This window comes from Saccostrea cucullata, unplaced genomic scaffold, assembly GCF_032062105.1.
Source record: "Saccostrea cucullata isolate Sc308-1 unplaced genomic scaffold, CSIRO_AGI_Scuc_v1 ctg1242, whole genome shotgun sequence".
Taxonomy (NCBI): domain Eukaryota; kingdom Metazoa; phylum Mollusca; class Bivalvia; order Ostreida; family Ostreidae; genus Saccostrea; species Saccostrea cuccullata.
The window spans coordinates 37,500-104,200 of record NW_026925881.1 but is presented as its reverse complement, the minus strand read 5'-3'; the positions used below and the strand labels follow the sequence as shown (position 1 = coordinate 104,200).

Here is a 66,701-nt window from a genome sequence, read left to right as displayed (position 1 = left end):
CGGACTCACAGGTCTCCCACTGGAAATCTGTAGAATTCACTCCCTATTATTCAGTCGGGGGGTCACTTAATTTCTATGGTCACTGTCCTTGTGCACCAGTACAACGCCCTGCGTCAACCATGTGCTCGTGTCCTCGCCTCTTCACACGACCAAACTCCCCGGCCCTTGTGTCCAAAAACCTACTGCCGCTCCGGGTTTATAATCATAACCCCTCTGCACTGAAACAATAATTACTTTATCTAAGATCCAAACACAACTCACTTAAACTACAAATGATAACGACACCAAACCCGTAAATTAACAACAAAACCCACAAAATATCTAAAAAGAAAATAGCTTACCGGCTGGAGAAAGAAATGCCCATGCAGTAAAATAAACGACTTCTAGGCTACCTGTTCACCAGACTAACTTCTGGAATTCGCCAAAGAAAATCAACTACAGGAAAAAAATCAAAACGTGGCCGCACACTTGACAAACAGGCACGACTCTCTCTGACCAAACCTGTTATACTAATAATAGCACTGTAAGCGAACACTCTATCACTCTATGGAACTCAACTAGGGATATAATAACAACTGTTTACAAAATAACAAAGCACATAAACAACATAAATCAACTTCATCACAGGTATGCTGAATATTACATGTAGAGCTCTATAAATTATACAGTATTCCTGGTAAGATTATTGAAATGTTTCGATGATAAAACTAACAGTGGAATTGCAAACATGTATATACATGTACATATGCATTCTATGTTAAATGTTTCAGTGCAATTTTTTTTTTCAATTTTTGAAACACAAAGTACTCTCAATAATGGTATTTCCTGATTTTCTCATATTTTCAGAATTCATTTTAGCCACATGAACATGAAATGGTGGGCACAATTTGCACCTGTCCAGTTTTCTGTCTTTGGATTTGAAAAAAAATGTTAATTTAATAAATTTTTCAGATAAATATATAATAATATTTGCCTTTTCATATAATTAACTATCATGTGTTGAAAAGGCTATTAAGATTTTATATATTTTATGTGGAGGGTATCAATGTCCTCACTCAACCACTCAAGGATTTCATAAAATGGCTTTCAAGATCTTGTGATCAGTTTCTACTTCCGCAGCTTGTGCATATATAAATTGATGGAATCGTTCACAAGCGAAGATAATTGCCAACATTTCTGTCTCTATTTGAGCATAGTGCTTTTCTTCTGTTGTCATAGCTCTCGAGGTGTATACAACAGACATTTAGGTCATAGAATTGTAGAACTGGTTCTGAAGTCATTTTTTTTTTCAAAGGATTCATTTTTCTCCTGTTTCCATTGAGACACGTTCTCTTCCAGAAGGCGTCGTGAATGTTTTGGTAGAAAGTTCTAGTACATATTTTCCATGATAAATGACCATTCTTAGAAATCTTCTGACTTCTTGCTTATTTGTTGGGGCTGGAAACTGTTCAATGGCCCGTAATTTTTCAGGGTCTGGTTTGATCCCTTTGTATGAGATTGCATCTTCTAAAAATGTCAATTTTTGAACTCCAAATTCACATTTTGAATTGTTGATCTTCTAAAAGGCTCCAATATTTGTTTTAATCTTTTATTGTGTTCTTCAAGTGTTGCTCCCCAGACTATGATATTATCATTTATTGAAGATGTTCCATTAAGATTTTCTAGTATCATGTGTACTGCTTTATGGCATATTTGCGGTGCTGAGAATATGCCAAATGATAAGCGTAGGATTCTGTATCTTCCAAAAGGTGTATTGAAGCAAGTATACATGGAAGACTGCTTGTCCAGCTTCATCTGCTAAAATCCTGATATGGCATAGAGCTTGCTGAAGTAATTTGCATCTTTGAATTTAGACATTACTTTTTACTTTGATGATAGCTTGCAGTACTCTCGTTTTATGGCTTTGTTTTATGTCTCTCGGATCTAAACATACTCTGAGTGCTCCATTTTTCTTTATGGGTAAAATGATAAAATGAATAAAGGATATCCGATCCTCAGCCAGGAAGGATAACTCCAAAAATTAATATTTGATTTTAAATGCATCAATATGAAGCTTGAAAATGATTTTTTTTTCATGCAACAATTTTCTTTTTATTCATCTTCGTACGATTCAATGTTTTTGGAAGTCTTGGAAAAGGTATAATAAATGTTGACATTTGTACCCTATCAAAGGAAAAATACCGTTTTAGAGAAATAAGATTTTCTTGAATCCAGCCTTAGATACCAATGATTATTAGCTTGATATGAAATAAGAAGTGATTTGTGGTGTCTTGCAATGAGAGCAAAAGCCCTTTACACAATGTTTTATAGAATACATGACGGAAATAGAAGACAAAAAATACTAAATAAGTATAAAATTATGACAATTTCTCTTAAAGCCTGAATACCTATTGTTTTTAAACCTAAATTATATAAGTGTTGATCAATGTGCAATTAGAAAATACATAGTACATTGCTGATATTCAAATTTGCTTTTTCTTAAAAAAAATATTTGAGGTTTGATAATTTTCCCTTTAAAATATGATAAACTTTAATCCTTAACTTTAAAGAAATAATGTGGAAGAATTTACATAACTTTCTGTATTCACAGATATTTTTATGAGTATTTTATACTACTTCACTGCTAATTCTATATACCTGAGAATCGGACTACCTTAACCCAGGTTATTGGCTCCTCAATCCTGTATTTGACATTAGCCTTTTCCATTCCGTCAAGCTCCTGTTTCAGTTTGCCATGTAACGAAAACGGTCCTTTTCTGCATGGATGTATCACTGGTGGAATCTTTTCTTCATGTTGAGTTCTGTGCTCGCCCGGAAGACATCCCAGTCGTTGGGATGCATCATTGTAGCTTTTAGGTTTTGGTATTTGGACGATTGAGACTTTCTTTTATTTTGGTTCTTCATTTTTGTTACCCATGTTAACTCTATTGACAAGTCCTAGTCTGCTGCATGCACTAACTCCAATGATTGGTTTGCACGACTCTGATACTATAACACGGTGCAGTTTGAAAACTTGTTGTTTTCTCATCACTGTAAACACACATGTTTCTTTAATAGGGATGGAATTTCCAATCTAGGAAGTAAGCTTAATTTTAGATGGTTTTCATTTCAATTTGCCGAATAGTTCCTCTGTTATGATGTTAACCTGATTTCCTGTATCTAATTTGTACTTTATTTTTGTTCTTTTTGTCTTCAAAAGTGTGAACCATTAATCAGTTATCTCATGGACTATCTTTTTACTGGTGAAACACATTTGAGCACAGTGGTTTTGTCTACCACATTGTAATTTGTAATACTTTTCCTACTGCTGGACAATTTCTTCATGTTTTCACTCACATCTTTTCATTGTTCCTGATTTTTTTTTTTACTTTTTGTATTCTTTTTTTTTTGACACGGGGTTTGTTTTATTTGTTTTTGTTTGAGGGGGTTTGGATTGTGTTTATCTTGAATAACATGAACCTCCTTGTCTTCTGCTTTTAGTTATTTTATTCATTCCTTTGAAGTTTCAGTAGCCCTTCACATGCGTATAGCCCCAATTAACGTACGATCTTGTATTTTGAGCTGAGCAAACGTTCTCGCACTGAATTATCTTGAATAGATAAAAAGCCTATGATTTGTAGTATCCATAAACTCAGATCCAAGACCATATTCTGGGGTGGTGGAATCTATAAATGGGTTTTCCTGGACCTTTTCACGAGGATTATTTAAAAGTTTCAAAGGGACAGTGTAAGTTTGATACGAATATGATGTAGACCTATAACTGTTAATAAACATAAGGTACTAGTACTAATGAATCAAAAAAGACACCGTGTATTAAATGTCAAAGGTTTATTCTAAGACCGATGTCCATGACAACGCTTACGTGTCTGTGTGTGGTTAAAAAGTCCCATCTGATGACATTTACATTGTTATTCTTTGAACTGGCAAGATTTCTAAACATTTTCGACATTGTCACGGTTACTGCCTGCGGAACGGCAACACATGACATTGAAAAAACCTAAGTCAATACTACTGTGTTATAAATGGATAAATATAAATATATCAAAAATCATATAAGAACATTTTTCCGGGTTAATGATAAAAAATAAACTCGGTATTCAATACATGTACATACTGACCAAAAACCAAGGCCTCTTTCTCACCGATAGCATAAATTGATTCTGCTTTTGAATCAGACACCAAATAATTTTGATAAGGCAAAGGATATGACATTACAATATTGTACAAATTGTACAAATTGTAATAAATTTTATTTAAATTAATTTAAAGTTTAGCAATATTAAATGTTATACCTGGTATTGACAGTAGATTATGTAAAATATATAAGATTTTTTTAAATCATAATTTTATTCAAAGTAATCCATGAATAAGCGAACAATAAATAGACAATGTAATTAAAGACGCAAGATTCCTTCATTTTATTTTGCTTTATTTATTGGAGCTTGACAAAGAAAAAGTGCACAACCCAGAATGAATCTTTAAACAATGTCTCGACATCCATATAAGCACCGATGCATTTGTTCTAAACACCAAGCTGGACAAAGGACAACGTCTTTGCAGGAAAGGTTACAACTGTTATAGTCCCGATTACAGTTGTCCGCACAATCAGTAAATGAAATTCGCTGAGAGCTGGTGGCAGCAAAACACACAAGGACCGTGAGAAAAATCAAAGCTCTCATCCTTGAAGCAAGAGTAGCTGAAGTATACAATAGAAATTTATTGTAAGAAAGGGGTTTACGAGGGTTGATAGGAAAGTTCCCATTCAAAGTTAATCTTTGTTCTACTATTTTCTAGAAATTGATAATGAGCATGTTACGATTTGTAAATCTTATATTTTGTTGATGAAAGGAGAAATTAATGTTATATAGTTCAGATTTTTAATCACTATGCAATGACATTGCCTTTTGACACAGTTAAACAGTTAAAGGTTCAGATCTTCATGAAACATTCAAATGAGTACAGCCAACTCAGGATATATTGAAATTTAAGTGACTATACAAATTATTTTAATATATTCATAATCCAATACAATCCAATATCGATCAACGTGGAACTGCCATTTTTAAAAGTTCAAACTTTTACATTTAAAATAAAGTTTGAAAGAAAATTTAACTAGAAAAAAATTTTCTATAAAATTCTATTTAAAATTTTCTTGTTCAAAATTATCTGATAATTAGCCTTACATGAAGGTTTTAATTAAATTATAAACAAGGAAACAAAAACAAATAAAAACGGCATAAACACAAATAAACTATTAAACGAGTATTATTAATATTGTAAACATGTGTGAGTACTTTATTTACTTTACTTTATTTACAACTGTTAAGATAATATATCTTCAAAACTTGTAAGGGGCAAATTTTAATTAATTGATCAAATATTACAGGCCTGCGAGAAGTATATTTCGTACATTTATTCATATTTATGACTATGACCTATCATGAATATGAAAGACATATACTCGCGGGATGAAGGGTGCCTTCGAATTTCACAAATATTAGCCCCTGCGAATTATAATTATTCCATAGTATTTATATTTTTTTTATCAGGAGTATTTCATTAATAATTGATCAAATAGATTATAAGATCTCTTTACATACCTCGTTCTTTCAAAAACAAAAGAATAAAGTACTTTCAGAAACAGTCTTTTTATCCGAATTTAACTTATCCCATAACGTCAGTATTATTACGAGACATTTGATTGTTAACTACGCATTTGTATAATGCAGATAAAAGTGTAAATTATTTGAAAGATTTGATAAGGCATCATAACATGGATGATATATGGAAAAAACAAAATCCAGGTATGACAGGTTTCACTTGGTGTGATGCAAAAAATGACCCTAAAAGTCGAATAGATTATGTTTTTATTAATGATTCTTTTTATTATAGCATAGAAGATATTAAGGTTATAAAAATTCCAGGTACCCATTCAAACGGAAGTCGAATGAGTGACCATAGATACTTAAAATTTAGTTTTGATATTGATAAAACAAAAAAAAGGTCCCAGATATTGGAAACTTAATGTTTCCTATCTCGATAATGATAAATACAAAGAAGGTATCTTAGACATTATTCAGAGTATAGATTCCTCTTTAAGTCCTATAATTAAATGGGAGTTGATGAAACGAAAGGTTAAAGATTTCTCTTTTTATTTTGCAAAAAATGAACAAAAATTAATTAAACAAAACATAAGAACTATAGAACGCGAAATAGAAGATATGGAAGACGGAAATGTAGAAAATTTTGATTACAAAAGAATGAAAACTTTAGAAGCGGAACTAGACGCTATATACGACAAAAAATCTAAAGGTGCGCAGATAAGATCTAAAATTAAATGGATTGAGGAGGGGGAGAAAAATTCAAAATATTTTTTAAATTTAGAAAAGCGCAATCAATCCTCAAACATAATTAAAGAAGTAAAAACAAAAGAAGGGAATGAAATCAGTAAAACTAATGCCATTTTAGGTGAAATGCATTCTTTCTATAACGATCTATATACGAGTAAAAACATTTCAAACGAACAAATACAAAAATATTTATCTGAGATTGATGATATCCCTAAATTAAGTGAAGAAGATAAGATATTGCTAGAAAAATTTCCAACATATGAAGAGTGTAAGGAAGCTGTAGATAGCATGAAAAAAGAAAAATCACCTGGACTAGATGGCCTTCCTAGTGAATTTTATCAATGTTTTTGGGATAAACTTGGACCCTACTTTTACAAAGCCCTAAATGATATTTTTGATAAAGGTGAATTGTCTTACACACAGAAACTGTCTGTTATATCACTGATTTACAAAAAGGGTGAAAAAGATAATCTAAAAAATTATAGACCAATAAGTCTAACGAACACAGATTACAAAATAATTGCCTTTGTCTTCGCAAAAAGATTACAAAATATATTATCTAAGTTAATTAACGAAAATCAAACTGCATACATAAAAGGAAGATATATCGGCGAAAATGCTAGATTGGTACTAGACGTATTTGAATACTGTGAAAGAGAAAATTCCGATGGTATTTTACTTTTCTTAGACTTTGAAAAAGCTTTTGACTCGGTTGAATGGAATTTTCTTTTCCAAGTCTTGCAAAAATTTAATATTGGCAATAGTTTTATAAAGTGGGCAAAAATTTTATATACAAATCTAATGTTTAAAATGAAAAACAACGCCTGGCTTTCTAAAACCAGCGAAATGACACGAGGCATTAGGCAAGGATGTCCTATTTCTGCTCTCTTGTACCTCTTTGTAGCAGAAATTTTAGCTATTAAGATAAAATGTGATACTGATATCAAAGGCATAACAATTAATAATCACGAAATTAAAAACATCCAGCATGCAGACGATTTGACTGTAGCTTTAAAAGACGAAATATCAATGAAACGAACTTTGGATAAATTACAAGAATTTTGTAAACACGCGGGATCAAAAGTAAACATACATAAAACAGAATGCATTTTGTTGGGGGAGCTAAAAAATTTGTATAATGAACTCTACGGTATTAAGATTACGAATAAAGCAGTAAGATGCTTGGGAATATTCATTGGACATGATAAGGAAGAATGCTACACTAAAAACTGGATGAAAATTTATCATGATATTGAAAAACTTTTTGAATCCTGGAAAAGAAGAAAATTAACATTATTTGGGAAATCATGTATAGTAAAGACACTTACTATATCTAAACTTACATATGTTGCTTCAATTCTTAGTCTTCCTGATATTGCTTTCACAAAAAAATTACAACGTCTAATTTATAACTTTATTTGGGACAAAAATGAAAGAATTAAACGAAACACGCTTATAGGTAGAATTTCAAAAGGTGGACTATCAATTGTTGATATTGAATGTAAATTAAAAGCTTTAAAAGCGGCTTGGGTACCTAGATTGTTAAAGAACAAAGGCATTTTGTACAATATGTTTGATGGCTATTGTAAAAAATCAAATTTTGATGCTCTTTATGTGTTAGGTTTTTCCGATAAAAAGATAGAAAATAGGGCAAAAATAGAGAAACTACCTATTTTTTATCAACAAATGTTATGTTGCTTTAATGAATGTAAGCCCTGTTTTTTTAACAAAATGTCTTCCGATAATGTTCTTCAACAGCCGATATGGAACAATTGTAACTTTGTATATAAAGGTAATACTCTATTTTTTAAAAACTGGATAGCCAGTGGCATTTTACATGTTAAAGATTTATTTAACGATGACGGTAAATTCAAATCATTGTTAGATTTTACGAATTGTATATAAGACAAGTCAAACTGGTTGTGCGAATTTAAAATTCTTACTTCTGTTTTCAAACCCTTACTACTTAAGTATGATTTTTCAAATTGTAGGTTTGTTAACATACGATACAGAAACCATTTTCTTTTCTAGATAGGATATGTTAATGTCATAGATCAAAGATGTAGTTTTTTCTATGAAAACCTTGTACACAGAAAATTTTGTAAACCATGTTATCAAACAGTTTTAAGCAAAGAGTTCAGTCTTGAATCCTCAGAATGGAAAAATATATATCAATGTAAATTATATGACATACCCGAAAGACACATTACAGAATTCAACTATAAACTTTTAAACAATATTCTTTGTAATAATTTCTACCTTAGTAAATTGAAGAAAGAAACGAGTAGTCATTGCAAATCATGCCACGTGAACGAAACTTCAAAACATCTTATTTTTGAATGTAGAAATGTTATTGAAATATGGAACAGATTAAGTTTTTACCTTAAAATAGATATCAAATGGAAACATCTTGTAATTGGATTTAGCTCTGAGCGCAATAGAAAAATTGTATCACTTAACACACTCATCTCTTATGTTGCCTATAGAATTTACAATTTATAAATTGATAAAAAATAAAAAATATATAAATTTATAAAATGTATTGTCGACTACATTCCTTGGATGAAACTAGCTATAACATTTTTAATCATGTTAAATCTTCAATTTTTTTCTATGCCTCCATTATGAAAAATTCAAACACTCTTGTAGACTACAGACTTTTTAAAAATTTTACATAAAATATTACTCTTTGTTATAACATGTTTCAATTGTAAGGTAATATTGTCACATTGTCTTGTGTTTGTAATGTAATTTCTCTGTTATATATATTTCACTGTTTGTTGATAATATGAAATGAAAATAAAATTATTAAAAAAAAACAAAAAAAAAACTACGCATTTGTGAATTGTGTAATATTTTACAAACATTTAAAATTTCTTAAGGGCATTAGTTGTTGTTTGCAAATGGTACAAGATAAATTGGTTTTTAGTTAACAATACATAATATTTATTCCAAATTATGTTGTATAAGCATATGCATTCAAATAAATGTGGCAAAAAGTAATGCCTTAAACCATCTCTTACATCAACATGTAACCATGCAATCATTTAAAAATCATCCTTTATTTCCTTTACCTATCGTTTTTCATTTCAATTAAGGTTCAACTAATGGTTGAGGCAAAATAATTCCTAAATCTCCCCGATTCGGGCATTTTGGCACAAGACTGGAGCTAATTTTTTATGAGATGAAAAAAAAAATATGTTAACTCCCTGTATTGACCAGATTAATTAAGATTTAGGGCGTTCTAATTTTTCTATATACTGTATTTAAGTGGGGAAAGATTAGGCCCTGGACTAGATTTTCAAGCACCTGCTCGAATTCAACCGAAACAAACTTGCGTGCCCTGCTAGATAGCTAGGTATTTTTGGTACGTAAACCTTTATAAAAAATCGTTTTACATGATCTGAAAAAGAAACTCTGAAAAGTTTGTTTTAAATGCATACCGCCTACTCTAATTGCATTTTTGGTTACAAAATACAGCAACATTTAATACTGTTGTGCATCATTTACATCCTTACGAACTTACCCTCAAAAGTAAAAGAAAAACCTAAATTTTTAAATTCTAATGAAGCATTTAATAAGGTCAAGGTTCAATGTAATGACTTGCCAAAAGTATCAAGGATTGCAATGTACCATGAGATTTAATGAATGTCCCTGAATCAATCAAATTGATATGCCAATGTTGGATTAGGTATATATATAAATATAAAATCTTTAGACCCGACTTTTCAAAGAGGCCATAAACAATAGGATTTAAAAAAAAACAAAACAGAATTTATACGCGTCTAGCTTTGGATATTAGAACAAGGAAAATTTAAAGTATCGTTGCAACCTTGAAATACGACCACTATTGAAAAAAGTATTTCGATAGTGGTTGAATTATCATTTCAATAGTTGTTTTCAATACAAAACGTAGGTTGAAACCACTATTGAAATAATATTCACTTTTGAAATATAGATTTCATTTGAGGTTTTGAATGCATTTCAAAACATAAAACAAGTTCAACCACTATTTAAATAATGTTCACTATTGACATAAAGTTTTCAATGGTGATTGAAATAATAATTTCAATATTAGCTTTTTCCTTTTCGTATAATATGGAATGAAACAAGGGTAAAATGTTCTTTAATTACATTAATTGGATCATTTTTAATGCATTTCAATTCTATCTCACTGGAGAGGCTTCAGGACTCTAATTGGCGTCTAATTAAGTCCCAAATGCACCTTAAAAAATTATTTTTATTTTTCTATAAGACACCGAATTTACTTGGTGATCCTCAAATTCTTGAACTATAAACATTTCCAGGTTTTTAAGAGCGGAAAAGAAGTTTAAATATAAGTACGAGGGTTGATCTAAAAGTAATGTCACAACTTCGATAAAATTTATACTAGTCAACGTAAATCAACATAATTAATTATGATTAAATCTATATTTATTTCGAATCAGTCCTGAAAAATTAAAATGAAATTGATTGATACTTTTCAAAATATCGAATTATATGCAAAGTGCAATTATGCTAGTAACAGCACCTAAATAACGTCATATGTAAGTATAACGGATACACATCGTCATTCACTCAAACCACTTTCCCTTCGTTTCATTGAAAAAAACTAGATTCACTAACCAATTCACATATTTCATTTATCAGGAATTCTTGGCACCCGTTGTACACTCATTCTATATAAACTTTAGTCCTGTGTCAGAATTATTTGAACTGAACTATAAGACAAACTTAAAGTTTCTCATATCACTCTAACCGTGACAAGTCTATCTTAAGTATAAGTCACATTATCCAGCGATGGGGTATACGATGAGAAACCGATGCGTTTTTTGATGAAAATGGCGTGGTTGCTGGCCGGGTACCACTAGTGATCGGACGGTGACTGAGGCTTTTTTGCGAATCGGTAGGGTCATAGGTAGGAAATAATTCGTAGTTAAAATTCAGCGATGTCTCCAACGATGCCTCACATCGCTCTTCATCGGCAACCCATCATTAACACATCTTTCAAGGATCGACCGATGTATGGCCGAGCATCGTCCAATATCCGTTGAATCTGAGGTCATCGGAGAGTTTAGTGGTGTTCAACAGATAATCGGTCGATGTTCGACCAAACATTGGCCCGTAGTCGACCGATGTACGAACGATGTTCATCAATGTATGAACGATGTAATATACATCGGCCGATTATCCTGGAACATCGTTTTATGATTAGCAATGCATCGCTGGGCCTTTGTAAGTCCGGCCGGCAACCACGCCATTTTTATCATAAAACGCATTGGTTGCCCATCGTATGCCCATCGCTGGATAAAGCGACTGATACTTTTAGGACTACTAGACCGATGTGGACCGATGTTGGGGCATCGTTCACACCACGGATTACCACCGATTACCACCGGTCTACGGCTACCGGCCGGGAAATGTGACCTAGGCATTATTTGACGACGTCCAACACTTTTGAACTTTATCGAACGACCTTCTTTTTCCTGTCTTACTGTCCTCTGCTGATCCTTCAATGAACCATAATCCGTCAAAAAATGTGAAACAATTTATAAACAGTTTTCTTATTTACATTCTTTCCTCTGTATGTCTGATTAAAACATCAAAACTGTCTTTTAGCAATTTCTCCATTTCGAAGCGAAAACACATCAGTTCCTTTCAGTGTTTTTTTTTTATTTACCATTTCGACATTTCCCTCATTTACGAAAGCCCAGAAGGCTCATTCGAGATTCGAGATTCGAAATACGAGATTCGAAATTCGAGATTCAAATAAACAAATCAAAAGGCAGGTTTAACTTTGATTACTCCCCTTTATTATGTTTTACTATCAAGAAATCGTTGCATATATTCATATTAAATTGGTCATTTGCTTAAAAGAAAATGCAAAAAAAAGATATATGTATTACAACGAAATAAATAGGAATTTTATGTTACATTTTGGAAAATATATATAAAGTCTTATTTGTCCTCATTAAACAAAACAATAGATACGTATATAAAACATTATATGGTCTTATTGTTGAATTGCGGAACTCTTAGGTCGACTTTTTTTTTAATAGGAACATTGACGAGGGAGAAAATTATTATTTATATGAAATACTAATTGGGATACATTTTTGTACATTGTGCCCCCCCCCCCCCCTATTTTACCGATATTTAAAATACTATAGAAATCATAACTAATATATGCTTGTGCCCCCTCAATAAAAACATCTGATGACTTTTTTGCTTTGTTTTTGGTTGTCAAGAAATTTTTGGTAGTTGAAAACTGAAAATGTATGGGTTCCCCCCCCCCCCCCCCATGAAATGAGCATTATGGTTTTACTGGTATATTTGATTCTTTGACCATACACTATGATCAGAGACTAAAATATTAAACAATAACGCCGCAGTTCTGCAGCTTAGTTAGACTCATCTACTATTTGATGTAAAATAAAATAAATTCCAGTCTGTATTGTATCTATGATTTTTAATTAATTCAAGTTATCAAAGCCTTAGACCAAGAGAAGTAATTAAACTAAAACTAAATTTTAAACTAAATTTTTATGTATATCCTCTTTTAGGAAACCTACAAAATATTTTGTGCCCTAGGCTAGAAAAACGAAATAACGTACATAAGAATATCAACAACTTGATTAATAATTATGGCAAATATGTAAACTAACAATAAGAGATCTTGGAAGAAGTTAGAAAATTTTACAAAAATCTACATGAAAATAAAGATTAAGAACTCGATGATCTTGAAGATGTATGAACTTGTGTAATGATTGGGTATGTATCTTGCGAGACCCGAGCGGTTTTCTTTTAAATAGTTGTCGAATATATATTTATTGTATCCATGCATCGCAAGATTGAAAAAGAATGTTGATAAGCATGTTGATTTGCCCCCCCCCCTCCCACTTGGCCATTCCCGTAATATTTTCCGATATAATATAGTATAGAAAACAGTAACTTTATGCTTATGTCCATTCAAAAATAACTTCCAGTTACCATGATAACCCCTATTTTTCGAGGTTGGGGTGGGGATAGGGGGAATAACAATGATTCTTTTAAAATTTAGTATTCCCAATGGGTCATTATCTTTAATTATTAAGCATGCATGTTTCAGCCATCCATATTTAATGAGCTGACTATTGGTTTCATAAACTTGGTCACTGGACACTTTCTAATGCCGTATCACAAACACTATCCACCTTGAAACCCTTAGTACTTGTAATAATTATTACGGAGACGAAGCATCGATTTTGAAAGTCGCGTGGGGGAAGATGGGGGGGGGGCAGATAAAAATATTATTTCAAACCTGAAAATAAAAACTGACAGAAAAAATTTGTCCAAACCCGAAAATCCTATTTCGGGGCGTGAAAGGGAGGGGGGGGGGGGGGCGAACTTCATTTAGTACCTTATTTCTTTTAATACACTACTACTTAAACTTCTTTGACAATACTGCACCACTGTACAAAAAAGGGGGGTGGGGGCTTGGCAACCGACTTTTCGATGAACATAACATTAAAAAAATTATGTTTGGAAAAAAGGGGGGATGCACGTACTGTTAATCTAAGTTACTACTATGTCAACAACTCTGAATCCAAAGTAGATAACATGAAATATATATATTCTTTATATACATCTCTCATGACATTTAAGAAGCTATTATAAATTAATTAAGCTTATCTTGCAGACCAAAATCCAATATTTCTTTAAATTTCGTTTAATGATATATAACACTTTTTCTTGTGTTGTAATTTAATCAAAGGACCTCCTCGGTATTAAAATACTCAACGATTTCTTAATAGTAAAAATTAATAAAGGGGAGTAATTTAATCTCAAACAGCCTTTTGATTGGTTATTTTGGATCATGAATCTCGAAACTCAAATTTTGAATCTTGAATTTCGAATCTTGTATTTCGAATCACGAATCTCGAATGATCCTCATGGGCTTTTTTACTCATTCAATAATTTTTCAATAATCATTCAGTGAATTTTAAGAGGATGATAAAGGATATTACTCAAAAACTTGTATATAGAAAAAAGCATTTTATTCCTGAGTCGCGTTAAACTTCTACTTTGCTTAAATTTTATACAATGTATAAACCAAAATTCATAAGATATTATTTAGTATTTTTTAACATCTACATCCCTTTTTCTGTAGTAGTGCATTTATCATTTACATGAATGATATGGGATTTCTCTTAACCAATTCTGCACTACTAGCCAACATGTATAATCATTTCAGAATTAATTTTTTTTGAAGAAGAAACTCCATTAAGTATTTTTTCATATAAAGCCACCTAGTGTTCAGGGGAGGTCGTATCCGAAGAGCAGAATCACTTGTTCTTGACATGCGTACTATTTGACGCTTTGCTTTTCGTTTTATCGAAGATCTGTACCCGGCAAGTCGACAATGCGACTCTTTGGATCAAGTTACTGTTATAATAATATAAAATATATTAGGTAAATAAAATGTTGGTTATTCAAATTACGCTAAATGTCTTTTATTCTCATTTTTTTTTATTTCTCATATATTTTTGACGCTTATTTTAAAAAATGAGAAGCAATAGTTGTAAAACTTTGCAGAATGTGAACATGGACATTTCGGCCTGATGTGTAGGGAACATTGTAGTCAACATTGTTTGGCTTATATATCATGTGATCACGTGAGTGGGTCATGTGATGGAGGATGTAAGGATGGCTGGATTGGAGCTAAGTGTCGGAATCCTGAGTATACAAAAACACATTGTGAGTAGATATAATATACATGTTGAAGACTTAGATCTGTATATAAAGAGATTTAATATTCTTTTATGGATAACCCTGAACACTCTTGCTAATTAACCAAAGGTCACTATATTTAATTGTTTTACTACAGCATGTGCCTTGACCTTCTATGGAGTTATCTGTAATCAGTCTTGTAGCAACGACTGCAGAGATAATAGATGTAACCCTGAAACAGGATACTGTATCAGATGTAATGAAGGCAAAACTGGAGAATTTTGTCAGAATGAAACTCCCACGTCAGGTATAAAAATAACTTTGAAGGATAAATATTGAGACAAAACTTTCGATACTACATCGTTGATTTTTCTATTATATTTACAAGTTTTTGTTTATATTTTTGGGATAAAATGCTTATGTCATTTTAATTGAAAATTAGTTATATACATATTTAACTATCCTTGAATCAATTTTATGGCTGTGCTACATACCTTAAGTTGTATTTTGCTATGTTGAAAAGTTTTTCAAGTTTTTTATTCTTTGCAATATTTAATACAGATACATGTATCCAAATCAGCATTGTGCTGTGAAAGACTTTTAATTACCTTTTTAAATTGATTTATTTTTTTTTCTAAATGCGTATATGTGTGGACGCATAAAAAAATGAAAAATAGGCATAGAAATTCAAATTCCATTATAACGTCATTAAAAGAATAATTTGAGAAATTGATTATAAGTGCATTTGTTTTTTTTTTTTACAAAATTTTACATGTAAGCATATACATGTTTTCATAGAGGAAAACCAAGAATATACTTGTGTTTGGCATTAATTTTGAACAAATTAGAAAAAGATTTTTTTCCTGAGCAATATTGGCAGAGTTTAAAGAATGGTACTAATTTTTTTTATATTACAAAATAAATAATGCTATTATTTTCAAAATACAATACATCTGAATAAAAGTGTGAACTGAATGACGGGTTCCTTTGCAAAAAAATAATTTCTGCATGTTAAAATTACTATTTACAAAAATTGCAGTAAATAATTAAGCATAGTTCAGTCAACGTAATTCAGATAAGCTTATTGTTTTTAAAGCTTATAGTCCTTTCGGTTAATATTTCAATTCATGTATGACACTATTTCTGGAAAACTTAATAGCAATTGTAGGTTAACCTCTAGTGTATATCTCAAATTCTTATATTTTTAGAATAAAAATCCTTTGTTGTTATACTTTTTCTTTAAACATACAATGTATCTGAATTACTGAGTATGGTCTTTAGGAACAAAAAGAACTTCATAGAGTTACTTAAACCGTTTATTGACATTCATTACTGGCATAAAAATGCCCAAAAGTGTTTGATGCTTCTCAGAACAGTGTTCGATAATCGTAACTACTAAAGATCACTTAATTTTCTTAATTTTCGCGACACCTTATTTTCGCGAGATAGTCATAGACTCTTTATGAGACAGACAAAATTTAGGAGTTCTATTATTCGCGTGAATAAAATTTTCGCGAGTACACTGTCTCGCGTAATTACGTGAAAATAAAGTCCTCGCGAATAAAAAATGATTTACAGTATCATGATTGTAAAAGTTTCATTTTTTAATCAGAAATCATTCATATACCAGTCATAAATTTTCTTTATTTTTTTCAGACACAATCATTTCGAAAAGCATGTTCCTTCTGGCAGTGGCATTGCTCTCTGTGGTCATAATATTATTGATAGCAACACTTGTTCTCTGTTTCCTACGAAAAAAATGTCGACCGTCTCATTCCAGCAATTCAGATCCAGTCTACGAAACTTCTATGGCCAGAAAAGAAGACAAGTCCGAGTACGTTCATTTTCACGATCCAAACCCTGGTTATAATACAGGAATCGAAGCGTCTCACTATATGGAAATTAATAATACTGACGGCAAATCCAGAACAGAGTACATTAATCTTGGTTGATTAAATAATTTGCAATACACTATGTTTACTTGTTAATATACAACACAACCAACCATGTTTTTAAATGTAATGATGTATGACTATTCATAATTTTTTTTCTTTAGTATAAATTATTTGGTATAAAACATATCCTTAATTATTTAAACAAAAATTCCATGAATGCATGTAAGCATACTGAATAAATACACAGCCTGTAATGCCAAAAGGGATTGTATGAGATAATTTTCAACTGTTTGCATTTTGACTTAAAAAATCATATTAGCCATGGGTTTGTAGACTTTCTGTGTGTACCATATAGAATAGATTTTCTTTTAAAAAGGAAAAGCTCATATTAATTATTTTCTTTTCTAATGCGATCATTTATATACATTTATTTGCGTCAAATAAGAACAGGAAACTTAAAAACATTCATATTATTTGTGAAACATTTTCTTAAGTTTTTATAATTAGAAATTGTTACAAATCTAATTTTATTAATTATACTAGAAAGTGTGCTTAGACTTAAACTTTTAAAACATCAAATTCCTCTGTCTGTCTGTCTCTCAGTCTATCTGACTTGGCTTTATGCACTTTTTTCTAAAATGGTTTTCAGATAATGAACTTAACTTCAAGGATATGACTGTATTTTAAGCAACTAAAGATCAAATTTGCATTTCGTCCGCTTCGATAATTTTGAAGGAATTATGTCATTTTTTATTTTTCATTTTTATCAATTGTTTTAAATGCCATGTTCACAACCCTCATATTTGTGCATGTCTTTATCCCGTTGATTTCCTCATAGTGTTTTACAGAACTCTGTTAGTCAAAAAGTTTTAAACTTTTCTCTGTATGAGGAAATATTGTGAAAATGCGGGTATTTCCCACGAGTATAGATAATAAAGAAACAATCTCATGGTACATGACTTAAGATGAAAGAGAAAATTAAAAAGGTGTGTAAAAATCAAATTTTTTCCTTATTTCTTCCCTGTAATTCAGAGTTAGTAATGCGTCAAAACTTTATCATTTGCATCTCCTCTAATGTTAAGGAAATTAACCACAAAATGCACACAGTCCCTCTACAAAACAGATTATAAATGCGTAAGGTATTCATAAATGATAACTTAACATATTTACAAACATTTACTATAAATTGGGTGATTCCTTTCATATCTATTTTGTTTGAGAAGCATAAATTACAAAAAAAAAATCCCAAATAATAGTTTTTATTTAAAAAAATGAAATATCAGAGAGGAAAAAAAATAAACAACTTGAAAGAAATCAAGCAAAGATATTTTAAAAAATGAAGACAACACCCGTAACACGGAAGATCATCATGAGATGGGATAAGGTGCGAAGTAGATTATATCTACTGTAAGGTGCGAAGAGAACATGTGAGTGGGCGATTACCAAAAATGTAAGAGATCAAAGGACTATGGTTATCAGACAAACGTTTCGACTCCCATTCGAACCAAAACTAAAAACACTGAAACAGAAATTTTGAAGCCCTATTTCGCATCACAGGACACCATAAATTATATTCCAAAAGATGAGTTCCCCTGGAAACAGAAATAATATAGGAGAATATCAGTGTACTAACAATCACATTTCAAAATTTGATTGGACTATTGCTAAAAATAATACGTCACATTTACCAGACACTTCCAATCAAGTTCAGAAATGTTAATGGAATGCTGTGAAAAAATGTGACAGAATTTCAGGGAACCAGATTTTGTTACTAACGAGGGTTGTTCGTAAAGTTCGTGGACACCATAAATAATTACTGACAAACATTGACAGAATATATGAAACTATTATTCTTTTAAAATTCATGTTTCATTTTATAAATCTGCAAGTTTTCAACAAAAACAAAGCACAAATATTTATATTTTATCAGATACAAAAAGACACACACATACCCGGCGCACTAAAACGAATTAAAGTTATTGACGCTACCCGACGTCAGAAGCTATTTACAAGCAAATGTAACTTTTCTCGACAAAGTCACCGTTTAACTCAATACATTTCTTATGTCGTTTTAAACAGACAGAAAAGTGTGCACAAAATGTTCAGGTTTCATGCATAAAATAATATTTAACTACGTCTGTCTCAAATTCTGCAATCATTACAGCTGTCCGTGCTAAGATGAGTTTATTTACGGAAATAAATGTCATGATCACGTTACGAAATTCATTTTTTACAGCACTGCAATATCGGAATTATGCTTTTCCTTCACGAATGTATTTCTGTAAACTGTTCATTCCGTCCGAAAATATTATATGCAACTTACATACTAGTGGGCGACATCTTTAAGGATGTTTCCCAATTGTTTTCAGAATGTATTGGTCTCTGTAGCTGTTTATCCGATGTCTAGGCAGAATTTTATCACTGCTCACTACTTCACCTATTCCGAAAACGATTCCGACCCTGTCTTAATATGTTCTAACTTTGATTGCTCAGCCATTTTGAAACTTCGAACATTGACATTTTGCAGATTTGACCTGATTATTCCTGTCAACTCATAATGTAAAATTCTTCCAGATTTCTCCAGAATTTTATAAAATACAAATGAAATTTATAAAGTAATAAAATAAACAATTTCTTGATTAAAACTTTGCGGTGCTCCGGGACTCCATTCCAAGTATAATTATGAAGCCATAATTGTAATTAAACATTTAAAATTGAATAAAATTTTACATTTTTCAATTCATATTTAATAAAGTATAAGAAATATGCCAACGATAAATATCAATGACACATTTTTATTAAATTTTTATCGTGTGCACGAACTTTACGTACAACCCTCGTAAATATGAAGGTGGTACATTTAAAGACAAACGCCAAACTACACTCATTTAGAACTGAAAAAAGTAAGAATAACTTAAAAAAATCAAAAATAAATACATGTATCACAATGGGTGACGATTGCATTTATATTTTCAAAATTGTGTGATCTTGAGTTGACAAACAAGATAAATACAGCAATTACATTGATGTGACACGTGCAATGAGACAATCTATGAATAAACGTACATCAGAAGAAATACTAGTATACAATTCATGAAACAATTCTTGTTCGATACTTTAATTGTTTTATTCTTGTAATCCAAAATAAAACAAAATATTTGGAGATAACAAACAGTATTCGAGCTTGTCACAGATTGTCGAGCGGATTTACTATTTCTTTTTACTTCACTAAATTTAAATATAACTCAAATGCTTTTTTAAAAGATAATTTACATATTTAATAACAATAAATGTACAAATTCAACAAAGTCTTTTGTTGCTTGTCCTATTGCGTCGTGCTGCCGCCTTCCACACTACTGGCCAGAGGAACTCTAAGGCCCAAGGGTTGTTTCCCTTTTACGCACCACTCCACTCGGAACGGGCTGACTCACTACAAGGCACTGGGTGGCCTTTCCACACCGTCTCTACGTAGACTTATACCATGGATAGATGGAACCTGCTCCAACATACATATACAAGTTTTATTGATAAGCGCTTGTGGCTTGACACAAATACATACTTCACTCATTATCAAACTTGTGGATAATGTACACGTCTTAGATAAGACTTATTACACAAACGAGTTGTTTAAACTATGCATACAACTCTTACACAAATGCAATATTGCGAATTGCTACTACACGGACAAACTTTCATGAAGGAAATTGTACACCATAGTTTAGAAATATTCAAATACGTGTTACTATACATAGATACAATTATAAACGAAACATACATGCTTAAAATGATGAGAAATGTGGTTACTGGATGTTTTAGGACAAATGTACGCAAAATGAAAATAATAAAGATAAAAAATTATAAACATAAATCTTACCTCAGAAAAGCTGGACCATAACATACAGGAAATACAGAGGAAGCCCTGCAAGCAATACTGGTACTCGGTGTAATTATAATTTCTTATTACAAAACATATCAGATATCTACATGAATGAGAGAGGGGTAAAAGCGTCCTCCTCTCTGGACTGCCGTGTCCAAACTATCTTGCACGGACTGGCGCGTTTAAAGATCCAGTGAATTGAGGTTCAGTAAAGGATATTTACAATGATAAACTGACTAAAACGAAGGGGTTCCACACGGGATATTTACATAATATTAAAATACTGTAACAAAATAATATTATGGGGATTTTAATGTGACAGTTACCTCCCTTTTCGGAGAAGTACGTAGTACTTTAAATACACATTAAAATGCACGAAAAGAACACTGGATTGATAAAACACTATTGATTGAAAACAACATACACTGTATTTACAAACGACTTAAGTAGTCAGCACCAACATTGTCTTTGCCCTTAATGGCCTGAATTCTGAATCTGTAAGGTTTTAGGCTAAGTGCCCACCTCATGAGTCTTGGGTTCGTTACCTTAGACTTGTTCAGATAAACAAGGGGACTGTGGTCCGTTTCTAACACGAACTCTTGCCCATACAGATAGTTTTGGAATTTTTGAATACCCCACACTATTGCTAGGCACTCTTTCTCAACTGTAGCATACTTGCACTCACTCTCTTTTAGCTTCCTACTAGCATATGTAATTAGTAGTTTTTGATCTAGTTCCCATTGTAAGAGGACTGCTCCCAGACCTCTATCTGAAGCATCTGTCTGTAATATGAATGTATCATTGATGTTGGGAAGTTTTAGAATAGGTCACTTTGTTAGTGAACTCTTCAACGTCTGAAACGCTAAATCATGAGACTCTTCCCAAAGAAGCTTAGTAGGAGAACCTTTTCTAATCAAATCAGTGAGAGGTGACGCAATCTGAGCAAAGTTTGGTACAAATTTACGGTAAAAACCGATTAGTCCAAGAAATGACCTTAATTGCTTTTTTGTAAGCGGGACAGGTGTATTACGTATTGCATCAACCTTGTCTAAGTCTGGTTTCAACTGCTCGTTACCGACCATAAATCCAAGACAGTCTATGTTTGAGTAAGCCAATGAACATTTACTAGGCTTGGCTGTCAAACCTGCCTGGCGTAATCGCTGAAAAAGCTCATTCAAAACAACAAAATGATGCTCTAATGACCTTGTGTAGACCAAAATATCGTCTATAAAATTGTCTTCATTCTCCATACCATGCAAGACCTTGCGCATCAACCTTGAGAAAGTGGCGGGAGCCGTTACCAACCCGAAGGGCATTACCCTAAACTGAAACAAACCTTTCCCCGTTTTGAAAGCTGTTTTTGGTTTTGATTCATCTGTTAGTTTCACCTGCCAATAACCTTTTGAGAGATCAATCTTTGAAAAGAATTTATGACCTGCAAGTTTGGAAAACATTTCGTCAGTGTCAGGCATTGGTTCAGAATCAAATATGGTTTGATTGTTCAACAGACGAAAATCTATGCAAAACCTATTTGTTCCATCTTTCTTTGGCACTATTACGATTGGTGAACAATATGGAGATTCGGAGGGTTCAATAATATTCATACTCAACATGTCCCTTACCTCCTTGTTGACTATCTCCTCCATAGTATATGGTATCTGACGACTTTTTACATGAATGGGTTTTGAACTTACCATCCTTATGTCGTGTTCAAGGACATTTGTAAGACCTTGCTTGTCTTGGAAAACATCATTGTACTGACCCAACAATTTCAACAACTTATCCCTGTTCTCTGTTGATAATGAAGGGTTTATGTTTACATTACTTCCACTAACCTTTGATTGAGGATACTCGTCTAGCTGGCCTTCTTGGTTTTCATCATCTACACAATCAACCACCGATGCGTTAACCAAACCAAGTACACCTGCATCACATGTCATTGAAACCTTGTCTGTAGTAGGTCTCTCAACATACCTCTTTAATAGATTCATGTGGAACGTTTTGGTCTTACCTTGAACATCCAACTGGTAATCTACTCTGTTTACCCTTTTAGTTACCACAAAAGGTCCTTTCCACTGAAGCAATAACTTATTGTTATCAGTTGGCAATAAAACTAATGCTCTCTCTCCTACCTTTAGACTTCTATGCCTTGTTTTCTTGTCATAGTGTTTCTTATACCTGGTAGATGACTTTTCTTAACTTTCCTTGGCTAAATCTGCCATAGACTGAAGTCTGTCTTTGAGATCCAGGACATATTGATAAGTAGTCTTCACATTGGGATCTGCAATATCCTTGGTCCATAACTCTTTCAAGATCGAAATTGGTCCACGAACTGATCGGCCATATACAAGCTCGAACGGAGAAAATCCAAGACTCTCCTGTGGAACTTCTCTATAGGCGAACAGAACTGCACTCAGGTACTTGTCCCAATATTTAGGTTTTTCAGAACAAAGTCGCTTCAACATTTGTTTCAGAGTTCCGTTGAAACGTTCTACCAACCCATTACAGCTCGGATGATATGGTGTCGAGGTCCATAGTCGAAGAGAAATAAGTCGACTCACCTCTGACATTAGAGAAGAAGTAAATTGGCTTCCCATATTTGTCAACATCTCACGGGGCACACCGATTCTCGAGAACATCTCCATCAGGGCCTCTGCAACTCTCTCTGTCTCGATGTTAGGCAAAGCAATAGCTTCTGGATAGCGAGTAGCATAATCCACCAGAGTCAAAATATAACGGTTACCTTTGTCCGTGGTTGGGTAAAGTGGTCCAACAAGATCAACGGCAACTCTTTGGAAGGGCTCATCTATGAGTGGCATTCGCTCCAATGGCACTTTCTGTACCTTACCTTTGTGAACTGTGCGTTGACATATGTCACACGACTGGCAATAACGCCGCACCTCACTATGCATCCCTGGCCAGAAGAATTCTGAGGTAACTCTTGCTAAGGTCCGCTGTGTCCCCAAGTGACCTGCTAACAAAGAGTCATGCGCTAGTTTCATTACCTGGTCCCGAAACTTTGCAGGAACAACCAACTGAGTATACACCTTGTCTTGTCCTCCAGTACGAATAGTGTATTGTCTAAACATAAGTTCATTTTTCTTAAACCGACTCACCTTACCATTTTTCTTCATTTGAGTCACGTGGTTCTCAACATATTCAGGTACCTTTTTCAGAGAAACATCCTGCTCTTGTGCATTTCTAATTTTCAATGGATCAAGATCCTTAGATATGATGGCTGGTACTTTAAGCTGAGCGTATGGTTTGCTCTTGTTACGTTTGTGTTGCCGGGTCTCAACAGCATTTACCTGCCAATCTGGATCTGGTTGAGTCGCTGGCTTGGCATCTGGGACATTACCAACTATCAGATCGTATACAGGATTCTCCATGCACCATACCTCATATTGTCCTTTCAGGAAGGGAGTGTTAATGGAAACCTCTGCGATCGGAACAGTTATTTTGGAGCCATCTGCTAGAACACAAGTCTGTTTCTTACCTTGTACTAGGTCTTCATCTTGTATTTTGCTCCTCCTTATTACAATACCACTGCAGCCAGTATCTCTCAAGACTGTCACTGGTACATTGTTAACATAACCTGCAGATATCGGCATACTAGAAGCTAAGTTACTTTGGCAAGACGAAAATGACGTAGTTGTTGGAAAGGAAGATGCAGTGGATTCTACAACAGAGTCTGAAGGCATTGTGCTAACAAAACATACCTTTTGCTCAGAAGATACAACATCCTGTACAGCATGTGACACATTGTTTAACGTTGTTTTGGACCTACACTCTGATGCAATATGTCCAACTTTGTGACATTTAAAACACTTACGTTCTGACTTAGGTATGAATCTTTTCTTATCAAAAGACGAACTCTTGTTCTCACCAGCATCTACTTTCTTTACCTGATCGACCTTTTTTGACAAAGAAATTTTACCCTTACCTACAGCTTGTAGCGCACTTAAGTCGCGGGCATCTTTGTACTGGTCAGCTAAGTTTGCCATATTCATTAGACTGTCGGGTATTCTTTCCTTTAAAAACAATCTTAAATCTTGACTACATACATGCAGAAATTGATCTCGCAACATACGATCATACAAACCTTGATATGTTTTGGGTGCCTTTGCCATTTCAACCCACCTTTCAAAGAAACTACTCAATCGGACAGCAAATTGAGAAAAGGTTTCACACTGATCTGGCCTACATGATCTAAACTTCTTTTTAAAACCATCATCGGTCAATTCAAACCGTTTCAATAAAGCTGTCTTAAGAGTATTGTAATCAAGGGCATGAGTTTTTGGCATTAACGCATACACCTCTAAAGCCTTCCCCTTTAATAATGCACTAAGATTTATAGCCCAGTTTGAATGATCCCAGTGCTGAGCCTCAGCATATCGTTCAAACCTAAGGAGAAAACTATCCATCTCATCATGAGAATCATCAAAGAAAGGGAGTTTGGGGGTTTTGGGCAAAACATGACCAACTGTAAACTTTGACTCGTCTGAGAAAATAGGCTTTTGTTCTAGTTTCATTTTCTCAATGTCATTTTTCATTTTCTCTCTCTCTAACTCAAAACTTAGTCTCTCTTTTTCAACCTCAGTCTGAGAATTTATCTTTATCTTATCTAACTCTCTCTGTGCTTGTCTCTCATCTGTCCGTAAAGCTTGTTGTTCTTTAATAAAATTTGTGAGATCTTCATCTTTAAGACCTAAACTCTCCCCAAATAATTTCAACTCGTTTAAATCATCAGAATTGACTAGCACATGTGACGGAACAGATTTTGATTCGAACCTCACTTCACCTCTAACTACCTTAAAACCAGCAAAAACTAATATGCACTTTCTAACCGCATTGCGATATTCTTTACATCCAGCTACGCGACTTGCATCATTGCTTACTCTGTCTTTACCAGAATGGTCCAACTCCTGTTAGCACTTTTCCGAGGTCCCAAACAACCAGAATCCGGCTGATTCTCTACAACATAGAACAAACACAACAGAAAATGGGAAAATACAAAATAAAACAGCATGTAGAAAACATTGACCAAGCAGAGAAAATTTTTTCAACAAGAAGAGAAAAATGTCAGTTTTTTTTAAACTTTACAAAATTATACAAAATATTTTTGAAAACTTTGGATGGTTGTTACATAAAACAAAAATTAATGTTCTGAGGGAATCTTATCCCACTTCTGACACCAATTTGTCACAGATTGTCGAGCGGATTTACTATTTCTTTTTTCTTCACTAAATTTAAATATAACTCAAATGCTTTTTTAAAAGATAATTTACATATTTAATAACAATAAATGTACAAATTCAACAAAGTCCTTTGTTGCTTGTCCTATTGCGTCGTGCTGCCGCCTTCCACACTACTGGCCAGAGGAACTCTAAGGCCCAAGGGTTGTGTCCCTTTTACGCACCACTCCACTCGGAACGGGCTGACTCACTACAAGGCACTGGGTGGCCTTTCCACACCGTCTCTACGTAGACTTATACCATGGATAGATGGAACCTGCTTCAACATACATATACAAGTTTTATTGATAAGCGCTTGTGGCTTGACACAAATACATACTTCACTCATTATCAAACTTGTGGATAATGTACACGTCTTAGATAAGACTTATTACACAAACGAGTTGTTTAAACTATGCATACAAATGCAATATTGCGAATTGCTACTACACGGACAAACTTTCATGAAGGAAATTGTACACCATAGTTTAGAAATATTCAAATACGTGTTACTATACATAGATACAATTATAAACGAAACATACATGCTTAAAATGATGAGAAATGTGGTTACTGGGTGTTTTAGGACAAATGTACGCAAAATGAAAATAATAAAGATAAAAAATTATAAACATAAACCTTACCTCAGAAAAGCTGGACCATAACATACAGGAAATACAGAGGAAGCCCTGCAAGCAATACTGGTACTCGGTGTAATTATAATTTCTTATTACAAAACATATCAGATATCTACATGAATGAGAGAGGGGTAAAAGCGTCCTCCTCTCTGGACTGCCGTGTCCAAACTATCTTGCACGGACTGGCGGGTTTAAAGGTCCAGTGAATTGAGGTTCAGTAAAGGATATTTACAATGATAAACTGACTAAAACGAAGGGGTTCCACACGGGATATTTACATAATATTAAAATACTGTAACAAAATAATATTATGGGGATTTTAATGTGACAGAGCTCAATTACAAAATAAGAGAAAAAAAAATTACGGACTTACAAAACATCCATGGGATCAGGTGCCATGGACGAGTGAGCATCTCCTGCACATTGGTCATATTCGTCTTGTGCTCTTTAAGTTGTCTTGTCATGAAAAATTTAGTTTGCAGATATCGAGCTTGAAAAATGAATGCACTTTAAGGTTGAAGATTTAGGCCAAGTTGTCAAAAGGTTGCTGTTACATATGAAAATGTTGCTTTCATTAACTCTATCATTCGCACATAAATTGGTCATGCTTAATAATTTAATTTTGTTTGTATTGTAGCCTCTCATTGGTTGATTTCCAAAAAGGCACGCAAATTCTTCTGTATAATCTGGTTTGGTATGGAGACACACCCCCTTGACAACCAGCTGAATCATTTTTATTAATGCATTCCCCTTATTTCCATTCCTCGGAATTCATTGGAAATTTCAGATTTCATAAATGTACCCTTAACTTCAAACAGTAGCTAGATCTTACCTCATGTAAACAAACATCATGGCTGCGAGGTCTATATATCAGTTATTACCTCCCCCAGCATCCCATCACTTCCCTTACTACGCTTGTATTACAAAGCGGCTAATTTGACCCATAAAAAGAAGCCTAATTTTGCGGCCGTAGTTGTTTTCTTTTTAAATTTAATTTATTTGAAATGACTCTAATTCTTGGCCAATTATCGAGTGTAGCCTGGTCTGGGTTAGTTTACGCTTTTTTAAAGCGATAACTGACCCAAATCAGGTTATACATGTACTCAGTAGTTTGCCCAAGAAGTAGAATCACTACTTAAATGTGGAAATCTTATATGTTTAAAAATAATAATGCTAAACAGATCTGTAGTAAGGTTTATCATTAGTATTATTTTTGTCATAAAAATAATCTTATGTGCTTACCATACCTACATTTAAAAAAATACATAGGCTTCGGAACATGTGGGCAAGGTTGAGGGAGGGAGTGTATGGGGTCATATAATGTGCAGATGGTAAAAATATGAAATTCTGTTTAGGTGACGGTTTGCTCAAGGTTATAATTATAATTTAAAGGTTATTATTCAATTGATTTTTCATCGTTGTGAAATCGTATTTCTATATAGTATTTGTCAATTCTTTCAAACTTTTTTTCTGTTTTACTTTTTGCAATTTTTTTTCGATATTGCATACATGTACTGTACCAGATGTAAACATATACTCAAGCATTTTACATACCGAAATTGAAAATGTCATCTTAGCATTGTCTTACTATGTATTACTTTTTTTTTAAAATGTAACAAAGTAACTAAATACATGTGGAAAATGTAATATAAAGTACCAACCGAACAAAACACACATGTTAAACCTGAGTGAACACGAAGCGGACTCAGGGTTCGCTACGGGTTTGTATCGGGTTCGCTTTCAGAAATTTGGGTTCGCTCTTGGTGCGCTTTGGGTGCACTCCGCGTTCGCTCGGGGTCAGCTTTGGGTCCGCTAGAGCTAACCCGGTGGTAGCTTTCTGGGACCGCTCTACGCACTGATGCGTGAAGCGGACCCTGCTTTAATATCGCCGCCAGTTAACCCCGCCCCTTGTATATTCCAATACAGTGATGGAATTGTGGATCGATCATTGGTGTTTATGCGACGATCGATACATGTACACTGTACATGTAAACAGTGACATAATGGAGATCATTGATAAATTTTCCAAAATTCAACTGTACAATTCGACGTAGAATTACATGTATAATTGATTTCCATGATTTCTCCGATCTCAAAATTCCCGTTCCGAGAATTTCAAAGTTACTTATCAGGGTTTATTACTGTAAAATCACATATTTTCGTGGGGTCAAATTTTCCTGGTTTGAGGAAAAAATCTTGGTTCGTGGGGATTTTATTTATTAAACCCCAACGAAAATTAGTGATTTCACAGTATGCATTTATTGTTCTAAATGAAAACAAAAACAGAAGAGGTAGAAACAGGTGTTGAACTTATGTATCGAATGGTGTACGAGTGAAACTGACGAAAGCATCTTAACAAAATACCTATCAAATTCATCTGTTATATAGTTTAAATTCATTTTTGTTGTTTTTTTTTAAGTTTTGCTCAATCGTAGTATACCTGTTTGCCGAACACGTGTATTATGATATCGCATTGATAAATTACATGTTACCTTTTGTTTACGTGATATATTCAGATTTCATTTATAATAGTTACACATTAAAAGTCTGTAATAAATATTTACTGGATATTTAAAATAAATAAATAAAGAAAATTATATCAGATCTTTTACACGCTCAGAATTATAGAGTGAATATGATTTTAATCAGAATGAAAAAAGATAAAATTAACAATAATTGTTTTCCCGGCCCGATAAGAATATATTATTATATCTCCCCACTTCACAAACACACATTAATAAAAAAAATAAATATAAATAAAAATTATATTTAAAAATATTTCAAAATATTTAATTATAAATAAATGCAGGAAACACCAAGACCAAGAGAGAGAGAGAGAGAGAGTATAACTGTAAGTCGTCCTCCCAATCCTGTAGGTTTATAGAAAACTATTCGAGTACAGGATTTGGAGGACAACTCATAGAACTTTAAGTAAAAGTCATCAGGCTTTATTATTAAAATCAATCAGTCGTTTGCTACAAAACTAGTATAAAAATAAAATTGTAAAGCTGAGTGTAGGAAATGAGGATAGTTCCAGGGCTTATGCTTGTTTTTCGAGATTTTTGTTAAAATTGATTTTTGCATTGAGTTTAACAAATAATATACACGTACTAAGCATACTGAACTTTAGTTCAACAACAATAAAAAAGTATTTTATATATAAAAATTATATACAAAATATGCAATACTAAAACATAATCAATTAATTATACTTAATTAATGCTAAACCTGTAATGAAACGAACATAAATTGCTATCAGATAACCTACAATTGAAAAGATGCAAAATGGCTGTTAAACTCATGTGATGCAGGTTTAAAACCCTTGAAAATCAAGAGAAAAAAGTCTGATGTCTAAGATAACGGAATATCGCATGTTGATTCATGACACTTTCTCTAAATACTGAGTCTTTATCATATGCTGCACCTGCTATCAAGATCAAATGTCAAGAAAACAATTTATCCTAGACTGACTGTACATCATGAAACGCAGCATAGGAGATAAATATGAAATTGTATTAAATGCGGAAGTTTTTCCCCTCTATATGACTACACTCTTTTTTCCCGATATGGAGTCCAAAATATTTAATTTATTCTTTATAACATGTGAACTTGTTGATAATGCTGAACAATACGGTAAGTTATTTTAAACAAACAGTTATCTATATAATAATGTCAGCATCTCAACTGACCAAAATTTAAGACTTAAATGTAAGAGGTACATGTATTAAAAAATTCGTTTCATGATGAAATATTTTCTAAAAAATTTAAAGTAATGCTGATATGAATTTTCAAAAAGATATGAAATCAGAATAATTTGCTTTAGATTCTAAGTAATTCATTTGGAGCAGGCAGTTATATGTTTTTTTCCCATAGATATATAACATCTTTAAAGCACTTGATAGACAGAAATGCAGGTCATTTTGGGTTAAAATATAGGATAATTCACTTTTGTTCCTTCATAGCCTATCTTGCATCAAACGAGTTGATGAGCATAGGTACATGAACGATAAAACACTTTTTAAAAGAATAGGTTTGTTATTTTTAAATTATATATTCACTGACTTGATAATATTTGCATAGTATCTGAAAGGATGTTCATATCTTTGTGCTAAATATATGTCACAAATATACGTCAATCAGATTTTTTTTTCTGCACAGACATAATCTTTTTTAATACCCCCCCCCCCCCCCCCCCCCCCCCCCCCATTGATTTATAAAAATGTAGTTCAAACTTTATCAGTAGCCAGAATGGACTCTGTATTAATGAAATGTCACAAATTGTAAATTTCTTCTCTTTGTATTTCTTTTCGTAAGTAAAAGAAAAATATGAACTTTCTTAACACACTTTAGGTGTCGGAATCTTTAAAGAGTTAGAAAATGGTTTGGAGCCAATCAAATTGATTTTTATATAATGTTTACAATTTTTATCAGAAAATCTTTCAAGTAGGAAAACTGTTACGGTCAGTACTAGATACAACGATGGATACTTTTCACCAAGTAAAGCCGTTGACGAAGACAGGAGTACATACCTACTGGACTGTTCACTGACAGCGTCCGATCAAGAGGAGGCGTGGTTAACAGTAGATCTCGGGGAAAAGAAAAATATAGCATCAATAACAATCTTACATGGGGGTTGTAAGCATTAAGATATATAACGTTATGTTACTTTCATGGCATATATATTACATAATACAATGATCGATGCTACATGAATATTTGTTGTTCATTAAATTGCAAGCTTTGCATCAATGTCATTGAAAGATTCATTCAGAGTGGGAATAAATCTAGGATGATTAATGGTTCATGCTTTTTCATATTAGAAATAGCAAAGTTTGCCATTTTTTGTTCAATTTTGTTTTAAAAAGCTCTACTTTACTTTGGAATCTTTTATATTAAAGTCTTAAAATTAACGTCTGTCACTTGCAGTTGGTCTCAATGCATCAGCAATAAGATCGGCTGAGTCAGGTCTCTTTCCTACTTTAAATGGACAAGTTTTTGTTGCCAATCAATTAAGAAGGATATGTACGAGTAGATTTGATGAAAAGGATGCACAGGTCGTTTGCTTGGCTTGGGGATTTCTACCGTAAGGATAAATATTCAATAGATTTTTATTAGATTTGAATGTTTATCCTGATGATGATAATTAAGAGAAATATATTTTTTAGCATGTACTTGTACATTTCTTTTTATTCATATTCCAAATATTAATTTTATTTCACACAAATTACCACAATTTCTTTAATTTGTACCAGACTTTAGATGCATAAGAAATCTTCCTGGAAAGAGTATTCTAAAAAACAAAATTTTCAAATAAATCAATTTTGCTAAATAGTCGAAAATAGCATAATGCGAGGAAAAGGGATAAATATAAGACGATCTGAATCCTATAGATTGATATTCATTAAAGTTAATATCCATGTCATTATATGAAATTTGATCTAATTTAATTGATCAGTTTTGGAAAGAGCCTTAATCAAAAAAATGAAAAGGACTTGCCGATTCAAATTAAGGCATAGGGTATGGAAATGAAAAAACCCAATAAAACTCAATCATAAAAAAAGCCAAACTAATTTAGAAACAAAAAACCAAACATAGGCACATTGTACATGTATTATTTGTTTTTAAACTACGTAAATAAAAGTCCCCAATCCTTGTATTAGGCATACAACTTTACATGTAAATTAAATGAGAATATTTATCTCTTATTGTTTTTAACATTTAGTTTCAATAACAGATAAAAGATAAATTTCCCCCAAATATGTATAGTTATTGAAGTACAGTGTACGTATTCCAATTAAGATATTGTTCAGCACTTACATTTATCTTCTTTCTTTTTTCTTTATATATTACTTTATGAAGAATGAACTATTTTTTGATCTTTTTTAGAGATAATCCAATTTATAACATAGCTAGAGATTCCTCATCGGCTCCATTTTACAACATCTTGAACTGTGCAAGCAATGAAGTTAACATAAATACATGTACAAAGGGATCACCTGACTGTCCATCAGGATCAGCTGTAGCTTTAACATGTCAAAGTAAGGTTGTTTGAGTAACGGTTGAAAAAATATTTTTATTATAGGTATTGTCTTTTAAATTTCATTTTTTTTTTACCTCTGCAATGATATGTGGGCATATATTTCTCTAATCTTATCATCTAAATATGTGGCGTGGCCAAAACTTTTCTTAAGACAAATCATCATAAGATGTTGGTTTATATTTTTTTTTTTATTGTAGAGCACTAAATATTTTTTATCCTATCATATGAATACGTGTAGTAGATAAGATCTTTCTGTAGACAAATCACCATAAGACATTATTATTCATATTTCTTTAATTTTTCTCCAGAAGGCAGCACACTCTCTGGATTCTCTGTGTATGTATCAGATACAGAAGACTGGAGGTCAGGAACTCTCTGTTATCAATATGACGTCACACAAATACCACAGAATAACATCAATTTGGATTGTGTCACTTCTGGTCGCTATGTCACTGTTTACAATACAAGAAATATAACAATATACCCAAATGTATCCGAATTTTCATACATTAATATATGTGAAATCGAAGTTAAAGGTAACGTTTTTCCTTTCTTTCCTTATCGGATAAACAAGTAAAATTCCACAATTTAAAGAAATAACGCACTTTTAAAAATTATCTTTGCATAATGACCTGATAAAATTATCTCTTATCCCCATGTTTTGATTTTATTTTTTAAACATATTTAAAGAACATAAGCTACTGTACAAAGGATTTCAATCTTTCATTGCTTGTTTGTTTGTTTAACGCATTCCATACATTTAAAATACATGGTTACTGTTTTTAGAGAATTTCGTATTTGAGATGTTTTTTGAAACATAATACTAGAGAATGATGTTTGGACATTTACCATGTATTATTTTCCATTGTCTTAGCCAAGAAAGTAAAGAGACGTCCCCTGTTATATTGTGCTGTAATTTATGGCATGTTTTTTTTAAAGTAATAAATAAAAAAAACGTAACTCTAAAAATTAAATGCTAAGAGAAAAATCTATTACAGTTTGTGCAGAGACATATTGTGGTCTATACCGTTATTTAAACTTAACTTGAAACCAACACTGCATTGCTCTTCAATGTAACCAACAACAGGCATCGCTAAATGTGTCCTGATTACATGGATGGACCATTTTGTGAAATTGTTCTCATAAAAATAACACTGATATTAGGTTCAAATTCTAAATTTGCTGATTATTGATTCACTTAATATTTTTTCCAAAGGTACCTATTTCTAGCACATTTCCTTTGCACTTCAATATTTTCTCACTCTTAGACAAATATTCATGCAGTTTTTTATCGAATAATGTGTTAACTTAAATTACATCATATAAAATAAAATCAATACGTACACATTAAAATATATTAAACGATATTTGGCGCTTTCTTTGATCTTAGTGACATGAAAATACTAACATTCACATATATTATTTTTCTCTTTTTCACTGGGTAAACAAATTAACTTTACTTATCAGGAAAAAAATTAAGAAAGAAATTTGTAACACTAATTGTTATACCTTTTTATGTTCTCATAAATAGATACTTGATACTTATGACCCCATTTCTGGTATTAAATCAATTTAATGAATAAAACATCGTTCAATAAATAAATAAATGATTTTTATTTTTTTTCTATCTCGAATATTTGAAAATGTGGTAAGGAACCATCAAAAACTATCTATTATTGCTGCACACGTTGAATTGTTTAAATTGGGTAGAAAGCTACTTCATGTAATTGTGTAAGGTTAAATCATTTCTAAGGCGAAAACGTATGCTTAACCTCTTCAACTGTATCATACATTAGTTACTGCGCATTTACAATAAAATTTGTAATTATCTACAGTTACATGTTAGCTGTAAATTTCCATCTGTTCTTTAAGGACACAAAAAAATATAATACATATCCAAGCTTTAAGTAGGCTTATAGCGATGGAATAGGTTTTTTCAAACATTTATTTAACATATATGTATATGTATGTACTACTCTTTTTAGTATGTGATCAACGTTTCTATGGACGACAATGTAATATGACATGCAGTGGATACTGCAGGGGAAGACTTTGTGATCCTACAACAGGCCAATGTAATGGATGTGTTGATGGCAGATCTGGATTTTTCTGCGAAACAGAAGTTGCGGTTCCGGTTGATAATTCTGGTGCAAGTACAGGTATAATTATGTGATAAATTGTAAATCCAAGGTGATTGAAATTTATTTTGTGGAAAGAGTTTCATTATACGGGTTATAAGCGTTATTTACAGTTAATATACTAGCTGTCATATAATGAAATTTTTTGTACAGACGGGAACACCTGGACAACAGCGCCTCTGATCGCTGTTTCATTGTTATCTGTGTCTGTGATATTGTTGATAGCAGTATTGTTTGTTGTATTTCTAAGGAAAAAAACGCCAGTCCTCTAAAGATATCAAAAATAATTCTGATTACGAACTAGCCATAACAACAAAAGACAACAACAAATATACTGGTATCCACGCGGCTATATCACCAGAATATAGAGAGGTCGAAACGTCTCATTATACAGAGATAGGACACTTAGAAATCAAAACTAGAATGGAGTACATGAATCTTGATAAACTATAAAGTAATTGAACGAGATTATCCTGAAAGGACTATATGAAGTAAAATTTGCCTTGTATATATTTTTCTTTTTGCTTTTGAAAAGAGTGCTTGACCAAGACAATTATTCCTGATTATTCACAAGAGATGTGACAAATCTTCTGTTTTGTATTGTTAAGACTGCAACAGATATATATGATGTTTTGCAAAGGTAATTATTTTATTTGAAAATAAACTAGACTCTAAATGTGTTAGCCTTCAAATATAATCCTCATATAATATACAAAAACGTAATGGCCTTATCTTGTTACGTCTAGATAATCTCACATGTCATAACAAGTATTTCTTTTAAAAAATGAATTGGCTTCTAGAATGGTGAAGAAGTCGTCAGAATGAGAGTCAAATAAGTGATATATACCATAGATATCCGATACTTTATGCTACTTTATCATGATAAAACTGGAATATATAAGTAATATAAGTAATAAATTGTTCTCTTGAAGCTCTTTTTATTGCACGTGTCATCTTTTTCAAAATAAAGGGTTCTTGTATTGACCATAGAATTTTAAAAGAGATGATGACTTTAAAAGAGACAGCGGGCATTCTATTTTCGTTAACTTGTTTGCAATAACTTACCTCGTTTGAGAAATCATTAAACCTTCATAAACCGTAACATTCTTAGATACTTCGTATACTTGTGATAGAGATTTTTTTTAATTTAAAAAAAATTATCTTTTAATTAAAAACAATATCTTTTTTAAATAATGGCTGCCGTTCAATCGAAAAAGTGATGTTTACTTTGATTTCATCTTGCCAACAATAGAATGTTATAAATAAATTGCAGCTTTACATCGCTTTGTTGTAATAAAAGAAAGAAGTTGGACATATACAAAGAAAAAAAATTACATATTCGTGCCTAAGTCGGCATTTTCCACATTTTGAGTAGCCGTGCCATAATAGGCAGTGGCACTACACACAAATTTTGAACTTATACGAATAAATTCCTTCAATTCATTTTCATCTGTTAAAGACGCTGGTTCGAGCCCTCCCAGCAACGATGCATATAACAAATCATCACTCAGCTGGGAGAGCTCTACGTACAAATGTACGTTAAAATTATCTACTATGTCGTCAAAAAAAGCATTTCTGATATGGATAGTGACTGGACACCACAGCACAGCATGCTGGAATGGATTACTATACACATCTTTACATAAAGGTTTTAACAACAGAGGATGGCGGAATGGTCCAGAGCTTGGCGAGAAATTTTATGTATGGAACATCATCGAATGAAAAGTTGAATTTCCAAATTTTGATAGGTTCAACGCTGTTATGAAGTGTTCTGAACATTCCGAAGTCTGGGTCTGCTTCCATGCGGATTTTCAAAGCCTCAGTCTGGAAGTGATGAATTGCCTTCTTGACAATAACTTTCCACTTTACTTTCTTGGGAAAAGTTCCATTTTCAGTAAACTGCTGAAGGTACTGTATTAAATTGTATTTCATCAATATTTCCAACAAATCCTTCAGAAAACCAGAGAAGTATTTCTTGTTGTTCTGTAAGACGTCATATAATCTTGTCAGGAAGATATTTTTTGTTAGTGTATTGACGTCTAGCTCACAAAGTTTCCCAAAGAATAATAGTTTTCGCTTGTCTATTTCTGATATAAGGGGTGTATCCCAAGCATACTTTCGCACATATCTGATCTTATAGAAATCTTAAGATCCTGTATATCTTTGATCACAAAATGCTGGAATTTATTTAGGAGATATAAATCCGCTTGTTTTAAATCGTTCCACAGTTCACATCCATATAAAACAGTAGGTAACACAGGTTCCTGTAAAGACTAACATGAGTTAACGGGTTAGTGCTACTTGAAAGATCATTACGTATCGCAAAGTATGCTTTTCTGCCCTTGTTGCAGCTATTACATGTAGTTGTCCGGACACTGGATTTAAATTGACAATGTTGAATGATTCCTAAATGTGTATAGGTGTCACTTGAAGGAATGTTTTCATCACCTAATTTCCAAATTTGCTGTGCTGTGGGTTTGCCTTTACCAAAAACAACAATACATAATTTTGTTCATTAAATGAGAAGCGCCATAAACAAGAATACTTATATGCCATGTTCAACACTTTTTGTAATCCATTCGGACTTAAACTCAAGCAAGCTATATCGTCAGCTAAGGCTGGGTTTGTGGATGTAACATTTTATACACCGAACTTTTTGTTTACACACTATAATGAATTTAATAAATCATTAATAAACACACAATGTAAAAAACCAGACAGTACACCCCCTTGTCTTACGCCCTGTTTTATTTCGAACCATTGGGAGCTTTGACCATCAACAGCTACTAAGCTTTCAGTGTCACAATGACAGTCGTCTATAATTTCTCATACTTTACCCTTCAAACCTAATTCTCGTAAATTTACCATAAGACCTTTTCTCCAAGCTGTATCGTATGCTTTTTTAAATCTAAAAATGCAGCGAATACTGTGCTGCCATGATCATTGAAACGTCTAATTGTTTCTTGTAGATTAAAACCTGCCTTAATGCAACTCAGACCCTTTTGAAACCCTAGCTTGTTGTTGGGGGTTTGGAAATTTGATTTTACTGAGACTACTTTCTGATTTTCTATTGTGTAATATCTTTTCAAATAGTTTTAACAAACACGATAGTAGGGACACCGGCCGGTAGCTATCCGGAGAGTTTTTTGTCTTGTTGTTCCCCTTGTAAATAGGTACTACTATGCCTCTTTTCCATTCCTTAGGAATCTGTCCAACCTTCATGATACCATTAAAGAGCTTGCAGAGTTGATGCATAACTGCAGCACCGCCATATTTTAAATGTTCAGCTTCAATTCCGTCAGCCCCCAGCGCTTTGCGCAATTTGATGGTATGGGTAGCTTGAGATACTTCTGATTCCGAGATTTCAAATTCGAGACGTGCATCATTTTCATTAAAACATTTGATATTCTCATATACTGTATCAACTTGTTTTTTTTTTTGTGTTCATCTTCGTATTGACTATCACAACTCGGAGTGTAAATGTCACGGTAATATTCTGCAAAAGCATCAGCAACCGATTCTGGGGTAGTTGCAGTTATTCCTTTGTATGTTATCTCTGGATATATTTTTTCACGCCGGGGCTATTGTCTGCTCATTAGTTTCCAAAATAGCCGAGCATCGCACCCGGCTGCTTGATCAATATCAGTATAGGTGTTTTTGATGTACTGTTCAAAGGCGAATGTCTGGCATTTCCGAAAATTTCTTTTTGCACGTTTATAATTAAAATAAGACTGGTAATGCATCCCACACTGTCTTCCTTCCGCAATCCAAGTGCTTCTCATCCTCCTTTCCTTTCCTTAGTCCAGTATGGTTTAATTCAGATATAGGAAGGACATTATTTGCACTTGAAATTAAACATTCAACAAGGGACCCATATACATGTAGTTCATTTATTACTGATAGAGTTTCTGGTACTTGATTTCCTATTTTAGCTCACGGCAAACTTCAGTTTGGTACGAATGTATAGAGTCGTAAGAAATGTTGTGCCAAGCTGGAGATTTGCTTTTAATATCAGTAAGATGATGTTGCTTACTCTCTATATCTAGTACTGCTATAATCAGAAGGTGGTCAGAGGTACTTGAGACCGTCCTCTCATCAAGGATTTCATAGGATCTGAGACACGTATACAAATAAGCATCCTAAAAAATATAGTCTAACATTGTCCGGGTACCTATAAATGTGTGCTTCAATTCTCTCGTTTCTAAGCTACCTAGCCAATAATTGAGGTTATTTCGACCTACAAAATCCCTCAGTGCCTCAGACTTGTAGAAATTACGGCGTCCATTATCTAATTCTAAACAACTAGCATAGAAGTCCGCAGCTATCAAACATAGCATACCTTGAGTAGTAATCGTAAAAATCATGTAATTTTTATAGTTCATCTCTGTATATTTGCATACCCACTGCTCTCTCTCACTATGAACATGTAGCCATCAACTGCGTTCATAGGACTATAGACGCAATTGCTTCTACTATGAGCGCAATTGCCCTATCTCACTCTTGTAGAACAACCTCTACTACACTTATATACCGTGTTGAGAAGTATATATATGAAATGTTTCGTAAAAGAACTAAAAATAAGTTTTTAATAATATTTTTTGAAAAAAAAGGAATTCAGAACAATTTAAAATTGCTGTTTGATATCTTTAAAAATTTAATTTTGGTCAATGTATTTAATTGTAATTTAAAACTTTTTAAAAATTGAATAGAACTCCATATTTTTATTTTTTCGTATCATGCATACTTGTACAAAGAACGATAACTCTTCACACTTGGGTAATAACATACAGAAAGAGAAAATCTCTTTAACTAGTAGATCTATATCTATTTCAAGAAAAAATAAATAGAAAAAGTACCAAAAAAATCACAGAAAAGCATACTGGAGTAATAATCATTATAAAATCATTCTCATTTTTATCATATTGTTAAATAATTGATTTTTGTCAGAGGATTTCAATAGCGTTGATCGATGACGTCACGACTGCATCAAAACAAAATATTAAGAGAATGTGATGACGGCACTGCTTGTATCCAGATAACTGTGTTAGAGAGGGAAATACTTTTAAAATTGTGATTTATTAGAGAAAAGGCGTATTGATCAAGTGTACTGATTTTAAAGCCGTATGTGTTTTCTTTACTGAAGACAGAAGAAGCTACGTCCTTATGTAAGTCAGGATTTCCTCTGATATTCTTGTCAACATCAAAGAATGCAAATATAAGTAATAAACAACGATTATTTAGTGAACATGGCGTTATGAATAGCAATTGCTCTGCTGGCATATTTTCCATGATGCGCGCTAGCCATGTTCACTAAATAACGTTGTTTATTTCTTAAATATTTCAATATTATTTTCGGCTGGGAGGTATGCCCCCACAATACATATTTTTTCATTATTATTCATCTTACATTCTAAAGCAATGATTCTTGAGGATTCAATTGGTATTTCTGTTACACTTAACATAAAGCATTTTTTTCAGTAATATTGCGACGCCTGCTTTTCCATGTAATTCATTACTTTATTGGGGTTCACACTTACTAAATGCATAATCATTTTAATCTAAACAGTCTATGTACTTTGCATATCTTGTTGGTAACTTGTGCTCAGTTATTGTCATCTCCCTCGGGAGATGACACATTAAGATTGTATGCCGGAAGTGAAGTCCTAGTGTAAGCCGCCATTAATCTTTCGGGAATCCTCGATGTTTTACAATATCTAAAGTGAGAATCTACACAAGGAGTTCCAAGTAGCCTGTAACCTGGTTTTATTTTAGAAAAACTAGCTTAGAAGTGTGTGATCTACTTTCGGTTTATGCCTATTTGAAAGGCAAGGAAAATTTAGAAAAGAAGTACGATGCTTATAAATACCTATATTTCGGTGTGTCGTATATATATTGATCTTATTGAATTGGTAAGCCACACAAGGAGAATTGACAATGACGTGATTTCTATATATAGATTTGTTGGCGCGAAGGGAAAACTGCTTCTCGCACAAAAGAACATGCTTACAGGTGTGCGATCAATAGACCAAATCCAGGTTAAATTAACCAAACAGCAGGGACTGCGATGCTTAAATTTAAATGCATGCTTTACATGCAGTAGAAATAAATACAAATAAATATGCAAAGCATTTCATTCAAAGATTAAATTAGTTTCTGCAAAAAATGAATGAAGAGTGGTCAACGTTAACGTAATGCCTTATTTTATATTAATTTTTTAGTCTGTAATTGAATTTATTAATTTAATTCCTGTCAAACGTTAATGATTAGCTGCTTTTAAATGAATGATAATTATTGTCAGACACTTCATCCCTCTCATAGAAATCCTTGAATATTTTTTTTTAATATCGGTAAAATGAATCAAAAGCAGTCTGTGATTAGTGTACAACATGTACAATAAGAAGGAAAAATCACTTTTATAGGCATAAATAAATATGTAGGTAGTATCCATATCTAATAACTGCGTGGTACCCTGCCCCTCATTTTCCCTAAAATGTAAGTGAACAAAACGTAGGTAAAGGTGGCTTCTTTCGAAAGGTCTAAATACTTGAGCTTCGTGGGTAGAAATAATCTTTGGATTTCTCTTGCTTATGTTAAAATACCTGTCAGCTTAGTTTTCTGTTTGCTGAACAAGTCATTTGGGAACTTCAGGTATAATAATCCATATATTCACTGCATTAAAATAGTTCCCTTTCTGTTCTATTTCTTTGAAATTATTGATACCATAGAGATGACATTTCAGGCTCTCTGGAAAGCCAAACTTGTCACTACTATATCTGATTTGCTCATATGTAACAATTTTGTTAAACACATCGTTGTGGACATTAGTCCTCGAATATTCCAAGCCATCAAATTAAGATGCATGAACAATAACACAATACACACAAAAAGCTTAACATTCATCATAATATTCATTTTTTGTGTCCCTTATAGTCTGACAGTGATCTAATGCACAGTAGGGTCTTATTTATATTCATTATCAATGTCGACATCTTCCCTTCTCTGATTTTCGCGTTCAATTTCCTCTTTCCATTCTCTTTGGTTCATCCATTTCCTGCAACTTATTTCCTCGGGCCAGATATTTCTGGATTCTAAAAGTTGTGCATATTCCGGCGGGACGTTGATTTTTACCGTTAAACGGGCTCCAGGGAATTTCAGGTTGAACATGATGAAATGAGAAACTTTAACCTCCCTGTTTGTCACGTAGTTCACGAAACTTGTGCTTGTAGATCGGGGACTTATGCCCGCTAAATAATAACGGGCTTTGCGTTTATATGTAACGCCTTCGAAAATATCGAGTTCGGACACGTCCCCTACTTGATCTGATCAGGTCGGTCGGGGTCATTCTCTTCAATGCTGCGTCTATTCGAGCACTCTTGAGAGCTACATCTGGGATCTGTAAACACGTCATCTGGGTTCGATTCGATTTCGTGATCATTTTCTACCACTTCTTTCCTAGTAATTATGGGGTGCCATTTCCCTGGGTTTCTCCTCGATATGTCTGCATACGACACTGATTGTTTACATTGATCCTTTTCTGTAGCACGGTCACGGTTTGTTTGTTTCTCTGCTGGTTTATAAGGTTCCTGAATGGGACTCCCCGCAGGTATTTGTATTTCTTCTGATAGTACAGGTTGCCCAGATACTTTTACAGAGTTAACCTTTTCACTAATTTTTCTAACCGATTTTTGTAGACCGCTTACGAACCTTGGACTTGCTTAATACGATCTTCCAGTCGTTCCTGATTTGCGATGATACAGGCCTTTTCCGTCTCAAAATTTTTAATTTTCATACTTTCTGCCCGGTATTGCTCGTCAATACGTCTTACTTTGGGTGATAATTCTGCCTGATTTACCTTTTGCCGAAACAAATATTCTGCTAAAATTATAATAATAAAGATGAGCTAAATAATTATAAAAGCAATTTCCCTATTAGTTGTTTTTTTACTCGAACAGAAGTTATTTTATCATTGTTTATATAGGGAAATCAGGTCAAGTTAAGACAACAGTTAACACAATGTCATATATTTAGCTTATTCCAACATAAAACTAATTTTGTATACCTTATTGTGATTTTCGAAAAGATGGCATATCATAAATATAAATATGGCAGAGCAATTTAATTTTAAGAGCAATGTAAGGAATTAAATACATGAATAAATATCAAAGACACGGAACTTATATGAACAACTCTTATTGCCCATCAGGTGACATGTTTAAAATGTTTCTTATAAAAAGTATTTCCGTGTTTGCTCTGCTCATATTTTGTATTTTTTCTGAATTTTTAACCTTGGATATCCATATATTCATTTTGATACTTGCATAAGAATTATAGAGCTTCATTGTAGCAGAGTTTCTAATAAATATACTTATTGTTTATAAAGTATATATTCCTTTTGATGCTTTTAATGTGAAGAAAAAAATATTTCCCGATTTTAGATACATGTTACTTCCGATATTTTACATCTTAAAATAATCATTACTTGATGCCAACCTTAAAAAATGTGTTCGACTTGTGAAAATTCTTTTTGTAAAAAAAGATTTGTGAAATAATTTTGACATTATTCATCTAAATTGTATATTCATTTAGTCATTTCCATATAAACAAGGACTTTTGTATCATGCTTAAACTCATACAATGCTGTAGCTTGAAAAACGTTCATTATTTCATATGCTGAACATATGAACAGAAACAAATTAAAACTCTTTAAAAAAGTATGCATCACAAAGTTGTACGTTTGGGTGTAGGTCGATATTTTTACTGTGTATCATATAGTTGTAGCTTTGGGCGTAGTTTTATATTTACCTTCCTATTTGTTGTTACAAATATTTTAATAATTGTAGTTACTTGTTCACCAAACGGGAAATTGACAAAGTAAAAAATAAGCATGCTTTAAATACTTCATTGCTCCGGGAGTAAGAAAACAGCTTATTATGAATCATTTATATATTAATGCAGTCCTTAAAACTATGTAAGATAAATATCATTTTAAAGCAGGAGTATTTTACTTTATAACGTGGGATATTTCACAAGAGATGATAGTTCCAATATGAACAAGGAGGAAGTGTTGCTTAATTAATACATTATGGATCTTGATATCATCATTTTTCTACTTATCTTCAGCCAGTTACTTCTCAATTCTCAACAATATGGTACGTTTGCATTTTGATTTATGTTTAAATCGTACGAAAACATCAAATGTTTTAAAATTCATTATTTTAGATGAAAGAAGAAAGTCAGCAAATAAACAGAATAAAAAAATGTGTAAAAAAAAAATTCAAAGAAATATACTTATTTTCAGAATATCAAGAATCAAATAGCATAAAGATTAGATTTTAAAATTTGCCAGTAAAGATGAAAAAGGAGTATAAAAAATAGATATAATATGACTTTCAGAAAATCTTGCCAATAGGAAATCTGTGAGGGTCAGTAGTAGATACAACATTGGATACTTTGAATCAAGTAAAGCCGTAGACGGAGATAAAAATACATACCTGCTGGACTGCGCACTGACAGCTTCCGGTCAGAAAGAGGCATGGTTAACTGTGGATCTCGGAGAGAAGAAAAATATTGCATCGATGGCAATCTTACATGGGAGTTGTAAGCTTTCATATATGCATTATTATTCTCCTATTTCAATTATCAAACAAAAACATTAGTCTATGTTACATGAATTTTTATTGTTCGTTAGAGGACAAGTTTTGCAACAATATTATTGAAAGTACTCGGGTATGATAAGGCTACGACCATATAATCTACTTGCCTATACAGTATGACGTCATAGTAAGCTATATGAAGTGAACTTTGCATATAATGGTTTCTTAAAATCTACATTTAAAGACTGATTTGAGGTCGTAGAAATTAGTTAAAACCCGCAGAAGAATAATATCGCTAAATTTTCTCCTTTTTGGTATTATAGATAGCTATGTTTTTGTCACGGGATTAAATACCAAACCCATGACGTCATAAATATTGATCAGAATAAACAGAGTGAAAGTAAAACGTAAGGAAAACTCATGAAAACAAACACAAAAAATCGGAGTCAAAAAGCATTCAGCAGGAATGCCATGTGTGATTAATTCGGAAATAAAGCTTATGAATAATATATGCTAATATATGTTTCTACGATTTCTTCGTATAGTGAAAGTAGACGGTGTTTTTATTTCCCGATCAACCTATCCTCTGTCGTTTGTAAAACAAAAAAAAAGGATGCAGAAGTTCAACACTACTCTGCATCCTTTAAAAAGATAATTTTCCTTTTCTGTAGTATTTTGAAATTGCTGCTAAACTCGTATGGTTAACGAGTTGTAATGATACTTTTTCGATCTTATGTACAAAACAGGCTTTGGACGAATTGCATTGTAAAGTAATTAATTACATTACCATTACTTCAACAATTTGGGTATTAAATTACCATTATCATTACTCTATTTTCTAAAAGTAATGCATTACATCAACATTACTTTAATAAAGTAATGCTTTACCATTACTTTTATAATTTCTTTTTTAAAAATAAATTTGTACAAAACTTTGCGATTTTTTCTCATAAGCATGTATCCACCCCCTACAAACTAGATAAGATAGATGTAAATGATAATTCAAATTTGATTAGAAGTTTTCGTATATATTACACTGTCAATAACCTTCATTCAAAGAACGTTCAAACTTTTAAATTGTCAGTTATATAACACATGTAAGATATCCACTTCTTGTGTATAACTATTGATTTCATGAAGCAATTTAACTTTTTGAGCACTTTAACCCATGCCTAAAATATCTAGTAATAATGCATATATAGGCTGTTTTGATTAGTACATTTACCTTATGGAAAAAATGCATTGACAAACTTTTTGAAAAAGTACACAAGATTTACATTTTGATCTGCTAAGCATAGAATACCTGCAATTTTCTTGTATTTTCTTTGGTTGAATGGATTTTTAATGGACAGTTCAAGTTGGACCAGCTCAATAAATGCTTTTAAACACGGTCAGGAGAAAAGGAAAAATAATTTGGAGCATTTCTCCAAATAATGCATTGTTTTAATTGTTACATAACCCAGAGGCATAAGTGTGTTTTGATAACACTCTAGCTATTTAAAAGGTGTTAATTATCAGTCTGCAGTGTACATTAATAAGTGTATCTCACATGCAATTGCTTTTTTTTTTTTTAAAAAGATCTTTCAAACCTATTCTATGTAATTCTTTGAAATCGATTTTTAATTGAAATAAGTTTAGAAAACTTAAATATGAGGTAAGTGTACTTTCAACAGAATAAAACGTGTATTTAAATAGATACAAAAATTTTATTTAAATGCAAGGTTAAGGAGACTGGGGGGTCAACAAATTAACCATAAATTAACCAGCAGATTTAACTTATTTTTGTAGATACGGTATCTTAAGCTGTCAACTATCATTTGGCAAAGAAAAAAATTTATACATTTTAGTTTTAAAATTTGATAATTTTTGTATATCTTTATATGGAGCTCTTCTTTTAAAGGAGATCAAAATAGTCTGAAAATTGCTGCCACACCCCAGCCTCGTTAAATTTTATTCAATTTCATCATTTGCAAAAAAAGATAAACAAAGAAAAATGAATAAAAAAAATAACCTAAGCAATAATTTCAATCATCCATGTCCATTTTAATTTCTTAAAATGCGTAGATATATTCAAAATAATGCTTTGTAATGCTATGAAATGCCAGCATTACACTTGAATTTATAAAGTAATGCATTACAATACCATTACATAAAATGCAAATTTTTGGGCATTACACATTACTACCATTACTTTGAGTTCATGTAAAACATTGCAATGCATTACCATTACAATTAACATTACCCCAAGCCTGGTAAAAAATGTTAAAATTTTGGGTAAGGTTTCATCCAAAAGTGTTGAATAAGTTTTTTTTTCTTGTGACACGATAGTATGATTATATCATCATTTTTATGGTACAGAGATTATTTTGCATAACTATAGAATTTTTATTAGCTCGCTAGTGATGAACTTTTCATTACGGCATTTTTCTATAATAGACGCCACATGATGGCGTCGTGGTGGAGTTTCCATTTTGTAGTGTAAGTCCCATTGATGTATTGATGTATTAAGAATGGATAATGAAAGCAACAGTTTTATCCATTACTTTTCCGATTTATCATTGATAAATATTACAAAAAAAAGTGTAAATTCGCCAAATCCTGATCTGTGTGCTGCCTTGACATACATGCGTACATGTATCATTTAAAGTGTAAAGAAATCTAGGACAGTCAGGTATTTATTTGCCATGGAGGTTTATGTGGTTTGCTTGAAAATATATATGTAAAAAAGTGATATCGTTGAACGAATTTGTACGAAAAGCCTCTAAATACATTAGAATCTTTAGTATTAAAAGATTTTAACATAAATATCTCACTTTCAGTCGGTCTTGGTGCATTCCCTTTAAGAACATCTGACTCTGGTCTCTTTCCTGATTCAAATGGAGACGGACAAGTCTTTGCTGCTAATCCATTGAGAAAGATTTGTTATGATAGCTTTGATGATAAAGATGCCCAGGTCGCTTGTTTGGCTTGGGGATTTCTACCGTAAGTATATATATTTAATTAACTTTTATGACATTTGATAAATTATAATTACATGTATGAGTATAGAGCAAACAAAAGAATTTTTGATTTTTGTTTTTATTCATGTTTTTTTTATTTTTATATTTCTATCATTGATATCAATTAAAACTTTTGAACTCCGTCCTTGAAATTTAGGGCTTACTTAAATGCATACATTTATTTGAAATCTAAATAATATTATTAGATATTCTAAAAACACAATTCTTGTCAATGGTGTATTCAAATAGCAAACTTTTTCACCATTCTTGATTATATTTTATTCAGGGTCATATTGGGAAATTGATAACTTTAAAATGACAGAATTATACGTATCCAAACAATTCATTATCATAAGGTTTTTAATTGATGTCATATTGATGAAAGTAGTGAAGCAAATTAAACTGATCAATTTAGAAAGAGCTCAAATGAAAAAATCAAACAAAAAGACCTTTCAAATAAAAATGAGTCACGGGAGTTTCAATGATATAAAAAGAAATCTATATATTTGAATGCGGAAAATGTATGGAAGCAGGAAAAAAAAATATCATTAAGTGATGTACAGGTAAAGAACGCGTTCATTTAGAATAAAAATATAGAATTTCTTATAAATGATTTTTTTTTTCAATTTGAATATGCTTTTTTGAACATACAAGTATGGTATTTTTTAATTAAAAGTCAAGTCTTACTCCTCACCGTAAAAATTAAGTTTAATCATTAAATAAAACATTGCATATGCGTATATTTAGGTCTTTCCTCTTTTCTGTGGAAAGACCTATTGTAATTGTTCTGTTTATTATTATTTTTAGGTCTTACCACCTTTCTGTGGAAAGAACTTTTGAAATGCTTTTGAAAAGACCTCTGGAAATGCTTATGTTTTTTTTTATTATTCCAATTCTCACCTTATGTTTTGACACCGTAAGACTTATCGAAAAACTTTATAGTTCATGACACTGGATATTCCAAAAATTCACCCCCCCCCCCCATTATTTAACATAGACCCCTTATGCAGTTATTGCCCCTTTCACCGTAAAGCTTGTTATTGCTACTCCTCCGAAACCATAAACCATAGAGGTATGAAACCTTCACCAATGTATTCAACTAATTAAGGAGATTTTTCAATCTTTTCATTGCGAAAGTATTCGGAGACCCCTTCAATTAATTATTGCCCCTGAAAGTTTTTGAATTTAACAAATAATTTAAAATTTTCAAAAGTACAAGTCTTAGAGACATGGGATCAACTGCATAAGATTCATTGACCTTTGACCTTAAAATTCATGTAAAGGTCAAAGGTCAAGGTTCTTCCAAAAATGAGAAATTTTGCTCTTTTTATATCCCTTTTGTCTTTCAACATATACTTAATGTCTATGCATCATTAATATGTACTCTTAAATCTGTTTCAAAGATTTCATTCATGTCCCATAAGATTAACCCTTTTAAAAGTAATTGCCCTTTGTGCAAAAAACCTTGTTATCGCTACTCCTCCGAAACTGTAGACCGTAGAGACACCGAACATTCACTAATGTCTTAAGGGTCTTTAGGCCTAACTTCACACTATAAGTGTAAAAGGATCTGATGACCCCTTATATGAGTTGTTGCCCTTTAGCATCTTTGTACTTACTATTAAACCTTATAACTTGAAAACAATAAGTCATAGAAGCATGGGGTAAATTGTATGGTGACCCTTGACCTTTGACCTTGAACTTTTTCAAGGGACTAAGGTCAAGGTCATCTTTTTTTATTTATCATTTTTTCTATGCTTTAAGACAATTGTAGTTTCTTTTTCATGGAATTTAATTTTAAGGAGTCAGCTATAAAAGATATTTGAAGTGCAAGAAGGTGGAAAGACCTCTTATTGTTCTGTGAACAATAAGTCTCCTAGTTTTATTTCTCACCTTATGTTTTGACACTGTAAGACTTATCGAAAAACTTTATAGTTCATGATACTGGATAGTTAAAGTTATTCCGAAAAAATGACCCCCCCCCCCATGATTTAACTTAGACCCCTTATGCAGTTATTGCCCCTTTCTCCGTAAAGCTTGTTATCGCTACTCCTCCGAAACCGTAAAGATGATGCAGAACCTTTACTAACGTCTTCAACTGATTTGGAGTCTTTTCAATCTTTTCATTGCAAACGTTTTTTGACCCTTTCAATGAGTAACTACCCCTGAAAGTTTATAAATTTTATAAAAATCTAAAAATTTTCAAAACGAGAAGTCATAGAGACATGAAACCAACTGCATAGTTTTAATGACCATTGACTTTAAATTTATTTCAAGGTCAAAGGTCAAGGTCATTCCAAATATTAGGAAAAGAATTCTTTTGATAGCTCTTGTATTCCTTTTGCATTCTTCTAACAAAACATTATTTATATTTTTTAGAGATGGTTCCCTATTTAGCAAATCTAATGCTATCGCATCGGGTCCATTTTATGAAATTGTCTTGAACTGTGCAGGCAACGAAGTTAATATAAATAGATGTCCAAAAGGATCAAGTGGCTGCCCATCAGGATCACAAGTAGATGTTAAATGTAAAAGTAAGATTCGTGCTGTGGAGTAAATATTGAAATGAAATTTGATCACAGATATTAATTAGTGTTGTCTAATCGGACGTTTTTAGTAACCGGCTACTCGCTTTAAAACCTTCCGATCGAGTACCCGGTTAATCGGATGATTTTTCGTTAAAATTTCAATATCTATCATTATCTTTATCTTTATCCATATCCACCATTATCATTTTTATTCTTTACTTGTCAGTAGTTGTAATATACAAATATTATACTATATATTAACAATATTTACAACACAAACATATGATATCGTCAAAAGATTTTTATTTTTATTTCCCGCCCCATAATATATCGCAGTGAAGGAGATATATTATTTACATACTCCGTAATTACTTGTTTGTGGGGTGCCCAGTAAATTGCTAGATTCTGTATTATAGTTTTCGCTTAGGTGATTTAGCAGATTCTGAATCAAGTGTTCATTTAAATCAAACCCGCACTTAATAATGTGGCTGCATTTCATTTATTTATCAAATGACTTTGTTATAACTCGGATCTTCAAGGCACCAAAATCCGTCAATCAAAGCATTCAATTATAAAAACTGAAATCTAATCAAAACAAGTCGATCCACTAGATCAAGTCTAACAGTACCTAACAATTTGGTAATGTATAAGTATACATTTAAAAAGCAATATCGCAATTTTTTTTCTGTCCATTTACTTTGTTCTAACCGATTCTCGCATACTTCAACGGTTAATCGGATAACCGGGTACTCCTTGACAACACTAGTATTATTGTATGAATTAATAATATGTGAATAGATAATTTTAATAATATCACATAAATATGTGGCGAAACCAACAGTATTCTTTACACAAATCATCAGAAAGTGTTACGATTAATTTTTCTTTTATTTTTACCAGAAGGCAAAGCCTTGTCTGGATTTTCCGAAACTATCCTGTTGAAAATTTATTAAGAATGGTTCATATTTTTTATCTTTCCAGAAGGCAGCACACTGTCTGGATTCTCTGTGTATGTATCTGATACAGATGACTGGAAGTCAGGAACTCTCTGTTATCATCACGACATACAACAAATACCGCAAAATAACATTACTTTGGATTGTGTCACCTCTGGTCGCTACGTCACCGTTTACAATACAAGGAATATAACGCTATACCCAAATGTATCCGAATTTGCATATATAAATATATGTGAAATGGAAGTTAAAGGTAACGGTTTTCTTCCTTTTGTTGATGGATTGACACATCATATTATTTTAGAATGACTTCTATCAAGCTTTTTTACTTTCTTTCTTTATTCTTGTTTTAAGTGTAACTAACTGTTAGTCTACACACTCCTCATCAATGAATTGCAGGACAGGCCAAAAAGAGAAATTCACGATTTTGAATTCTTATTAAAATTCAAAGGATTTTGTTTTGTACACGTTTAGACGTAAAATTCCATTAAATATATTTTGAACATAAGTTATTGCACAAATCATGGAATAAGTATTCTTTGTATTAAGAAGAAATAAAATGATCAATCATCCCCATAATTGAATATTACCTTTTAAAAGAATTTTCATTGACAGATGATACAAACAAACTTCTGTCCAAAATGAAACCAGATCTTGAATCATGCTTATGAAAGTAAAAAGAACATGTATAATCGTACATTTTTGTCCCCCGCTTTCGCAAAAGCGAGGGGACATGAAATCTCATTCGTCTGTCCGACAGTCTGTCTAGCCGTCCGTCTGTCCGTCTATAACAAAAACTTTAACCTTGCCCAAAACTTTTGATTAAGTGGAGCTATGACTTTCATATTTCATTGTGTATGCCTTGTGACAAGTCCTTTCTTTGACTACCACCATATTTGATTTTTTGACCTTGACCTTGGAGTTTGACCCACTTTTACACAAAAATTCCAAATTTTTACTTTGACCATATCTTTTGAATGGTAGAAACTAGGACTTTCATATTTCAAATATCTATTTCTTGTGGCAAAACCTTTTATTGGATACAAACAACTTGGACCTTTTGACCTTGATCTTGGATATTTCAGTCCTTTTAAAAAAAACTTCAACCTTTATCATAACTTTTGAACGGTAAGGACTAGAGCTTTTATACTTCATAGATGTAATTCTTGCGAAAAGACCTTTTATTGGATACCAAGAACTTAGACCCTTTGACCTTGACCTTGAGGATTGACCTACTTTTCAAAAACTTTGACCTTGGCCATAACTATTGGACGATTAGGGTTTTCATCTTTCACTAAAGTATTACTTGTGACCTTTCTTAAAAAATCAATAACTCAGAACCTTTCACCTTGAAGTTTAACCTACCTTTCAAAAAATTATCCTTGACCATAACTTTTGAACAGGTGGTGCTAGGGATTTTGTATTTCACAATCGTATTTCCTGTCTGAAAAACCTACTTTGGGTAATAATAAATTTTATTTGCATCTAAGAAAAGTTAAATCTTCGTTATGTTGCCATACGGGTTCATCATTGACTCACAAACATATTTTGTTCCCTATATTGAAAAAAAGATTGGACTTTCATATTTGACATGTGCATTACCTGTAACACGATATTTCCGAACATGCTATGATTTCTTACCCCTTGAACTTGATATGCACGATTGACCTTATTTAAAAAAATCAACTTCAGTGATAATTTCTAAATAAATTACATTTGATATGGTGTTCATATTAGACTCAATATGTCATAATAAAAAATGACATCTCACCCAGAAAGACACCGAAAGCGGGGCACCACAATTCTTTGAATTTGCTTGTTTTTAAATTTTTTATGCAAATTTTTGAAGCATTGGGGTTTTAGGTGACAAACATTAATAGAGATTATGACGTATTGTTGAGAAAGGATATAATTTTAAACATCTTAGCAGGATAAAAATGTCTATTTATCTTGAAGATTTATAATTTGGTTCATTAACAACAGAAATAGTCCCAAGAATATGTCCCGATTCAGATATCCTCTTTTTTTTTATCAAATGTCCTAAAAGACCATACTATATAATAAAAAATATTCAATTATCAAATTGCTTGTTTTTTTTTTTTTGTTGTTAAACTTCCCAAATTCAAATGTTTCTGTCAATTTCATAAAAACATTTCAGAGCCATTTGATTCTGGAACGAAACTTTCGAAAACGTTCTGGATGTTGCTAAAAAATTTTATATAGATTGATTGATTGATTGATTGTATATTGTTTAACGTCCCTCTCGAGAATTTTTCACTCATATGGAGACGCCACCACTTGCCGGTGGAGAGCTGCAAATGTTTGGCCTATACTCGGAACTCAGGGCCATTGAGCAGTGAGGGATCTTTTTCGTGCCAATACTGCGACACGGGACCTCAGTTTATACGGTCTCATCCGAAGGATCGGTCTCCACGTCCCACAGTGGGATTCGAACCCTCGACGTAAGGATTGACTCCTTACTTCGCGACTCTTGAGCAGACCCTCTAACCACTGCGCCATGCGGGCGACTTTATTGTATATAGACAATATCATTTTATGATTAACTCGTGAAAAACTCCTCGCTTAATTTTATATACAGTTAAACAGGCTTATTTTCTTTTTATAAGCGTTAAACATTATATGCGTTAAGTTTACTATGCATAATAAACTCATGAGGAATGCTTTAAATATATGGAGGAAACGAACAGTATTCAGGCTCAAATTCAATGAGACATACAAACTAAAGTACCGACCGGACACAATCTAACAGAGAGCGAACCCGGGGCGGACCCCGTACTGATAACTGCATTTGTTGAGCTATTCAAATTATCTAATGTTTATTAATTCTATGCCATTTCTTTGGCATTTTAAATCCCTTTCCTCCTTGTACTAAAACATGTTCATCCTCAGCAGGTATTTGCCACATTTCATTTGATATAATTCCCTTCTGAACTTTCATACAGGTATTTACATCACATTATATTATTGATAAACCATTTATGTTGTGATAATCGGTAGCAATTGTTTTGTTGCAATCTATTTGCAGGATGCGACATGGGATTTTACGGAGAAAGCTGCACAAGGTGTCCTAAAAACTGTTTGAATAAAACCTGTCACTTTCAGATTGGATATTGTTTTGATTGTTCTGATGGATACATTGGGCGTTATTGTGAAACAGGTATTTGTGTATATGCTTTGATACTGGAAAAATTTTGAAAGGTCCTCACTTTTTTGTTTTCTTTTTTTTTTTTATCTTTTGTTTGTTGTATTACTGGTAGTGAATTGCGAATCATTCTTGTTTTTATCTTGTTAACAATAAACAAATTTATTCAAATTGGTTTTAGGAGGCTGGTGGGTCAACAAATTAATCCCAAATTAAACACCAGATTTAACTTATTTTTTTAAATACGGTATCTTAAGCTGTCAACTATCATTTGACAAAGAAAAAATTCATACATTTTAGTTTTAAAATTTTATCATTTTTGTATATCTTTATATAAAGCTCTTCTTTTAAAGGAGGTTGAAATAGTCAAAAAATGGCTGCCACCCCAGCCTCTTTAAAATTCAAAATAATTTTGAAATATTGTTGAAAATATTTTTTAAATATTTTTTTTTTGATCTTCTGACAACTGCAAAAAATGAAGGTTTACAGAAAGGTTAAAAAATTTTACAACCTTACTCTTGGCTGTAGCCTGTAGAGATGACAAGGACAAGAAACATTTTTTTAAAATTAGAATATGTTAACAACCTTTTCCTTGAAGAGTTTGAACTTGGACATACATGTATTATATTACTTGTTGAAGACAAATGAAATAAGAAATGACCGCTGAGATGGAAAGAAAAAGGATGCTTACTTGTCCTAGGTATCCGAAACCCTGTCTGGAATTTCCAGACTTCAGTTTTCTGTCCTTTGCAAAGACTTGTTTTGCTATCGTAATTTTTTATATCTACAAAATCTCCGTTTGAATCTTTTTAGACAAGCAAAATGTCAGTAATGTAGAATATTTGCGATGTGTAGATATTGAAGTCAACAGTGTGTAAACAGTTTAGGGAGTTTCTTTGATAAAATTTTACATCACATATTGACGTGACATACTTGCAATCTACACAGCTGTGTGCCAAGATGAAACACCTCACAATTATTTAAAAATCAAGCAAAATTATCATAAATAGTTCGTACAAATCACCACCAATCGATTTTCTCGACCGATCGACGAGGCATCCGCAATAAATCAATGAATTAATATTCGCGATTTAAAGAAGTTTGCGAAGCTTTCAAATATTTATAAAACTCCGAAGAAGGCTAATTTCTAAAAAATAAATTTATTTTTGTAAGAAAATGAAACTTAATACGACAACAACAGACAAATGAACACATTTTGTTTTTAAAATGCTTTTTGCTTTTGTTAAAATTTTTCGAACGTTCTAATCCCCCCCCCCCCCCCGATTTCTCATGCAAATGAATCTTCGTCACAATCACTGGGATTTAAACTAGAAGAAATCTTTCATCCTCAAGAATGGAGTAGGGCTAAACCCTGAAAGAGATATAAGAAATGTTATTGGCAAAAAAAAAAAACAACAAAAAAATGAGTAAATATATGTTGGAAGAAGCTTTTTAATTATCTCAATGCATTAACTTTCGTTTTATATATATTATGAAGAATGCGCAGCTGGTAAATATGGACAAGGATGTTCTGTCAAATGTGGACAGTGTATCGATGATAAACCATGTAACCACGTGAATGGTTCTTGTCCTGGAGATTGTTCTGCTGGATGGAGAGGAGATAGATGTGATCAAGGTTATCTAATTTTTTAAATATATTTTTATATAATAAATATATTTATTTAAATTTGAATTACGTATAAAAATACTATAAGTTCCTTTTTTCCCGTACTAGTACGTTTCTAATTTATTGCGTTGATTGTCACTGAAGCTATTTTGTACAAAAGACATATAACCAGTTCAGAAATAATATTTTTCTATAACCAGTTCAGAAATAATATTTTTCTGAAGAAGTATCTTCATTTAGTATCTTTTCATATAAAGCAAGTTTTTTTTTTTTTTTTTTTTTTTTTTGGGGGGGGGGGGTACTTTATTGGAAGAGAAAAAATACGTTTTGTTGATATGTGCAACAATTTGACGCTTTGCTTTTCGTTGGATCTGAAGATCTGCACCCATCAACTCGACGATATCACTGTTCGGATCAAGTTACTATTATTATAAAATATATGTATTAGGTAATTAAAACGCAGGTTATTCCAACAACGCTAAATTTCTTATATCCTTGTTTCTGGTATTTCCAATATTTTTTATTGACGCTTGTTTGAAAAAGGAGAAGCAATTAATTGAAAAACTTTGCAGAATGTGAACATGGACATTTCGGCCTGATGTGTAAAGAGCACTGTAGTCAACATTGTTTGGAATGTATGTCATGTGATCACGTGAGTGGGTCATGTGATGGAGGATGTAAGGATGGCTGGATTGGAGCTAAATGTCGGGATCGTGAGTAGATATAATCCACATGTTGAAAACTTAGATCTGTATGTAAAGAGATTTAATATTCTTTTATGGAAAACCCTGAGCACTCTTGCTAATTAACCAAAGGTCAATAAACTTAATTGTTTTACTACAGCATGTGCCTCGACCTTCTATGGAGTTACCTGTAATCAGTCTTGTAGCAACGACTGCAGAGATAATATATGTAACCCAGAGACGGGATACTGTATCAGATGTAATGAAGGCAAATCTGGAGAGTTTTGTCAGAATGAAATTACCACGTCAGGTATAAAAAGGCACTTTGAAAGATAAATACTGAGAAAAGACTTCTGATACAACACCGATTGATCACAGATATTTTTTCTTTAATACTAAAAAAAGACACTAAGGACAAGGAATTAAAAGCATATCTTAAAAGAATTTACATATATATATATATATATATATATATATATATATATATATATATATATATATATATATATATATATATATATATATATATATATATATATATATATATATATATATATATATATATATATATATATATATATATATATATATATATTGGGATGAGATATTGATGCCATTTTCATTCAAAATCAGTTAAAAGATACACTTATATTTCAATCCACGAATAAGTTTTATGTCTGTGTAATGTTCCCTTAATTGTATTTCACTTTCTTTAAAAATCTTTTCAATATTTTATCGTTTGCAATAATATTTTAAAACAGATATCTAAATCAGCATTGTGCTGTGTTTTTAGAAATTTTAGTTGTTTTTTTTTATTGGTTTATGATTTTTTAAAATACCTTTTCGGTTTTTACATATTTTAAGCTTAAATGCATCATGCCTATCTTTGTCGAAACAAAAAGAATTGAAAATTTGAAATTTAAATACCATTGCGACGTCATTTAAAATAAATAATTTTACAAAATTAATCATAGTTGAATCGTTTAACAATATTATACATGTAAGCATATACATGCAAAAACTTTTATGAAGTAAAACCACGAATATTCCAGTATTTGACTTTTTTAAAACAAATTTGAACAAGCCTTTTTCCTGAACAATATTTGCAGAGGTTAATAATATAATGGTACTAATGACGATATTACTTTAAGCATGCAATACATCTGAATGAAAATGTAACTAATGTTGGTAAAAAAAGAGAAGATTTTTCCATGTTAAAATTATTTTGAACAAAAAAGCAATAAATAATGTAGTATAGTTCAGTCAATTTAAATCGCTCAAGCTTATTGTTCTCCATGATCATAACAATTCCACTCATGTATGATACAATTTCTTCAAAACTTAATAGCAATTGCATGTTAACAGGTTTATATTTCAAATTCTCATAATTTTTTTTTAAATGAAAATCCCTTTATTGTCATACCTTTCCCTAAACGTACAATGTATCGGAATTACTGGTCCTTTATAGACAAAAAAAAATTAATAAGTTTTGGTAAACAGTTTATTGATATTCTTACTGGCATAAAATGCCCAAAACTGTTTGATGCTTTTTCAGGACAGTGTTTGATTATCATAACTATCATGATTGCAAAAGTTCCGTTTTGAATCAGAAATCATTCATATTGCAGTCTTAAATTTTCTATATTTTTTTTTTGGCAGAACCAACCATTTCGAAAAACATGTTCATTCTGGCAGTCTCATTACTTGCTGTGGTCATAATGTTACTGGTAGCAACACTTGTTCTCTGCTTCCTGCAAAGAAATTGCCGACCGTCTAATTCAAGCAATTCAGATCCAGTCTACGAACGTACTGTGGCTAGAAAAGAAGACAAATCCGAGTATGCTGATATTCACGACCCAATGTCTAATAAAAATACAGGAATCGACACGTCTCACTATATGGAAATATCTAATAATGATGTCAAATCTAGAACTGAGTACATTAATCTTGGATGATTTTATCATTTGAAATAAACATGTTTCAAGCAAATTGATTAATTTACAACTCAAAGAATAGTTTTCATCCATATAAGCATTTACGAACTATCCATGACATCTTTGGTATACAATGTAGTTTTTCTTCTATTTATAAATATTCCATGAATATGTCTAAGGAATGTAAAGAGAGCTTCTAAGACAAAAAGGTATTGTAAGAGAAAATTGTCACCGTTTTGCAATTCGGATTTTGACACATTTCTCGAATTCATGTTACCTATAGGGTTGTGTAATTTTTACTTAAACTATAAATTTTATAGATTTATTTAAAATATCACATTTACATGCTTCAAATATTTTAGATAGCTAAAAAAAAAATGTAATTCGGGATATGATTTTCAAGGCTGTTGCATGCATAAAAAAAAACTTGTAAACAATAAATTTGCATTGATTTTGCAATAATTCCAACCTTCATTTTATTTATTGATCCCCTGCGTTTTTATTGGACGAGAGTACGTTTTAGAAAAAGTTTGCACATCGATAAATTTTCAATCAAATTACTTTCTTAACCAAGCTTCTGGGCTATCGTATAAACAATGAAAACGGTTATTTCTGGGTTGTTCTAGCTAAATTATGGATACAAGAAGATTCAAATTTATTAAAAAAAAACAAAACTGGCGAAAATATGAATGACCTCGTAATTACGATATCTCTTCACTTAAACAACATTCGATAAGTCTTTATAAGTTTATGTATTGATTGTTTTGACAATTTAAGCTGAACTCTTTCGAAATTCATCTCGATCACTTTCCTTTGCGGTATAAAGTATTCTTACGCCGTCCAGAAATAACTGATTGTATGGTGGCCTCAAAGAGAAATAATTTAAATATTTTTAAAAATTCGGTATTGGAATTATAAGAATCAAACATTCTTCTTGAAAAATTTATCCATGTGTAAACTCCTGACATTTTACTCACAAACTAAACATAAAAGAACGTTAAATCCTATAATAAAACAAGTTTAGAATAAAGTCAATCAATGTATCAAATAACAGATACTAATGAATATGCTTTACATCGATTGTTACAAACCATTAATTTCTCTTTCCCTGTAACTTCCTTTTCCTTACTCTAAAAAAAACCTCGTCATTGATATAATTAAAAATTAGTCATCGAGTGTAAAAATAACTGACGTGAACACAATCCGTTGTAAATATTATTGATTATTATGCTTCCTGTCAGTTTCTCTCTATATAACCCACACCCTACTATTCTTTCATAGTGTGCTAAGGATTTATATAGCGTAAGCATACTATGCCGAAATAGTGCACGGCTTCCATTTTTGAAGAAAATCCGACAACGCCAATACCGGGGAGGGAACTCAAGACCCCGAGATTGTCAGTCCTACGCACTACCGATTACTCCACAGACGCCGTTAAATTATTGTACTATAATATATATAAACTTGCTTTTAAATATTTTACACTTAAGATTAAAAATATGCAAAATAATTCTTCTAAAATAGTTTCCTGCAACCCCCTTCCTTCACTCAAATACTATTCTCTAAAACTATCTGTAGATTATACCTAAAGCATGGAACGTTCAAAATTAAAGAGAAGGATTATGACGTACATATTGCTTAAGGTGACGTCATAATAGAGTAGACGAATTTAAGACGTGATGAAACATTGGGAATGTAGAAAATATTGCCGTTTTTTTTACAGTAATCACAGTCAGCATAATAATAACAACAGTGTTGTGTTTTGCGTGTACTATGCCTAAATAGTAGTCAGGGTTTGACACATAGTGCACTCGCCTCCGGCTCATGCACCATGTGTCAAACCCTGACTACTATTTAGGCATAGTACACGCAAAACACAACACTATTATATAAATACAAGCTTAGGGCTTATCAAAATAGATCATAGACTGATATAAAGAAATTAATTAAAACTTGGTCTATGCGTATAATATTCTTTAAGAATCCAAAACAATGGTAATAATGATATAATAATATACTGTATATATGATAGATTACCATTTTCAGGGTCTATCTTATTAGTTTTTCATGATGGAAACCGGGAGATGGGACTAAAGATATCGATTAATCTGTCTGTCTGTTCCTCTGTCTGTTTTCCTGTCTGTCTGTATCACGTGATTTCATGCATTTTTTTTTCTAAAATGCTTTGCAGAAAATTAACTTAACTTTGAGAATATGTGAGTGTATCTTAATGAACTAAAGATCAAATCTGCATTTCGTCTGCTTCAATAATTTGATAGGAATTATGTTTTCTTTTATTTTTAAGGTTTTTTGCATTCTTTTTAAAATGCAATGTCCATACTTTTGCCGGCCAACCCTAATATTTGTGCCTTTCTATATCCTGATGGTTTCCTCATAGTGTGCTTAATAGTCAAAAATATAATAAACTATTCTCTGTATGAGGAAACATTGGGAAAATGTGAGCAATTCCCACAAGGATAGATTTTATCGAATCACTAAAATGACTTATGATGAAAGACAAAATGAAAACTGTATGTTAAAAAAATCAAGTCGATATCCATTTTTCTTCCCTGTAATTCAGAGTTAGTAATGCGTCTAAAAGGCTTTATCATTTGCATCTCCTCTAATGTAAAGGAAATAAACACACTATATAAAATATATACACAGTCCTTCTACAAAAATATTATTTTTAAAAACGTAAGATATTCAAAAGGATGTTAATAATTTTAGCATAAATTTGGTGACTCATGTTGTTTGAGGAGCATAGATAATCAATTTCAAAAAAGTCAGTTGAAACAAAAATTAAAAAATATAAGAGGGGAAAACATCTCAAACACGGTTCAATCTTGAAAATAATCAAGGAAAAACATGGAGAGAAAAAAAACAAGAAGACACAAAATCAATGCCACATTAATTCTTTTCATCAGGAAATAGGATCAGGTGTGTAGTAGGAGAAACTATATGCTGACTACCTATACAGCTTTGCCCGCCATGAGTCCTGCCCTTGATCGAGTAGATGGATTAACAAGTGATCAAAATTTATTGCAAAATATTTTTATTCTCATGAGAAGGATATATCTTATGGACTTTGAGATTGAATACTGTTCGTTATCTCCATATCCTTCATATTGAGATTACTAACAGTATTCAATATCAAAGTCCATAAAACAATATAAAATAGGAGCAGAGCAAACACGGACCTCCGAAACATCAGAGGTGGAATCGGGAGTCATGGAGGAGTTAAAAATACCCTGTTGACCGGTCACACCCGACGTCTGCTCATTGTCATTATCGTGAAATAACGGAAAAATCCGTCGTCAATTCGTCTGTCAGCATTTGACTCAATGATAAATTGTATATGCTGACAAGATCATTTTATCGACCCTAGAACTTACGAAATGATGAATAGCTTTAAACGTGACTGATGAGATTCTTGATTCATCAACTTGCTTGTCAAAAAATTATCCCGTTACCCCTTTATTTTCGTCCATATTATCTTTGAAGTTGTTGTTTTCATATTCAAAAGATGTCTCTCTTTTGACGGTTTAAAAGAAAAAAACGTTATTAACCTTTATTTTACATTTTTCTTCGATTTCGTAAAGCATAGTCATAATTTTGAAACGAGCGTCTATTTTCCTTTTAATATGTATTTTAAGTAAAACGATCTTTGTTTTTTTTCTTTTATAATTGCTTGACTTTTTGACCTTCACATCTGCCTTTGGACTACTTTAGATAAACTTCTCTTTCAGTACCATTATTTTTTTTAATTTGATATTGATTTTGATGTTTGAACTGCATTAGGAAAAATCTTACTTTAGAATAAAAAAAAAAGAAGAAAAACATGCAGTGACATCATATTTTTTCAAACATTGCTTGTATTCTTGAATGAGTTTGAAATGAATATGTATTAAACATAAATATTTCAATCGGCTATGATAGTACTAAATTTATCCGAATTTGTTAACATGTAACTAAATCAAGAACATTGATGTGACGCTTGCAATGAGGTGCTCCATGAGTTAGCGTTCACCAGTTGAAATATATAATTTATCCGGCAATTTTTTGTATGAAATTTTACTAGTTTCTTGCACTAAGCAATCATACAGAAAGATTATGTGAAGGTAACAAACAGTGTTCGAGCTTAAAAGTTAAATGATCATTACAAATTAGGAACAGAGCAAACATGCACCTCCAAATCATCATATATGGGATCAGGTGCCATGGAGGAGTGAGCATCTCCAGGACACCGGTCACAGTCACCTTGTGCTCCTCGTCATGTCTTGTATATGTAGTCATAATGATATTGTTTGCAGATATCGAGCTTGGAAAATGAAGTCACAGTGGGGTTAAAAGATGCAGACACATGTTTCAAGTGTTTGTAACATGTGAAAATATTGCTGGTGGAACATCTGCATCACCCTACCAATCGAACATAAAAAGTTTATGCTAAATATTGAAATATAACAGGTTTAAAAATGATAATGGTATTTTTGTGTTAAGCATAATAATTTTTATTATCAGTAAGATAGTCTTATGTGCACTGCAGAACTACACTTAAAAATGTTCTTTGGCTTCGGAACATGTGGTCGAGGGTTAGGAATGGGAAAATGTGTGGTATTTTTGAGTGTAGTTGGTAAAAATATGAAATTTGTTAGGGGGACTTTTGGATTATTTCTAATATTCAATTCATCTTTTATTGCTATGAAATTGTAGTTGATAGGATTTGTCAAATTTTATTTCATATTATTTTTTTTTTTTTATCTTTTTTTACGATTTATTTCTGGGTCACATGCTGTACAAGAAGAAAATATATGCTCAAATATTTCAAAACCGAAATTGAAAAATTGATCTTAACACCGGTTTAATATATATTACTTTAAAAAAATGTAACGAAGTAACTGAATATATATAAAAACTGTAATATATATTTCCGTGATGGATAAAGCTAGACTGTACAAAGTATAGTAATATCTCATATATCAGCTGTTCGTTACTTGACTAGTATAAAACATAATTCTTAAGCTGAGTGTAGGAAATGAGGATAGTGCAGGGGCTTACGCTTGTTTTTTGAAGAACAACATGATACACATTAAAATATGTTTACGTCCTTTACCCAAAGACTGCTGTGATGTTTTGGAGGTATGGAAACTTTGACGAAAATGCAAACAATAGATAAAAGAAATTCCACATCGCTTAAATTCATGCACACCAGAATCAGATAACTAATATTCCATATTTCAGTTAAAACTAATTAGTTTATGCCCTTGCACTTTTGATGTAAGTCACGAATAAACTTTAAGTTAGATTTTTTTTAGACATTTTTGTAATTATTTAATTAGTGAATCACGTTTACTGCGTCATGTTAAGGCTGGTGACGTAATATTTGATTTAGATTTTATAAATAATTAAAAATAAATGAACTTAAGTTATTATATAAAGTACCGACCAGACCCAACCTGACACCCAAGCAGTCCCAGAAAGCAGTCCCCTGGACTGCTTTGAGACCGCTGTGGGACTGCTTTGGGACTGCTATGGGACCGCTGTGGGACTGCTCTTACCTTTCTATTTGAGGTTAGAGCTGTACAAACAATTTAATATTAGTTTTTCCTTGTTCACCAAACCTTAAAATTGACAAGCTAACAAAGACGCATGATTTAAATATTTCATAGCTCCGGGAGTAAGGAAAAAGTTTTTTATCAACCATTTATATATTACAGTGTAATGCAGTTATTTAAACAGTGTAAGATAAATAACATCTTTAAGCAGGAGTATTTTACTTTATAACGTGGGATATTTTACAAGAAAGGTGGTTCCGATATGAACAGGGAGGAAGTGTTGCTTATTTAATACATTATGGATCTTGATTTCATAATTTTTCTATTTATCTTTAGCCAGTTACCTCACAATTCTCAACAATATGGTAGGTTCTCATTTTTTGTTTTATGTTCAAATCGTACGAAAACATCAAAAGTTTAAAAAAAATAATTGTCAAAGATTTAAAGAAGAAAGTAAGCAAATAAACAGAATAAAAAAATACGTAAAGAAATTAAAGAAATATACTTATTTTAGAAATATCAAGAATCAAATAGGAGGTTAGATTTTAATGCCAATAAAGATGAAAAAGGAGTGTGAAAATAGATACAAAATTACTTTCAGAAAATCTTGCCATAAGGAAATCTGTGACGGTCAGTAGTAGATACAACAATGGATACTTTGAACCAAGCAAAGCCGTAGACGGAGATAAAAGTGCATACCTCCTGGACTGCGCACTGACAGCTTCCGGTCAGAAAGAGGCGTGGTTAACTGTGGATCTCGGGGATAATAAAAATATTGCATCAATATCAATCTTACATGGGGGTTGTAAGCTTTCATATATGCGTTATTATACTCCTCTTTCCAAAAAAAAAAAAGAAACAAAAACATAAGTCGATGTTTAATGAGCTTTTATTGTTCTTAAGAGGACAAGTTTTGCAACAATACTATTGAAAATATGGATATGTCATCGCAAATCTCGCCTGAAAGTATTACACTGTGGCCTAAATAGCGTTGCCTTGAGTTTTGATACTATTGGATTTGACAATTGAACAATTTGAATCACGGGTTTCATTCCATAAAACAAGCGTTTTAATTGGTTGATTAGGACCCGCCCACTCTCGTGCAGTATCCTTTGCCTGAGTTGGAAAGCGTCAAACGGCCTAATGATTGTCGAAAATCGATGGTGACTTTTTGAACAAAAAAAACACACAAACTGTAAAATCACTTTTTAGCATGTTATATATTCCTTTCGCAGACCGTACATATTTATAGCGTTGGATGACACACTGCCGATTTTCTATTCACAGCATTTTCCGTTGTTGTACCGCTTCTTACGTAGAAAGCAAACCCAGCTAATAGAGGTCTACCGGGGCACCTGATAAAAATACATATATTTATATGTGGTAAAACATCGGATTTATTCAAAGGTTTACTTGGTTTTTTTTTTTGTCACGGTCAAAAATACCATGTTTCAAATGTGTGTGTGCTACTGCTTTTTTAACTGTCGTCATGGTGATATTAAAACAAGTTGAAATTATTGTGGGTTTTTTTCATGCAGTGTACTTTTTACTGTTATGGCGAATAAATCAATATTATTCATATGTTCACTGTAAAATAATTAATATCACTAATACATTTTCCGAATTTAAGTACGTTTTAGTTTTATTGATGTACTGAAGAAATAAACAGGAAAACGGCACTGTTTTTCAATCGCAAAAATAAGCCACGGGTGGCGTGTATTATTTTAAGTCAACTTCTGCCAGTCCTGGATCGGATTTTATTTAAGAATTCAAGATCATTATACAGGTTGCCCACACTCACAATAATTTAGTAAGGTATCACATCTACATCATACATGTACATAGGTCCACTATATACTTCCGAAGCCTTCGCTCAGTAAGTAGATGCCTACAACTTGTTTACAGCTGTTTCCATAAGAAAGTGGGTGGGCCTAGAGAAAAGCACCAAGCAGATTCTTTGTTGGATTTCGCAATTGTATTTCAGTCAGATTCATCAGTGTCATCACTCAACGCAATAGTTTATCGGTCCAAGTGTATACTTTGAAGCAAGATTTGCAATAAGGCTACGACCATTATATTCTACTTGCCTATACAGTTTGACGTCATCGTATGCTATATGAAGGGAACTTTGCATATAATTGATTAGAGGTTGTATAAATTAGTTGAAACCTGCAGAAGCTTAATATCGCCAAATCTTCTTGTTTCGTGGTTTTATAAATAGCTATGTTTTTGTCACTAGGGTTAAACACCAAACCCATGACGTCATAAACATTGATCAAAATAAACAGAGTTAAACGTAAGGAAAACTAAATGTAAACAAACACAAAAAATGGAAGTTAAAAAACATTTAGCAGGAATACCATGTGTGATTCATTCGGAAATAATGCAAAAAAAGTGTAAATTCGCCAAATCCTGATCTGTGTGCTGCCTTAAAATATCTGCATACATGTATCATTTAAAGCTTAAAGAAATCTAAGACAATCAGATCATATTTACCATGGAAGGTTACATGCTTTTGCTTGAAAATCAGTATAAATGAGTGGTATCGTTGAACAAATTTGCACAAAAATCCTCTAAAATATATTGAAACCTTATATATTAAAGGACTTAAACATACATATCTCACTTTCAGTTGGTCTTGGTGCATTCTCACTAAGAACATCTGACTCTGGTCTCTTTCCTGATTCAAATGGAGACGGAGAAGTCTTTGCTGCTAGTCCATTGAGAAAGATTTGTTTGGATAGCTTTGATGAAAAGGATGCCCAGGCCGTTTGCCTGGCTT

General features: G+C 32.3%; 3 protein-coding genes across 3 annotated transcripts in view; 2 read left to right on the top strand and 1 right to left on the bottom strand.

Annotated features, from left to right (window-relative positions):
* Positions 1-20,145: 20,145 nt before the first annotated feature.
* On the bottom strand, positions 20,146-25,664 carry LOC134269936 (uncharacterized). The gene is made up of 2 exons (XM_062752111.1): positions 20,829-25,664; positions 20,146-20,450 (listed from the first exon to the last, which is right to left on the bottom strand). Exon 1 carries the CDS (start codon positions 25,382-25,384, stop codon positions 23,027-23,029), a length of 2,358 nt encoding a protein of 785 aa, XP_062608095.1. The 5' UTR covers positions 25,385-25,664; the 3' UTR covers positions 20,146-20,450; positions 20,829-23,026.
* A 4,605-nt stretch (positions 25,665-30,269) lies between these two features.
* On the top strand, positions 30,270-58,556 carry LOC134269933 (delta and Notch-like epidermal growth factor-related receptor). The gene is made up of 10 exons (XM_062752109.1): positions 30,270-30,336; positions 31,135-31,338; positions 31,630-31,786; positions 32,590-32,741; positions 33,052-33,279; positions 54,004-54,135; positions 55,619-55,756; positions 56,320-56,460; positions 56,591-56,740; positions 58,090-58,556. Exons 1-10 carry the CDS (start codon positions 30,270-30,272, stop codon positions 58,383-58,385), a joined length of 1,665 nt encoding a protein of 554 aa, XP_062608093.1. The 3' UTR covers positions 58,386-58,556.
* A 4,368-nt stretch (positions 58,557-62,924) lies between these two features.
* Positions 62,925-66,701, top strand: part of LOC134269932 (uncharacterized) — a 27,001-nt gene continuing 23,224 nt past the window's right edge. The window contains exons 1-3 of the mRNA XM_062752108.1: positions 62,925-62,997; positions 64,521-64,724; positions 66,552-66,701. The exon at positions 66,552-66,701 is cut by the window's right edge and continues 13 nt beyond it. Coding sequence (XP_062608092.1) covers positions 62,925-62,997; positions 64,521-64,724; positions 66,552-66,701 — 427 coding nt within the window. The remainder of the gene's footprint in view (positions 62,998-64,520; positions 64,725-66,551) is intronic.

What these genes read in the sequence shown, in the direction of transcription:
- LOC134269936 (XM_062752111.1), bottom strand. Translation starts at nt 25,384, where the DNA reads ATGAAAAATGACATTGAGAAAATGAAACTAGAACAAAAGCCTATTTTC.
- LOC134269933 (XM_062752109.1), top strand. Translation starts at nt 30,270, where the DNA reads ATGGAGTCCAAAATATTTAATTTATTCTTTATAACATGTGAACTTGTT. An exon ending in TGATAATGCTGAACAATACG is followed by an intron (nt 30,337 to 31,134) that starts GTAAGTTATTTT and finishes AATTTTTATCAG; the next exon opens with AAAATCTTTCAAGTAGGAAA. An exon ending in TGGAGCTAAATGTCGGGATC is followed by an intron (nt 56,461 to 56,590) that starts GTGAGTAGATAT and finishes GTTTTACTACAG; the next exon opens with CATGTGCCTCGACCTTCTAT.